A 69,415-nucleotide genomic window follows, 5' to 3' on the forward strand; every position below is an offset into this window, starting at 1 on the left:
TCCCGTCCTCTCTGTTGGGACTCTCCCTTCCTGGGAATAGTCCTCCAGAGAAAGACACAAGTCACACCAACCAGCTCCGGGAGGCCTGGCCATTAGAGTGCCACAGCTAGGAAATGCCTTCTGTGTTTTAAAATGTACCTGACCTCACCTGTGACCTGAAGAAAGGCAAATTAAAGCCACTAGGATGTGGCGGACAGATAACACTGTGCCCTGTCATACAGTGGCCCGTGGCAGGGAGGTGGACCCCAGCCACTCAGCCCCATAGGGCAGGTACAGGGACTGCCTTGGAGGCATGGAGGCCCCTGGGCACGCACACACGCACACACACGTGCAGACTCAGGATGGAGGGCACACTCCCACTGGCTCAGACTGTGATTCCGGCTCCTTTATGGGCCCACGAGCTCAGGGAACCACAGCTGATCTGACATTACAGCTGAGGAGCTAGGCCCCCCACAAGCAGGGCAGGGAAGAGGGGACCCACCTCGGCTGGCTCCAGGGTCCTTGCACTGTACCTTTTCCAGGCAGGAAAGCGAGTGTGCAGGGGTTGGGGGGACAGGGGCTCACTGCCTGGACCACCCCTCTTTGTTCGTGCAGACAGTGTTGACGTGCACTGTGGATGCTTCCCAGACACCTCCCAGGTAGAGGCTCTCCCATTTCGCAGATGAGGAAACTGAGGCACAACCTGACCCTCCCCCTGTCCCCCCATGCTCTTCTGTCTTTGGAGGACAGAGTGGGAGGATTAGAGTGAAGGTCAAATCCTGCTGCCTGCTCCCCCACGCCCCGCCACCCCAGCTCCACCTGGCCCCAGCTTGGTGCTCGGGCACCCTCGTGGGGTTCAGGGTCCTCACGTGTCCATTGGCATCTAGGACTGTCCACTGAGTTCAGAGCTGCTTCCCACCAGAGTGTGCTGGTTACCTCACCTGTCCTGGGCCCCACTCAGGCCATCCCTTGTCGGCATGAACCTCCCTGCCCCCCCACCCTGGCTTCCCACTGCTGGGGGCTCCTTTTGCATCAGGTGCTCTCCAAGGTACACAACCTCCTGACAGCCCCCCAGGTGAGGTGAGTTGGAGATGAGGAAACGGACCAGGGAGGTTGAGTCACTTGCTCAAAGTCACACAGCCCCTGGTGGCCAAGCGGGCCCCAAACCCAGGCCCTCTGGCTTCATAGCCTCATGGCTTCCAAGAGCTTTGTCCTGCTCACAGCCATGTCCCAGCTGCCGCAGGTAGTCAATCAATGTTTGTGGACTAATAGATTTCTCTCAAATCTCATAGCTCCCTGTTCCTTCACCTGGGATGCCCATCCCCATCTCACAAACTCTTACTCATACTTCAGAGCCCTATTCATAATGTCTTCTCCTTAGGAAGAGTCTGACTCCTGCTCTGGATTCCTCTAGTCCTTGTCGCTTCCACCAGCTCGGCACTAAGCCAACAGAGCTCAGATGTCCATGGAGCTTGGGGTGTCCTTGTGTGGCTTTTTTTCGCCCCTGGTGCCACCCTGCAAAGGCTAGTGGGGGGAAGGTGGGGGCGATGGGGGACTTTAGGGATCTTACATCTTCCCCACACATCTGTCTTCCTCTCCTCTCTGGTGATGTGAAGGAAATTTCCTGGAGCCGGAAAAGGCTTCCTTATTTTATTAGAAAATAAAGTTTATTCAAAGAACATTAAAAGTCCAAGGACCCACGTGGGAATTGGCTTGAGCAGGAGTGACCCCCCTGCCCCGGCTCTGCCAGGCTGGGTGTGGGGCTCCTCCCCATGGAGTCAGGGCCCCGACGGAGGCCAGGGTGGGATCCCAGGGTCCGGCAGGAAGGCAGGGGTCAGTCAGCGAGCACCAGGACTCAGTGCAGAGCTGGGGGCCTCTGCTGGCTCAGCAGCTTACCAGGTACATCCCTGCGGGGGCAGTGCCCATGAGACGAAGGGAGGAACGTCCCTTGCCCCTCCCCTGAGATCTCCAGATCTTCCTCCAAACAACCCACGGGCGCCAGCAGCCCCAGGAGAATGGCGTGGGGGCAGTGTGGCTGTGTACCTTCAGCTCCCTGCCTTGGGTCCCCACGAGGACGCCCTACGGGGGTCCTTTGACCCTCCCCACTTGTGCCCACCATCGGGGGCCTCCAGGGCCCAACCCCCACCAGCCTTCCCCAACATTGTCCCCCACCCCCCTCCCGCCCCCATGCCCTGCACCCTGGCAGAAGCAGGGGTGGGGCTCAGGGCCTGGCACGGCCCTGGCTGCAGAGGTGGTCAGTGGCAGGACGGGGGGAGGCGGGGGGAGTACCTGTGGCAAACCTCCTCTTCACCAGCGACATGCGGTAGCCACTGCCCACCAGCTCCAGGTCCACGCCCGACAGAGTGGTCCCTTCGCTAGTGAACTGAGCGGCCACAGGGCTGGGTGTGCTGGAGCCCGAGCATGGCTCCCAGCTGGCGGATAGGTGGCCAGAGCCTGAGGAGGCCTGAGGTCAGCAATGCCCCAGCCCCACACTCAGTCCCACTGGGACCCAGGCGCTTCCCAAGCCCTTTGATCTGTGGCCCCTATCTGTCTCTTCCGGACCTCCTCTTGAGACCCTGTACCATTTTCCTTTGGCTCCTTGGGGGTCATGTGTAAATTACAAAAGAGTTCTGCCGCAGGGCCTTTGTACCTGCTGTGGCTGCCCCCAGATTTCCTCTCCCGAAGCTCTGCCAAAGCCCTTTTATTAAAGCTTTCCTCCCTCTCTACACTTCTCCCCAGCACATCCCCAATTCTCCCCCATTTTAAACAAGCCCCTCCCATCCAAAACCCTCTGTGATTTTTCATGCACAACCATAACTTACCTCCTGCTTCAGACACATCTGGTAGCTTCCAAAGGAGTCGCTTCTCCTCCAGATTCCTGGCATCAAGAAAAGCTTGGTCAGGTCTCTCCCAGAGAGGACCCTGGGAGGTGAGGGTCCCAGCTGGGTCACCTCTCAGCTCCCTGACCCCAGCAAGCCAGGTCCTCTCCCTCACCTCAGTTTCCCCACCTGTAAAATGGATGTGGGGTATGGAGAGCTGGCCCCTGAGGACCCCACAGCCTTGCAGCATTTTTAGATAATGCGTTTCGTCCTTCAAATCTGGCTTCTTTGTGACAGGCTCTACCTTTTGTACAAAACAAAGGTAATGTGGGGGGACTAAGAGCCCAGAGTGGATGGCTGGGTTCAAATCCTGGTGTGACCGCAGATAAGTGACTTAGGCTCCCTCTGCCTCAGTTCCCTGCCCACAAAGGAAAATGACGGCGGTCCCCACCTTAAGGGCTTGTTAAAAGCCCTGGGCCAGTCCATGTATGTAGAGCACGTGGAACATGCCTGACACACAGGCAGCTCTTGGTGTCCAATATTATTATTGCTAATAACGTCCCCCTTAGCTCTAAGCAAGGGGTGCTCACGACTGAATGGTCAGACCTACGGTGGACCCTTCAGCTGCTGCATCAAGGAGAGGTCTAGGAGGGTTCTAGGGTCACCGCAGAGCCTCCTTCGGCCTCCTGCACGCCCTCACCAGGTGGCGGCCGGCTGTAGGCGAATGTTGGTCACAGGCTCCCCGACAGGCAGCAGGATCTGGACGTTGGTGAGCGGTGTGGGCACCGCCGTGGCACCGGGCCGGTAGCTGTACTCCACCGAGACCTGAGTGAGGGCGGCCCCGCACTGCCAGCGGGCGCTCAGCTGGAGGGGCACAGACTGCGGCCCCGGGCGGGAGAACTGGGAGCAGCAAGAACACGACAGGGGACACGGCTTAGGCCGTCCTGTCCTGCGGCACCAGGCACTCTTCGACCCCCCTCGGACCCAGCCTCTCCACCGCCTGCACCACTCCTTGGAGCGCCTTCCCTCTTTCCCAGTTTTGATCAGAGTGTGTAGGACACCACGTTTCCAGCAGAGGGCAGGAGAGCGCCTCCTTCCGACAGGGTTGGCAGGGAGCCCCTCCGGCTCCTGGGATGGGACCTCTCCTAATTTACATAAGCTAACTAACCCCACTAACTACATCCACCCCCTCACACCCCCCACCCCCTGCCCCAGCACACTCTACTTTCTTTACCCCCGGCCTCCTCGTCTGACACCTGCTCACCCTGCCGGACCCTGAGCCCTTCCCCGAGCCCTCTGCCCTGTCCCCTCCCCTTGGCCCACCTGGTACCGCAGCAAAACCACGTTGTAGTAGGAGGCGGTCGGATTCTGCTCTGCCTGGCGCTGCAGGGCCTCGGTCAGGGCTGCCATGTTGAGCCAGAAGTCTTTGGTCTCAGGGTCGCTCTGGGAGGGGTCACTACAGAGACCGGCAATAATCACCCCAGCCCTTGGGAGACCCAAGTCCCCCCTGCATCCATGACCTTCACCATGGGCTTCCTAGAGGCGAACTGCCTGGCTCACCTTGGGCCCAGTAAAGCATGCCTACACACCCCCCCAACGGGGGTTGGCGGGCAGTGAAGAAGAAGAGTATAGTGAGATCAGGAAGGGAGAGTGATTTGCGCAGGGCCAGCACAGCACATACGGGGAGACAGAGCTGGAATTCACAGGCAGGGAGCTCCCGGACCCCACCAGCCTCTGGGACCCCCTGCCTCTGACCTCACACCACTCCTCCTCCGGTACCTGAAGAGCAGGTCGGCATTGGGCTGGAAGTGCTCAATGGCGGACGTGTGCACAAGGCGGAAGCTGAGGACAGGTGGGGGCGGGGTCCCGCTGAACACACGCACGATGCCAGCCGGGAAGGTCATGGTCAGCTCGCCGGTTACTCGAGCCAGGCAGCTGGGGGGTGGGGGAGTGAGGAGACCCGGTGTTGGCTCCAGGCCCTGCCGGCACCTCATCCTCCCCTCTCTCCTGGCCCCACCACAGCCAGCGGCTCCCGAGCCCCGCAGAAGCAGCGAGGCCCTGACCGTGCCCAGCGTTCTTACTCCCAACGTCACCAGGAAGAAACCACACTGGGCTTAAGGAGCCCAGTCCCTAACTCTCTTTACCCCTAGGCCACCAGGAAGCTCAAAGCAAAACATTCAGTTCTAGAACTGTTGTGACCTTGGGTTTCAGGCCTATTTGTGGTTTGATCTTAAGGTCTTCCCTGCTGGGCACTGCCCTCAGATTATTCCTGGCCCCTCAACTCACCCCTGACCCAGCCTTCCAAGGGCCTGGCCTCTGGTCCCGCTCCCTTCAATGTGATGTGAAGAGCGACCTCAGAGGAGTTGCTCTAACCTGTGCTTACAACAAGGCCTCGCCCTGCTCTAATACCCTATGTGGTTCCCACTGCCTGCGCGACAGGGGCCTGTTGCTTGGCTCAGAGTTCCAGGCCCATCCATGGTAAAGCAGGTCAAGAAACACACCTCAAGTCAGTCTCTCCTGAAACCTAGATCCAGAGGCCCCGGAGAGCCCTGTTTGTCCCTGTCCTTGTTGGCACTGTCCCCCCATCACTGCGTACCTGGGGTTATGGCCTCGAAAGTAGGCGTGGACGTATTCAGTGAAGGCGGTAGCTACAGGCAGGGCATCCTGGGAGCCCAGGACCACAGGACTGGGTCCCCGGGAGACTCCTGGTAGGGCCAGGGGGAGGAATAGGGACAGAGTGGGCACAGGTCCCAGGCTCCAGAACCCACCTTCTGCCAGCAGGGCCTCCAAGGCCTCACTTAGCACCCACCCGGGCCAGAGAGGGTGAGAGCGAGGCCCAGAAAGGGGCCCGGGGCCACCCCACCGTACCGTGTGCCGTCTGTGATGAGAAGCTGGGCCGGTCCGAAAGGGTGCTGGTGGTGGAGGAGCCCAGCGGGGAGGGGCTCAGAGACCGGGACTGGGGAGGGAGACAGGCCAGGCTGTATCGCCCGGGAGCAGTGCCCTGATGCTGCCCGCCCCCACCAGAGGTGCCCCCCGCCCCGGACCGGGCTCCAGCCGCGCCCCCTCACCCTACCAAGTCGCTGCCTCACCCTACCAGGTCGCCGTTGCTGCGCGTGAGCGGGCAGGACACCTTCCTGGTGCGGGCTCTCCTGGGAGGCGCTGCCAGGCCCTCTCTGGCTGCAGGGTCAGCAGGTCCGGGCACCAGGTCTGGGGAGGGAGCAAGAGACAGACAGTTGTACAGCCGAGATGCTGCCATGGGCCTCTTGGGCCTTCCCAGAGAAGGACTTTCTCCCCAAAACTGGGAGTCGGGCTTATTTGGGGGAGACCCCCTGGGTCTGAGGTCTTGGGGCTGCAGAGAGTGTGCCGGCCAGGACTGCAGAGGTCATCCGCGGCCCTGAGCCTCCCAGGCACCAGACTGATGGCCCAATAAGGGATTCCTGGGGATAAGCGGGCCAGAGCTGGGTGCTCTGGAGGTTGGGGGGTGGGAGGGGAATGGCCCTGGGGTGGGGGGGCAGAGGGTTTTTATCCAACATCAGTGATTCCGTGACCTTTATCCTCTCTGCGAGTATGACGCAGCCTCTGGTTCCGATCTGTGTCTGAGTCTCATCTGCTAAGGTCACTAATCACCACCTAACGCTCAGGTGCCCCGCTCTGCTCCATCTACGGATGCTTGCTCGGCCCTGTTCCCTCCCACCTACACCCCACGGCCCCGTCCCCTCCCTCTCTACCCCAGGGCTTCTCAACAGCACTGCTGACACGGCGGACCCGGGCAGTTTCTGGGGGGCCCGTCGTGTGCACTGTGGAGTGCTGACCCGCATTCCAGGCCTCCACCCGCCAGGTGTCCCTAGTACCCATCCCCCTAGTGGTGACAATCCAAGATCAGGGGTGACATTGTCTAGTGCCCCCTAGGGGCCAGAACTGGCCTGGTGGAGAACCCCAGTTCTATAGGGAAGCTCAGACAACCCCACTTGACTATCTGTATGCATGTTCAACACTTACTTCCCAGGGGGCCTCCCTTGATCCAACTCCCAGCAGGCTCTTTCTCTAATCACGGATGGTGCCAAGTACCCCTGTCGCCACTGCCAGGGACCTCATGGGGTCACAGCCCACTGATTCAGGCTCCCCCTTCCCCCGACTCACCTCTTCCTCCCAACCTGCAGCCCTGCTCCAGCTCACCTTGGGCCCTCTCCTCTCGTGGGCGCCCTCCCTTCCTGCTTCGCACAGCTGCCCATGGGATGCTCCAATCTGGCCTCCCCTGAACTTGGGCTCTACTGGCCACCTGACATCTAAAGGCCCACTGTCAACATGCCCCCACTCCAGCTACTTCTGCCCCATATTCCCAGCCCCTTTGCCCCTCCCTGGAAGAATGCCCAGCTGCCCTCAAGCACTCCACCCTGATCCTCCCACCTCCACCCCCCCCCCCCCCCCCCCCCCCCCGCCGTCCCGCCCCTCCCCCACCTCGTGTCTGCATGCTCCCTTCTCCCCAGCTGTTACCCCATCACTACTTCCCTGGGCTCACCCACCTCTCTGATCTCCAGCTCCCACCTCCCAGGTGGATAGAGAGCTCCCGAAATCTGAGTCACAGGCCCTTGCTCTGCCCACAGCCCTCTGCTCTGTGGCTCAGGCCTTGCCAGGGGTAACACTCACATCACTCCCAGAGACTACCAGGCCCTGCTTGGACCCATCTCCCTCCACTCTCTTCTTTTCCCTATCATCACTCTGTTCCAGCCTCACCCGGCCTAGTCCACTACCACCCCAGGGCCTTTGCACAGGACCTGCCTCCTGCTTGTGTGTGTGTGTGTGTGTGTGTGTAGGCCCTGCTCCCCCACACCTAAATGGCTCCTTCCTCACTTCTATCAAATCTTAGCTCAGAGATCACTCCTCAGGGAGGTTCCAAACTTCTGAGCCCTCACCAGGCACCTGCCACCTTCGCCTTGTTAAATAGCCATCTCATTATTGTCCCTGCAAGGGTGAGGGCTCTGGGCTGTGTCCCCAGTACCCGGCTCAGGCCCTGGACTGAGCAGGCGCTCAGTCTTCCCCACCCCGGGCTCTGATAACTCTAACTCCTGGACTCACCTCGTCCAGCCACAGCCTCCAGCCCCCAGGGACCCGGGGATGGGGCGAGGGGCTGTGGCGAGTCCGATGCTGGCAGGGACCGTGTACCCCTTGACTCGGAGGCCGGCGCCCTATAGCTAGGTGGGCTCTGTGGGGTGCCCGGGCGGGGGACCCAGGAATCCGGGGAGGGGCCAGGCGCCACGTGGGATGGCGAGTCCAGGCCGGAGTCCTCCACATTCTCGGGCGACGAGGAGGAGAAAGGTGAGGGGCTGGAGGTGAAGCCGAGGCTGCTGGAGCCTGGAGGGGGGGGGGCGGGGGGTCGTGGTGCCAGCTCCAGACCCCGCCCACATGGAGGCCCCGTCCTTCCTCCTGCGGGCCACGCCCACTCAAAGCCTCACCCACCCACCCCCTCAGGCCACGCCCTCTGGTCGCTTCCATCTCCACTGGTGCTCCGCCCATCCACCCACAGGGCGCTTACACTACTACAAAGGCCTGGCCCACTCACACTGTGGCTCCGCCCACCATCCCATTGGCCAGTCTGCATTCTCAGTGACCCACACAGGACCCCCAAATGCTCCCTCCCGCCTGGCCCACCCTCCCGTCTACCCTGGCAATGGCCCCACCCAGCCTCCTGCTAGCCAAGCCTGTGTCCCTAAAGCCCCCATCACCTGTGAAGTCTTCGTGGTCAAAGGCCGACTCTAGGGGCGGCCCAAAGAGGTTCTTGGAAAACTGTTCATCTGACTGCAGCTTCTCAGCACAGCTGTGGACGAAGTGGACAGGAGGGATGGGTTCTGTCTTTCCTATGCCTCCTCCCCGCTCAGGGCCTTTGCACAAGGCTGTTCTTACTCCTGAGCTCCCTGTGTCCCCATCTCTCCCTGAGGCCACATCTTGCTCTCTTCCAGGCTCAGCTCAAAGTCCCCCTGCCCCTGCCCTCTGCTTTCTCAGCTGAAGCTGCCCACTGCTACCTTCCACCACATCGCCTGCTCTATCTCTTCACAGCACCTGGAAGTCTGGAACATGCTCTAACTTACTTGCTGTTCCTAAAATCTGAACCACTACAGTGCGAATCTGAGAAGGAAGACCTGTCTTGGGCATACATTTATGAACTCAGAGTTGCACAAGTACACAGCAGGTGCTCAATAAATGTTCACTGAATGAATGACTAAGTGGTTCCTCAAAAACAGCATGCTCTCAGCTCCCTGCCAGGCTGAGAGGAGGAGAGAGGAGTTGGGGGTGACCCGCACCTCCCCACTCAATGCTGGCCGGATGTCCCACCCCTGTAGGACCCACCTGCTGGCTCTTGGGGCAGATCGAGGCCTCTGTGGTTTCTTGGCAGCATCCCCTACAAGAGATGTACCTCCCTGAGCCTTCCTGTCACCCTGTCTACTGTTCCCCTCCACCCACCCACCCCCACCCCGGCTGGCACAGAACAAGAGACTAAGGCTTGGGGCTGTCCAGCCAGCTGCCCAAGGTGACCAGCAAGTCAGGCAGAGAGCAGTTTGAGCCTAAGCCAATCTGTCTCCAGGTTTTGGCTTCTTTCCTGGCCCCAGCTCCTTCCTTCAGCTCTCATTTAATTCACATAATGACCCCATTTTCTGGAACAGACTGACGGTCAGAGTGGGTAAGCAGCCTGCCCCAAATCACACAGCAGAGCTGGGATTCAACCCCGCACTCACGCTCCAGGCCCAGCCTCCCTTCCACGTGCTCCTCCCCAAACCAAAGACCCCTTAACAGGCTGCTCACGTGCAGAGTGGCGTTTCATGGTGCCCTGTGGACAAAGTGGGCGGCATCAGGCCAGGTGCGTCCCGCCAGCCCCACCTGCCCCAACCAGAACACCCCTCCCATGCCTCACCCCTGGGGCAGGAGGAAGGATGAGGCTGCCGGCCGTGGCCCTGAGTTGGGCAGCAGCCACCTCGGGGCTGCAGGCAGGGGCCCGGGCAGGGGCGGGCTTGATATGCACATAGAACTTGCGGGGCTCCTCATCATCGAAGTCCGAGTCACTGGAGGAAAAGCGGGCGGGCTCCACTGTGCGTGCGCAACAGTCAAGGGGCCAAGCTGATCCCAGCATGGGGGTCTCCCTCGGCTCAGCCCTCAAACCCGCCCCTTCCTACTCACACCCTGCAAGGCCCTACAGGATCCTGTCTCTCCCTACTTGCCACCCTGGCCTTGCCCGATGGTGTTTTTGCTCCAAGTCTTTGCACAAGCAAACCCCAAACTCTCATTCAGATGCTAAACCCCAACACTGGTCCCCCCTCCTCTAGGAAGTCCTCTGGGCTGCCCCTCACTCCTTCTTGCTCAGCCTGGACCCCACAAGGCAGGTGTCTTTATTTGATTCTGCTCGGTCTACACCGCAGGCTCCCCGCAGGAGGGACATAGAGAAGGATTCCTGTGGGCCGAGCTTTGTCCCTGCTGTGCCGACAGTTGGCCCCCCAACCCCAGGGGCACCAGGAGGATATTGTTCTGGGTCACATCAGGCCGGACAGTGAAACCTTCTTCATCCACCTCTGGACAGGTCTAGGGGGATAAGCAGTGAGTCAGGCTCCCGGCCACAGGACCTCCCCTTTCACCCTGCCTCGCCCCCTCCCACCTCTGCGCCCTGAAAACAGCCCAGATGGCAACAACCGCTTTCCCTGGGGCGGCCAGGTTCTTGAGGGAACAGAGTACACCATTGCTTATCCCGAGGTGGTGAGACTGAACCCACAAATTGAAGCTAAGTGGGGATGTTAGTCCCTCCCACGCGGGAGTTTGCAGCCGAGATGAGATGAAGCCCCTTGAGCTCCAGGCTTGGCTTTCAGGCTTGGGAGCACGAGATGGGACCGAACCCCTCCCACGTGCAGCCCCGCCTGGCCCCTCCCATGGTACTCACCCCTGAATCGGGCTCCAGGGAGTCTCTGGAGGTGGAGAAAGAGATGTTCAGGTCAGCTCTCCCACCTCATCTGCACGCCCCCGACGCCCAACGCTGGACATGGCCCTTGGGCTGCGATGTTGTCCTGAGCTAGTACCCCAGGTGATGGGGCCCCGGGGTTTGCCTGGGCCGGGGGTGTGGGGCACTGAGTCTGCAGTTAACTGAGCTCAGGGTGTTCTCAAACAGCTTGGCAGGGGAGGAACCCTGGAGCTAGTCCAGAGGGCTGGCTTGAAAAAGTAGGGGGTGTAGGGGCTAGCCTTGGCAGGGAAATGATAGGGCTAGCCATGGCAAAGGAAAAGTTTTGGACTAGGTTGGGCAGTGGGAATATTGAGCTAGCCTGGGATAGAGGTTCTCCTGGGGTACCCTCTGCAGGGAACCTCCGGGATAGGCTAGCCTGGGCCAGGGCTGGGCAGGGGGGTGCTTCCTCACACGGCTGCAGGTGGCTCCCGCTCCCGCCGGCTCAGTCCTGGGAGGCGAAAGGCCTTGGCTCCCCGCAAACGTTTCATTGCTGAGAACAGATGAAGGGGGTGCCGCTGAGCCCTGGGGGTGCCCCCTTCCCCTTCAGATCTGCCTTGCTCAACCCCACCGTCCAGCCTGGGCACCCAGGCCCAGACGTACTTGCCTTCCTGCAGGGCAGCCGCACTGTATGTCTCAAAATCCAGAGGCCCTAAGATAGAAGAGATTGAGAAACTCAGCCTGGCTGGGAGACCGAGCCTGGGCAGGAGAGCAGCGCACTCTGGGAGTCACGATGGTACCTGGGTCTGAGCTCAAGGCCAGTCAGGGTCCCATGCACAAGCTGAGATGCTGAACAAGCCCCAGAGACAGTCATGAGGGGGTGGGCCACGGATTCTGGTCCCACTGTGGGATGGACCAGAGGGGATGATGCCTGAGTTACTTTTTCTACTTCCAGCAATTCTCACAGGCACTTGAGCGGGTCAGGGGATGGACAATGAGTCTGTGCAGTGGGCTGAACCTCAGTGCCAAGATGAGGGGTTGGGACTCTCTTCAAAGGTGATGGGGGGCGCCTGGGTGGCTCAGTGGGTTAAGCCGCTGCCTTCGGCTCAGGTCATGATCTCGGGGTCCTGGGATCGAGCCCCACATCGGGCTCTCTGCTCAGCGGGGAGCCTGCTTCCCTCCCCCTCTCTGTCTGCCTCTCTGCCTACTTGTGATCTCTCTCTGTCAAATAAATAAATAAAATCTTTAAAAAAAAAAAAAAAAGGTGATGGGGAGCCATGGAGGGTATGTGAGCAAGAGCAGGGTGTGACAGATCTGGGGCCAATGAAAAGCAAGAGTGAAAAAAAAAAAAAAGAAAAGCAAGAGTGAGGCCCCAAACCAGGAGATACAGCCTGGGCTAGGGCCGACTTATAGAGACAGGAGGGATTAAAGATAGTTGTTTGTGGTTGACTTGGAGACAGAAACTGTATACCAGCATTTATTAAATGCCTCCTGTATGTTAGGGACACAGTTTGCCCTTTATTTTTAAATTTTTTTCAGTTTTCCCTTTACCTGCATCAAATTATTAAACATTCATTATTATTTAATGTATATCATTATTATACATTATATCCATTATACATGTACATATACATTATATGTATATATTATACATTATACATTATATACATATATACATTATATGTATTATGTATTACATATATAATGTATATGCACATACATATACATTATGTATATTGTGTACATTATAATGTACATCATTATTATATAATGTATAATAACATACATTATTATTCATTCATTATTAACATTCAAATTACTAAACTTCATTAGATGGGGATTATTATCATCCCCAATTTACAGATGAAGAAACTGAAGAAGTCTAGACAAGCATCCAAGGTCACACAGCAAGCAATGATGAAAAGACCCAGACCCAGATCTGACTCCAAAAGTTTTGCGCTCAATCCTTCCCCGACCCCTCATCTGGACATTTTTTTCTAATTGGCCCTTTGCTCAATAATCCTCAATGTCTCCCTCAGGCCCTCAGGGTAAAGTACGAACAGTTGGGTCTGGCATTCAAGGCCTCTCCCGTACCTGGTTGTAAGAGATTTACATACAAGATGGGGCATCAAAGGACTGCTGGCTGGCTCAGCTGGAAGAGCACGTGACTCTTGATCTTGGGATCATGAGTTGGAGCCCCATGTAGGGTGTAGAGATAATTAAAATATACTTTTAAAAAAATAGGACATCAAATCCTTTTCCTGTGTGGGCTGCGGAATTAGATTTGCCATCAGCCCATTTTTCTGATGAGGACACCAAGGTGCAGGAAAGTTCAGTCTCCTGCCTCTTGAGTGTTGTTCTTTTTTTTTTTTTTATGGATTTAATTTATTTATTTGACACGGAAAGAGAGTGAGAGGGAAAACAAGCAGGAGGAGCAGCAGAAGGAGAGCGAGAGGGAGAAGCAGGCTCCCCGCTGAGCAGGGAGCCCAACACAGGGCTCAATCCTAGGAGCCCGAGATCATGACCTGAGCCAAAGGCAGATGCTTAGCTGGCCTCGCCCCGCCAGGTGCCCTAAGTCTTGTTCTTTCCCTGCGGCTGTGGCCCCAGAGCCGACGCCCACGGATGCCCCAACTTACCAGGCTTCTCTCGGCCTGTGCCCTTGCTCTCTGCAAACTTTCTCAGGAGCATCTCCACGCTGACGTTCTCAATGTTCTGCTTAAATTCCTCATGCACCTGGACCAGGTAAAGGAAGTGTGTAACCAGACACAGTCAGGGCCCCTTGCCTGGTATCCTTTGCTCTGCCTCCCACCCTGGGTGCCGCTCACCTGCCCAATCTGCACGTGGGTGTCCTCCACCGAGTGGGCATAGGAGCCTAGCAGTGCCTTCATGTGCCGCAGGTGGGTCTCCTCCATGGCTTGGAAGCGCTGAATTGGCAGGGGGAGAGGGAAGTGGGAAGATGGAGGCCACCAGGGTTGGCCAGGTGCCCCAGCCTGGCCAATCAGAATGTTCCAGCCCCCTGGTCTCAGTCACAGGTGTGGGGAAGCCCCAAGGAGCATCTTAACCTGGGACTTCAGCTTAAACTAGGGGAAATTAGATACTTTTATGCCCTGAGTCAGTGAGTTGGTGGGATTCACGTGGGGGCTGCTGGTGACCACTTTGCTATGCACACACGCACACGCATACGCACACGCACACACACCCCTATACACACCCAGGAGGGCATCTTTACTTGGGAGCGAAGCCCCTAGGGAGAAAAACAGACTCGAAAAACAGAGAGGCACAACTTCCTGCCAACACCACTTAAGTAACTTGATCCAGCCCAGCTTGAAGCTCTCCCCTCAAACTTGTCAGTTCCCTGAACTTATAAATAAATCTTCCTTGTCAGTTTGAATGAAGGTTTCTTTCATTTGCAACTATCAGTTGCAAAATCAGGAGAAAAAAAAAAATCTCGTTCCTAATCCTGAGATTCCAATCTGCTTTTTTATAGATTTGGGTAGACAGAGTCCCAGAGAAGTACAGTGAAGTATAGTGTCTCATACAAAGGTTACATAGCTGGGGCGCCTGGGTGGCTCAGTCATTAAGCCAGATCTGCCTTCAGCTTGGGTCATGATCCAGGGTCCTCGGATCGAGCCCCGCGTCAGACTCCTTGCTCAGCGGGAAGTCTGAATCTCCCTCTCCCATTCCCTCTGCTTGTGTTCCTCTCTCACTCTCTCTGACAAATAAACAAGTAAAATCTTAAAAAAAAAAAAAAAAGGAGAGAGAGTTTAAAAAAAAAGAAAAAAATAAAAGGTGACAGAGCCAGTACAGAATGGAGGCTGGAACAGAACCCAGGTCTTTCCTTCACCATGAACTGTCAGTAGACTCTCAGCTTCTAAACCCTGCCCTAGGGACACCTGGGTGGCTCAGTGGGTTAAAGCCTCTGCCTTCGGCTCAGGTCATGATCTCAGGGTCCTGGGATCGAGCCCCGAATCGGGCTCTCTGCTCAGTGGGGAGCCTGCTTCCCCCCCCCCTCTGCCTGCCTCTCTGCCTCCTTGCAATCTCTCTGTCAAATGAATAAATAAAATCTTTAAAAAATAAATAAATAAACCCTGTCCTACCCTGTCCAAAAACCTTGTCAATAAAAATAGAAATAGGGGCACGTGGGTGGCTCAGTCGGTTCAGCATCCAACTCTTATATTTGGCTCAGGTCATGGTCTCAGGGTCCTGAGATCGAGCCTCCTATTGGGCTCCACGTTGAGTGTGGAGATGGCTTGAGATTCTTTTCCTCCCTCTCCTTTTGCCCCTCCCCTTCAAACAGACAAACAAACAAATTTTTAAATAATAATAGAAATAATAATACCTTCTAAAGTGGTTTCTAGGCACCTAGTACTAGTCTGAAAACTTCCCATGTAGGGCCTCGTTTAATCTCCACAAAAATTCCACGAAGCAGGTACTATCGCTATTCCCATTTTGCAGATGGGGAGACTGAAGCACAAAAAGGTTTGCTTTTGAAATAATAACGCCAACAACAATCCCAATAGTTAACTGGCTCTAGAATCCTTGGCTTGAAACCTGTGATTCTGAGGCTCCTGGGAGTCGAGGTTTTCAGAGGTCCTAGACTTCTGAGGCCCGTAGATCCTGGGCCAAGGACTGTGTGTGACGCCTGGTTCTTACCAGAGCTGAGTCTAGCATCTTCTGCTCAAAGTCAGCGCGGGCAGAGTTGTACTTCTCCACCGAGCGCCGCAAGCTCTGTGCTGCCTTCTTCGTCTTCGTCTCTGCCTATGAGGCACAGGGAGGAGCCAGGGGCAGGAGGGGACACATGGGGCATTTCTTCGCCTCCCCCCCCACCCCGGGACCCACCATCCAGCAGGTAGACTCCTTGGGGCACCCAGGGTGTGATGAAGGTTCGATGGCCAATGCTCTGGGTTATGTTCTCATACTCCCAAAGGCAGCCCCGCCACCCCTGCGCACATCGCTTGGACCTGCGAGGGCGCAGGGCAGCTGGGGACCTATGATGGGCGCACCCACCTTGTCCATCTCCTTCTGGCTGGTGTTCTCCCTCCGCAGCCGCTCCTGGTCCATGCAGCGGTTCAGGTAGTTCTCGCGGGACTTGGGCAGGAGCTGGCTGACACCTGCGAGGACCTGCACAGCGTCCAGGGTACCCACGGCTTCCTCTTTGCACTGCAGGGGTGGGAAAGGGGGAGCGCGGGTAGCACCTGAAGCCCGCACCGCACCGCTCCGGGTGAGCAGACCGCAGGACACAATGTGAAATTCCGAGCTTCCCAAACACTCTATGGGGTTCCCGATCCCACGGAGTACCTTTTATGAGTATCCTATTAATTTAAAAACTTTTAGCTCTTTGAATAGGAAATATTTACACAGTGTTCCTACTGCAGAAAGTTTTCAGGGATGAGCTCAGGAAAAACTTCACACTCCCTGATCCCCAGCCTCCCAGGCCTCTGCCTGGGAGTTGATAAGTCTCTAGAAATAATCGGCACATAGACAAGCAAATGTGTTTGTTCTAGCCTATTTTTTTAAATGACAAATAGGCACAATGTCTGTTTAACTCAGCTTTTCAGCTTAATAATCTGTTCCCAAAATTATTCTGTATCAACCCACAGAAAACTCCCTTGTCCCCCAGTTTTTTTAAAGTAGTCTCCATACTGGGCGCCCCGTCCTTGTGCCCCAGTTTAAAAAAATCATGGTAGGGATGCCTGGGTGGCTCAGTGAATTAAGAGTCTGACTCTTGATTTTGACTCAGGTCATGATCTCTCTCTCTTTCTCTCTTTTTAAATACTTTATTTACTTATTTATTTTTTAAATATTTTATTTATTTATTTGACAGAGAACACAAGTAGGCAGAGAGAGAGGGGGAAGCAGGCTCCCCGCTGAGCAGAGATCCCGATGCGGGGCTCGATCCCAGGACCCTGGGATCATGACCTGAGCCCAAGGCAGAGGCTTTAACCCACTGAGCTACCCAGGTGCCCCAAAGATTTTATTTATTTATTTGACAGCAAGAGAGGGAGCGCAAGCAGGGGAAGTGGGAGAGGGAGAAGCAGGCTGTGCTGAGCAGGGAGACCATGTGGGGCTCAAACCCAGGACCCTGGGATCATGACCTGAGCCAAAGGCAGACACTTAACTAAGTCATCCAGGCGCCCCCAACTCCCTTTTTAAACAGGAATAGGTATGGCTCTGGGCCAAAAAAGAAAATTTATTTATTGGCACTGAAATCCAAGGGTCACGTAATTTTTAGTATATGTGCTGCCGAAGCAAGCACAGGGTCATGTAATTTTTACCTGCCATGAAATCTTCTTTTGATTCCCCCTGTGCAAACCCCCCCCAACCATTTAAAAATGTAAAAGCCATTCTTAGCTCTCAGGCTCTACAAAACCAGGCTGGATTTGGTCTGTGGTCCATGGTTCGCAGAGTCCTGGTCCAAAGTTTTGAGTATGAAAATTTGAGGGTGCTCACGTATGTAGGAGTCTGGGTTTGATGTGGAATTGACAGACTTCTCAGAGGAACACACCAGGAGCAGGAAAGTCAAAAGCTCCAGAAGTTCCCACATTTTTCCAGCCGCTGCCATCCCCCCTCCGCCTGGCTGTGCAGTGCCCCCCAGTACACACCTTTTTGTGCAATTTGAGCTGCTCCTCGCCATAGCGGAGCACATCCTTGATGAGGTCCTGTAGCTTCCGGGTCAGCTCCAGATGACAGAGGGCCAGCTTGTCTGAGGAGACGCGGAAGACCTCCCAGAGCGGGGCGAAGGTCCTGGAAACAGGGCACACCCAGGGTCCATCAGCCCCAACCCCCCAGGGTCCCCTCAGAGAGGCACCTACTGTGCCCAGGTCCTGCTAAGCACCTGCACCACAACTACAAGGCAGGCCTGGGACGAATGGGGAAACAGAAGCATAGGAGCCTCCAGAGCTCACCCAAGGCCCCTTTGGAAATGAGTTATCAGAGCTGGAATTTAAACCCAGGCCCCAAGGCCCTAGAGTCCTCACTCTGGACTCCAGGCCCTAGCTGATACTCAAGGGCACCCAGGCCCTGCAGCCATGCCAGCCTCTTTGCTCTATGGATGCCTCAGGGCCTTTGCACTAGCTGAGCTGCCTTCCCAGGTCTCTGACCCAGATACCCCTGTAGCTGGCTCCATCTCATTACTAAGGTCTCAGCTCATGGAACCAAGCCCAATGCCAGAGGAAGCACCTGGCCTCTCACGCTCCTATTTCATCCTCTTCCTGAAGCTTTTCACTTTAGGAAAGGACTTTTGTTCATGTTTGCAGTTAACACCTGTTTTGCCACACACCCCACAGGTAACATGGCATGAACATGGCATGAAGGGGACTGGGGGCTTTATCTTTCTTGATTGCTGCTGCGTCTCGAGTACCTGGAATGGCACCCGGCACATAGCAAGTACTCAGTAAATACGAGTTGAATGAATGAATGAGGTAGTAAGTGAATGAAAGAATTATATTCCTCTGTCTATTGAGCCCCTTAAGCGAGGGAGGGTTGACTCCCTTGTCTACATATCACTTGTGTGAAGAGATGTCCAACCAAGAGTGGGCTCCTGATACCCCAGGACCCTGCAGCCTAGGTGACCTCCCACCCCAGCTCCAGCCCACTCACCCCATGGGGGTCCCATTGCTGGCCAGTTTGGAAAGTTTCGCCATTGCCTTTGAGTAGGTCTCCTCGATGGTGGCCCTGAGTAAAACAGAGAAAAGATGCAGAAGGTTCTGGGCCTCCTTGGGAGACACTCCATTCCCCCTGGGTCTTAGTTTCCTTATCTCAAATGTCTGAGCCGTAGCTCTTAAAAACGATGCCTCTGTCCTGTACAGCTTGGACAGGTCTTGCGAAACAGCCACAGAGAGAAAAACTTGGTTATAATCTTTTGAATTCTGCTTGGATTTAATGGGCGTTCAGCTAGTGAGCAGTCGGGATGCAGAGGCTGTCTGACAGTTTGAATGTATTGTTCTCTGGGATATGGATGTCGGAGCAGTTATGGGCCAGAATGGAGATGACTTCATCATACATGTGTTCTTTTTTTTTTTTTTCAAAGATTTTATTTATTTATTTGTCAGAGAGAGGAGAGAGAGCGAGCACAGGCAGACAGAGTGGCAGGCAGAGGCAGAGGGAGAAGCAGGCTCCCTGCCGAGCAAGGAGCCCGATGTGGGACTCGATTCCAGGACTCTGGGATCATGACCTGAGCCGAAGGCAGCCGCTTAACCAACTGAGCCACCCAGGCGTCCCCATCATACATGTGTTCTATCGTATGAAACTGAGTTTTCAAAATTCCCCTTGTAAGTAGGTCATATTATCTCTTCAGGAGGGAGCATCAGAAACCTGAGAATGGTTGACAGGCGGGCATCGGGGCTGACAGTGCTGAGAACCCCTGGTTTCCAGCACGTTCAAACAGGTTGGATGTGGAGTGGCTTGGGCAGGGGAGAGATGGGGAGGAGCCAGGGCGGAGCCACGAGGTAGGCTGCGGGGACTATGGGGCGTGGCCAGGGGTGGGCGGAGCGTGGGGACCTCACCTCTCCCGGATGAAGTCGGCCAGCTCCTTGGTGGAGATAGGCCCCTGCTTCACGCTGTGGTACAGGACCTCAAAGCCATGGTTCTTCTCACCCTGCAGGGGATGGGGGCGGAGACTGAGTAAAGGGCTGGAGGAGACCTCACAGTTGCTTAGCAACGGGGGTGTGGCCAGAGGAGCCAACCAGCAGAAGCCCAACCCCTTGGCAGCAGGGATTGCTTCAGACCTGAGCCAATCAGCCTGTGGCCTATCCCATTGGTCACAAGGATTGGTTCATGGGCCTTAACTTGGCCCAATCAGAGAGAAGCCTGGAGGTTTTGTCCCGTGGTTGAGGGAGAGATGCTCTCTTCCGCGGGTTGTCTCTGTCCCTTTGTTTCTTTGTCTCTCTATGTTTCTCTGTGTCTTTCTGCCTCTGTTTCTGTCTCAGTCAATCTCTTACCCAGCTTTTCTGTCTGCGCCTTTCCATAAATGAGGAATTATGGGGGCATAGAAGATATTGGAAGCCACGTGGAAACCATGATACTGGGAAAGAAGCTGAACCTGATGGAGTCTGAATAAAAAGTACGTTGAGTCGAGTTACTGGAGCAGCCCAAGCCTGAAAGCCCCATTTCCCTACAACGTTTCACCTTTGTGAGCCAATATAACCCTTCTTAGTTAAGTCGCTGTTTTGTGTTTCCCTTTAACATAGAAACACCCTCTCTGAGACCCCCTAGAGCACAGTCTGGGTCTGATGCCTCTCTAGGGACCCAGCAATGCCCAGTATAGGGTGAGGTCAAAAAGGGGATTGGAGTTTGTGGAATAAATGAACAAATGAGCTATTCTGCTGTCACCTAGGGCTTTTGGGAAGAGGGCCTCTATCCGGGTGCCTCCCACCAAACCTCTTTCCTCCCAGTCCTGGAGCCATCATGGTGGGGGACACAAGGACTGTGCTGTGTGATCTGAGCAAGTTACTGTCCCTCTCTGAAGTTTTAGTGGCTTCATGTTAAGATGGGACAGGGAAGTCATCCACCATTCATATGAAGATGAAGTAAACACCAAGGTGATCCACATCATGGTTCCCCAAATTCCCAAAAGCAACCCTAGTTTTTGCTGATTAATAGTATTAGTTAACATTTTGTGTTAACTTTGCTCATTTCTTCTCCAAATATGTTGACTTAAAAAGGCAACTTTTACCACTATTCTAATTGGAAGCCCTGGACCTGATGCCATAGTGAAAGAAATAGGGAAAAATAAGGCAACAACTGTTTTTATCCCAGCCAGATCCTGTGACACGTGAAAGGCATCATGTCTGAACACTGAGCTGTTCATCAAAAAGGGAGATCAGCTGGGGAACTGGAGACATCTTAGCATCAAACAGGGCCTTGTGAGTAGGACCAAAAGAAGATGCTTGTGGGGCGATCTAGCATTATTTAACGTCCAACACAAATCACTGAAGTGGTTAGGTCCTCCGTTAATAGTGGTTTCCTCCATCTTCCTCCAACCTGCTGAGTTTACCCTCTCACTTACCTGGAAACCAGAAGTCATAACAAGATAAAGGCTCTTGCTGCAAAAATGGAGAAACTGAGGCTAAGATGGGCAGACCCAACCCAGCCTGAAGCTCAAATCTCCCAAAGGCCATGCCTCATTCTAGAATCGTTGATAGCTCCCTATTTCCCACCAGCTGCTTAAGTGTAAAGCCCTTAGCTTGAAATTGTCCTTCCAACCTCATCTCCCAGAGTCCTCTTGGCCTCGCCATAAAATGGCAAGGAGTGCAAAGACAGCCTGTGCCTTTCTACCACAGTATATTTGCCTGGCTGTTCCTGCAAACCAGCTCACCAGGCTACATCTCTTCCCACCCATCCAAATCCTTCAACCTCTCAAGGATCATTCCCAGGCCCACCCCCTTCAAGAACTATCTCAGACTCTCACTTCCCTGAATGTTCAGCGTTGCTCCCTCTAGCTCCCCAGGAATATGTGTCAGAGCCTCCTTTTATACATTGGGTCACTTTGAGCTGGTGACTTCCCCTCTCTGAGCCTCAGTCTCCTCATCTGACAAAGGGGGCCAATGACAGTGCCCAGCTCCGAAGGGTCTTGGTGAGATGAGACTGGGACAGTGCTGAACCCAGGGCTTCCGGCACCATGGTGAGGGCTCAGCAAACAGACCCAGTGCCACCCCGCACAACCCCACCCAGGGGATCCTCGGGTAAGGCTGCACCAGGCACTGCCGCCCAGGCCAGCATCTGGGGCTGACTTGGAGCCAACCACTGGCCCGTTTCCCAGACCTGGCAAGGCCCCCAGTGATATCTGCCTCTCTCAGGCTGTGCTGGCAGCGAGGGTCTTAGGAGGAGCTGTCTTGGGTCTGTGTCTCTTATCAGAACCTCTGGACTCCAGTCTCGCCCCTATGCCAGCCCCAGAGGGATCTTTCTAACAACTTGATCGTATCCCTCTCCTGCTTATACTTCCCCCATGGCTCCCCAGTACCCTCAAGGTCTCCTGCCTTGGCCCAGCAGGACGGGGGCATCCCTATCCAGCTGATGTCCCCTAACTGGAACCTCCTTCAGGCCAGCCAGGGCACCAGTGCCACCCAGCTAAAGAGTCACTGATACAAACAATTGATTAAAAGAAACATTGCTGGTGACAGACATCCCAGGATACACCCTGAGACCTAGGGAGACAGGAATTCATCCCCTTTCTCAGATGGGAAAACTGAGGCTTGCCGACACAAAATTAATTGCCCAAGGGCTCTCAGCAGAACCCAGATCAAATCCTCAACTCAAAGCCCTGCACCAGGCTATCTTTGGGTGGGGAGTGCACTGTGGGTGGCTTCTATTTTCTCTCTGCTGATCTGAATTTTCTGCAGCAAGCTTGCATGCCTCATGCAATTAAAAAGAATTTAAAATAAATGTAGGTGCCTCACGCCATTAAACAGATTTTAAAATAAATGTAGGTGCTGTTGCCAGGGTTCCAAAATGTGGGCAACAAATTGATCATCGAATAGTCAACCCCCTTACCTAGAGGCACCAAAAGGGGGCTCACGAGAGGAGCACCCCTTGCTGGGGTCACACATTCAGAGACAAATCCAGGGAATCCAACCCTTGGGCAGAAGGTGGAGGTCAGGCCCCATCCCCCCTCTGCCCTCGCCCCATAGACCTCCCTGCAGGTGGCAAGGGGGTGAGGCCCCTTTAAGAAAACAAGTGGCAGTAAGAGGAGCCCCAGCTGGGGAGGGAGAAAGGGAGGGAACAGGCCTGTTGCCAGGGGCAACCAGTTGCCTAGCAACAGGCTTCTTCTCTGGCAAGCTCAGGGCCCAATTGGGGAAGGGGCTTACAGCCCTGGTCCTTCCTAGACCCTTCTGTTCATACATCCTCTGTGGCTCTCCATTAGCCTGGGCCTGTAAGAGGAGTCCTTGTGCCCTCAACTGGTCACTCGTGTCACACTTCTGGGCTTTCGCTCAGGCTATTCCCCCTGCTGAAATGCCTTTCTTACAACTTGGAAAATCTCAGCCCTCAAAGCCCAGAGGAAACATAGCTCCATGTCCTGACCCCTCCTCTGGTTGCCCCCAAGGCTGAGCCCAGCCCTGACCCTGGAGGGCTGAAGACTTCTGACTGGCTCTATGTCTCCCAGATTGCGAGCTCCTTGGGGTCAGAGTCAGGATGAAGCCTCTTGGGGGCTTCGTGGCACCTTCCACAGTTGGTTGGGTGTGGAGTGGTAGTGGCAGGCAGGGAGGGAGGGAATGAATGAATGAATGAAAACAAGTTTGTCTCAGCCCTCTTGGGTCACAGTATGTGCTCCTCAAACCGGAAGGCAGAGGGGTGAGGCGACCACTAGGGGCCAAGTCAAGAAAACCCCCAACTCTCCAGGATGGAAAAGATGTGGAAATTCCCTGGCTGAAATGACCCTGGATCCTGGAAGTTTACTCTGGCCTGGCGTTCGAGCCCTGATGCTGCATTGTCTCACCGGGCAATTTGAAATAAAAGAATCCTACTCTGGGCCTTAGTCTCCCCATTGTTCAAGCTGTGACTTGCTTAAGGTCACAAGGCCCATGAAGTGGGAGGGTGTAGATTCAAACCCAGCCTGACTCCTCCCACTTTAATTTCTATGAGTCACAGAACCTTCACCTGTCCAAGGCTCTGCCCCTGAGCCGCCAAGTCCCCTCATCTCCATAAAAGACCCCAAAGCCCTTCCAGGAGCCCCCATCAAAATAAAAGTAGGTCTTACTTACCCAAAAATGCTCCCCAAAATACGACATCCTGATGCCCTCTGTAGAGACCCCCACAGGCTCCTGTTTAGTGCCTGTCCAAAGAAAGAAGCAAATCTAAAGCTATGGCCAGCTTGGGTCTAAGGAGGGGAAATTCCAATTGTCCTCCCCGTGGAGGAGGAAGAGAGAGGATGGAGGAGGAACCAAAAGCCCCAAAGCTGGGAGCATGCCAGGGCCTGTGAGATGATTCATCCCCAGGCCTGGCCCCCAAGTAGCCCCCATTCTAGGGGGACAGATCTGGATATAGATGCCCCAAGTTCTTTGGGGTCAGAGTTGGACTGGATAGAGGAATAGGGGCTGGGGAGCCTAGTCCAGAGGAAGGGGCATGGGAGTTGGGGTTTTCAAGCTCCAATAAGAGTTCACTGGGGGGCAGAGTACTGGATGAGCTCCAGCCTAAGCAGAAAATCTCACAGATGGGAAAACTGAGACCCTCCTCCCCACCTCCATAGAGGGGAAGCCACTTGCCAAGGTCACAGAGACAGGAAATGCCAGTAGATTTGCACCCTGGGCAAGCTGAATCAAGACCAGAGCACTCAGCTCCACGCTGGGCAGCTCCTGTGGGGAAACGGTCTGCTGAGAGATGGGCACTGGGACTGTGATCAGCCACATGGGGGTTGGGGTCCCTGAAGTGTCCCCAAGGATCCCTTGGGATCTCCCTGATCCCTCTACAACAGTCTCCGCCCCATGCACACTCCTGGAACGGAGAGCTTACCCCTCACCATGATGACCCATCTGGCAATGGTGCCCCCATGAGTCCCAACCCTGACTCCCAAAAGCCAGTGTTCACCTGATATATGAGTGACTCTATCCAGCTCTGTGCCTCAGTTTCCCCATCTGCAAAACAAGAGGGGAATACCTAGAAGGGGTCTTGCTGGGGGAATCCAGGCCTCCCTGCAGAGGGGGCTGGGCCAAGCCACCTGGCAAGGGAGGGACACTTGGTGTCCTTGGCACATTCTAGAGGCTGGGCCTGTCACAGGAGCCCACAGGCCTCATCCATAATTCATGACCCCTCGGGCAGCTCAGCAGCAGCTGGGAGCCCTGGAGGCACAGTGGCAGCAGGGACAGGGCTGGTGACTGTAAATGGGAAAACTCCTTGGGTCTCACAAGGAAAGGACCAAGCAAGGACCTCGGACAAGGCTGCCTTCACTGAGCCTCCGTTTACCTAATCTTGAAAGTGAGTTTAATTTGAACCATTGTCCTTTAGCCGCAGGTTCATTGACTTCTATGTTACAGGGCAAACACAATGTATCCACAAGACAAGGACAATGTCAGAGTCTGTGAGATGATTCACTCCTGGGTCTGGTCCCTGAGGATCCCCCAGTCTAGGGACATAGAGCTAGACGTAGACATACGAGGCTTGCAGGCTCAGGGCTGGGCCAAATGGAAGAAGGGGCTGTGGGAGCCTGGACCAAAGGAGTGGGCATGGGAGTTGGGGGGTTGAAGCATGCATAGGAGTTCACCAGGCAAAAAATTATTTGATTCCACAAATATTCCTAATGACCACCCTGGGTGATATTCGGGGCCCTGAGAAAACTGTCACTGACCCTGTCCCTGAAGAAACTCTGGTGTGGGGGGAGGGCTTGCTGGGCTGACAACCGAAGGGAGAAAAGCCCTCATTTCCCACCTTATGTCTTCATTTCTGGCTGGGATTTAGGCCCTGAGAATATCCAAATCCCTTAGAGCTGCGCTGACCGATATGGGAACCACTAATCTCATGTGCTGACTTAATTTTAAACTAAGTAAAAAAAAAATTTTTTTAAAGATTTTATTTATTTATATGACAGACAGAGATCACAAGTAGGCAGAGAGGCAGGTGGAGAGAGAGAGAGAGAGAGGAAGGGAAGCAGGCTCCCCGCTGAGCAAAGAGCCCGATGCGGGGCTCGATCCCAGGACCCTGAGACCATGACCTGAGCCGAAGGCAGAGGCTTTAACCCACTGAGCCACCCAGGCGCCCCTTAAACTAAGTAAAATTAAATACCATGAACCCCCCACCTCCTCAGTGGGACCAACCTTGCTCCAGGGCTCAGTAGCCTCACGGGGCTGGTGGCTGCCATAATGGACCACACAGGTAAGGAAAGTTCTTCAGGAAGATGCTTCTTAGAGGATCTGAAGAGCCAGTGGGCCCAAGTTCCCCAGAAACCGGGGATCTCACTACAGTTTTCACAACTCTGGTAGACGGCCCCTCCCCCACTATATACTGAAGGTCATTATGTGTGCTGTGCTGTAGCCAACACCCCCCAGCAGGTACCAGCTCATTCATCCTTCATAGCCACACCATGGGGTCCAGTCCCACCTTTACCAATGAGGAAACTGAGGCACAGAGAAGTAACTCACTGACCTGTGATTTTGTCCCTGGTCTGTCTGCCAAAGAACTCCTGTTTGGAACCACTGCAGGTGGCTCTGGGTCTCCATGTCCCCTCTACTGCCCCACGGCCAGCCCCATCACTCAGAACCGTAATGGAGGGCAGGGGGCCAGAGCCTCCCCTCCCCGCCACAGGTTCCTGCCCGGCCCAGGAAATGACACCTGCCGCTTCCCTCGGAAACCCCAGGCCAGGCAGGGGGTGGGGGGGGGAGGTTCTGTTCCTGAGAGGGGCAAGAAAGGGCAATGGGGGCCTCCAGACAGGGCTGGAACTCACCAGATGGGGCAGCGAGTAGAGCCGGGGCCCCTGACAGACGGGGTGGGCTCGAGAAGATGGCCACGCGGCCCCTGCCACTTCCGTGAGCACCAACCCAGCGGAGGCCTGTGTGCGTGGGGGACAGGAAGCTTACCGTGCCCCGCCTACCGCCCAACTGCCATCTCACCTCCCCCACCAGGCCAGCACCCCTGGGACTTCCTGGGAACTGGGCTGGCCATGGATGGGTAAACTGAGGCACCTGAGCCTGGGGCCCCCAGCCTGGGACCTAGCAAATAATAATCATGATGACAATGATGAAATAATAGCAGGTGACACACAGCGTCTGTCCCGGGCTAACCTTTTCCACATCCCACCACCCCTGGTGGTGGGTTAAGGATTGCTGCTTCACAGAGGGGGAACCGAGGCTCAGAGAGGGGAGTGGATAGGCTCGTGTCTGTACAGTCAAGACTCAAACCTAGGGCTGCATGAAAACTTTCATGGGCCCCCTTCCTCTAATTAAAAAAAAAAAAAAGCATTTAAACTATATGTTACAAATTACATTGGCACAGAGATGGATATATTAATATTAAATATAATATGTATTAAATGTATTCCTTTACCCCAAAGCTCATCATGGGCCTCTGAAAGTATTATGTCCAAGACACAGTCGCCTCTGTATCTGATGGAGAAAATCGTTTGGCTCGAACCCAGGACTCTGGGCCTCCAGAGCACCAGGGCACAGCCCAAAGATGGACAGGGACTTGCCCAAGGTCACACAGCAGGCTGTCAGCTGCCCAGAGCAGAGAAGAGTCCTCCAGGGGGTGCCTGACACCAGCCCCAGGCGCTGCCTGGAGATCCTGCTTCCCCAGCACCAAATCCCCAAAACCCACAGCTCTGCACCGGGTGAGGCATGTGAGCAGGCCCAGGGAGCAGACAGAACAAGACAGGGATGGAGTCAGCAAAGACGGCAGAGCTCCCTGGCTCTAAGCCACCTGTCCAGAGCCCCTGACCTCGCGTGCTGTGACCTTGGGCCTCCCCGGACCTCGGCGCCTCCAGGGTCCTGTGGAACAGTCCCTGACATTTTACTTCCCCCAGACTCCAGCCTGTGCACAGTGGGGCCAGTCTGAGATTTTTCTCTTCCTTGCCAGCACTAGCCAGCCTCTTGGCCATGCTGTTTCAGTGACCTGTCCTCTCACGAGTCTCCTCTCTTCTAGGCCCAGGTTCCAGTGAGTGACCTTTACACAGTCTGGCTTGACTCTTACAGTGGCACTTTGAGGCAGTGTCTCATCTTGGCCCTCACCCCCATGGGGAAACTGAGGCACATGCCCCAGGTCACACAGTGACCAGGCTGTCAAGCTCAGGAATTTCTCCATCCTCCCCCACTAGGCACCTCCCTCTTTGTCATCTATTTGGCAAACACTTATTGAGCACCAACTGTGTACCTAATTGCCGGGCTCTAGAGACACGGCTGACAACACCCTGGCCGACTCCTCTCTCTCCTCCCTGCTCCCGGTCAGCTATGACCCCATTTACGATCACTGATATTGTAATTACTGTTTTAATGACCATGTCTGTATTTACAGGGCACCCATTTTCCCACGTCTCCTCTGATCTTCCGAGGGGGATCCAGCCCATTCCCTAGAAGAATACACCAAGGCCCGGGGAGGCAAAGCCACACATGGGAAAAATCCATTTGAACCTGGGGGTGTCGGACACCCAGTTCTGAACTCACCCCTGTGCCCACTGCAGAGTTGGGATAGGCTGGCCTGGTGACTTCGACCTCCTCCTACCCTCGACCCCACCCAGGAACTGGCTCGCTCCTGGCGTGGGTGACAATATATGGGTCAGGGTGTGCCCCAGGCAGTCCCACTGGTAAGACGAGGGTAGTGGAGCCCCTGTTTCAACCATTGCAGCTTGGTCATGTGTCTTACTGTCTGGGAGAATAGCCTTTCCAGCAAGGCCAGAGTGACCACGAATCCATTTTGCAGTGCAGTAAACTGAGGCTCAGAGGCCAGCAAGGCAAGTCAGTGGAGGGGGTCTCCAAACCCACTGCCCTCTCACCCCCAAGCCACTGACAGCTTAAGCAAAGGGGGCAGTTAGAGTTTGGCACATGGTGGGGTGTGTGGCTTTCAGAATTTGTAGAATACAGCTTCTGAAGCCCTCATCCCCATTTTCAAAGGAGAACACCAAGGCTCACAGAGGTGCTGTCACCTGCCCAAGGTCACCAGTGAGGCAGGTCCATCAAAGCTGCCTCCTGGTCCCCACTGCGGCTGGGGCAGGCAACTCCCAGATTCGAGACAGATGGAGGGGCCGCCCACCCCACAACCCTCCCCCGCACCCCACTCGCAGCCAGCCTCCCGCAAGATCCTAATTTACCTCGATTTATTTTAATCCCCAAGAACAGATGCTGCTGCCCACCCCCCACTGAGGCAGGGACCACCCCCAAGTCCATGCTCGAGGCCCTTTCAGGCCTGGCCTGGCCAGGCCCTGTCAGGCAAGGGGCCCAACACTGGCCCCCTCCCCAGAATTCCAACTTTGGGGGTCTCTGCCGAAGATGCCAGTGAAACACTCCCCACCTCATCCTGGCAGTAAGAAACTGGGATAGAGCAGTCTAGAAGAGGGGCCTGGGGACCCCCAGCTCCTCCTCCAGGCTGATCAGGGTTCACAGTGGAGAAAAAAAGGAAGGGGGTCCTTCCATCTCGGTCCTCAAGGGTCTGCAGACCAGAGCTGGAAAGAGGGAAACTGACAGTGGTCTCCACTTGGGCTGTCCTGGGTCCCAGACTGGAGCGAGAGCGGCACCCCCATTTTTTGAACCCTGGAACATACACCCAGATCCAGGCTTAGAATAAAGGGATTTGGGGAGGGGTCTCACGTCATAGCCACCCTCCTGCACGCTCTGGTTCTAGGCCAGGAGACGCTGGACGTGTAGAGGGGTTCCTATCTCCCTCCAAAGGCTGTCGACGATGGCCGCTGGGAGGCCGGGGGGCCCACCGCTCAGCCCCCCACCCCCAGTTCGCCATCCCTCGTGCCCCGCCGCGCCTTTGCCCCCAGTGGCCTCCGGGGCTACCGGTCTCGGTGTGCATGAGGGGCTGCGAAGGCCAGGGTATTTTGGGGGGGTCCCGGGGACAGCACTCACCTCCCGAGCTCTGGCCGAGCCCCGCGCCCGCCGCCACCTGCGGCTCGGTCTCTGACACCCGAGCCCGCCCCGCCCCTACCTCCGCGGTTGCGGCGCGGCTGCCGCCTGGCTCCGCCCCCGGGGCGTGGCATCGAGAGTCCCCACCCACAGGACGCCACCCGGAGGCAGGGGCGGGCTTGGAGTACGCGCGGCCAGCCATTGGGCCATTTAGAAGCTCCTTCAGTCCCGCGAGCTGATTGGTTGATCCAGAAACCAGGCTTTTTATTACCCCCCCTTCCACCACCCGCAGTGTATTTGCATAAGTTAAAGTAGCAGGCTTGTCTTCCGCCACCTGAGACCCAGAGGGAGGAGGAAGGGGTGATTACAGTTTATTGAGGTCCCACTGTGTGCCAGGCACTAAACTGGGCTCATGTGCTGTCTCCCCACCTCAAAACTTGTGGGCGGGACGTTATCGATTCCCATTTTACAGGTGGAGAAACAGACACCAAGAAGACAAGAACTTGCCAGGAGGCCACACATCAAGTCCGCATCCTTGAAGGCAGTCTTGGGATCTGGCCCCAGGACTGGGAAGAAATACCCCAAGAATGCTGTCTTGTCACAAATCAGAAAAGATTCCATCTCCCTCACCTGGGCCCCCATAAATGAGATTTATGCAACGCTCCTCCCATTCAACCCTCCATTGGAACACTGGGGTGACCTCCCCGCCCCAGGCCTGCTTCTCCACTGTTGTCCACTGCTTAGCAAGGGTAGCCCAGGAGCCTGGGCCTCTGGAGTACCACAGTCTTCTCTTCCCGTCCTCCACGTTGGTCCTGCTGACCCCGTGTCTCCAAAACAACCCACTTTGTCCATTTTCCTGTATCCCCCTCCATGGCCCAAGGCCAGGCCTACAGGCTGTCTTGGCTTCTTAGCTGGACCTCTTGTTGCCTCCACCGCTGCCCAGAAAAATCTCTGCTCCCATGGCAATTATAGACTTTTTTAAAAATAAATTATTTATTTTAGAGCTGGTTTTGATTTACAGAATTATTGTGAAGATAGTACAGAATTCCTGTGTATCCCACACCTAACTTCCCCTATTATTAACACCTTAGATTAATATGGAACATTTGTTACAATGAGTGAACTGATACTGGGACATTATATTTTATTTTTATTTATTTATTTTTAAGATTTTATTTATTTGACAGGAGAAGCAGCAGGCAGAGGGAGAAGCAGGCCCCCTACAGAGCAGAGAGCGCGATGATGGGCTCGATCCCAGGACCCCAGGATCATGACCTGAGCCGAAGGCAGAGGCTTTAACCCAGGAGCCCCCCAGGCACTCCAGGACCCTGGGATCTCGACCTGAGGCAAAAGCAGATGCCCAACGGACTGAGCCCCCCAGGTGCTCCCAGGACATTATTATTAAAGTCCGTACATTATTCAGATTTTCTCTGTTTTCCCTAATATCCTTTTTCTACCTCCAGACTGCACGTTACATACAGTCCTCGGGCCTTCTGAGACTCCTCTGGGCGGAGACAGTTTCTCAGACTTTCTTGCTGTTGATGACCCGAGCAATGTTGTGGAGAACCGGTCCGGTGTGGACAGAGAGACACAGTGAGAGAGGGAACACAAGCAGGGGGAGTGGGAGAGGGAGAAGCAGGCTTCCTGCCCAGCAGGGAGCCTGATGCGGGGCTAGATCCCAGGATCCTGGGATCATGACCTGAACTGAAGGCAGACGCTTAACGGCTGAGCCACCCAGGCGCCCCTGTCTTGTGTTTTTTCAAGGTTGGCCTGGGGGTGACAGCTTTGGGGAGGAACATAGAGGTGAAGCAGCCTGCTTGTCACACCAAGTCCAGGGCACGCCATCAGCCGGACTCTTCTCAGTGACGTTCACCTGGATCACCTGGCTGAGGTGGCCTCTGCTGGGTGTCTCCACTGCAAAGTCACTCTCTTCCCAGGGTTCCGTGCTTTGCCTGGCGGAAGGAAGTTACCACGCACAGCCCATACATACTGAAGGGATGGGCAGTCAGGCTTCCCTCCTGCACAAATTATTTTGAATTCCTCTCATCTCCCTGTTTTCATTCACATCAGTATGGATTCGTGGATATTTATTTTATTCTTTGGGTTAAAATCTGATCTTACTTGATTGATTTTCCTACTCAAATGGTTTCAGCTTTGGCCATCAGAGGTTACTGGGTTGGTTCTGAGGGCTCTTTGACACTCCCCCATCACATCCGTGGTTTTCCCCTCTAAGCACCTCCTTACTTTGTCTTTACGAAATGCTTCATGCTCGTCTCCTGTATCTCCTGCTCCAGTCCTAGAATCAGCCTTTTCTCCAAGAAGCAGCCTTTTGCCGGAGAATACAGTTGTCTCCCCTTTGCACAGTGTGGTCACCCGCACTCCAGACTCAGATGATAGCGCTTCTGACATACGGTCAGAAGGTCCACAGCAGCCTCACGCTATGTCACAAAGCCCGAGTCATTCACCTCGCTCCATGTCCTCACGTAGGCATTTTATCATTACCCATCATCACAAGAAGGGCGAGTACACAAGATGAGAATTTGAGAGACAGACCACAGTCACATAACTTGTATTATAATATTCTTGTCATAATATGCCTAATTTATAAATTTTTTTTAAGGATTTTATTTATTTATTTGACAGAGAGAGATCACAAGTAGGCAGAGAGGCAGGCAGAGAGAGAGAGAGGAGGAAGCAGGCTCCCTGCTGAGCAGAGAGCCCGATGCGGGGCTCGATCCCAGGACCCCGAGATCATGACCTGAGTTGAAGGCAGCGGCTTAACCCACTGAGCCACCCAGGCGCCCCGCCTAATTTATAAATTAAACTTTAGCATAGGTATGTATAGGAAAAATCTTAGTATAAATACAGGGTTCAAGGCTCTCCCTGGTTTCAGGCATCCGCTGGGGATCTTTTTTTTTTTTTTTTTTTTTCTCAGATTTTATTTACTGGGGCGCCTGGGTGGCTCATTTGGTTAGGCAGCTGTCTTTGGCCCGGGTCACAATCCGGGGTCCTGGGATCGAGCCCCTTGACGGGCTCCCTGCTCAGCAGTGGGGGCTGCTTCTCTCTCTGCCTCTGCCTGCTGCTCCCCTGACCTGTGCTCCCTGCTGTCAAATAAAATCTTTAAAAAAAAAAAAGAAGGGGCGCCTGGGTGGCTCAGTGGATTAAGCCGCTGCCTTCGGCTCAGGTCATGATCTCGGTGTCCTGGGATCGAGCCCCGCATCGGGCTCTTTGCTTGGCGGGAGCCTGCTTCTCTCTCTTTCTCTCTGCCTGACTCTCTGCCTGCTTGTGATCTCTCTCTCTGTCAAATAAATAAATAAAATCTTTAAAAAAAAGAAAAGAAAAGAAAAGAAAAGATTTTGTTTATTTGAGGGGGAGTACACAAGCAGGAGGAGGGTCAGAGGGAGAAGCAGACTCCCCGCTGAGCCGGAAGCTGGGTGCTGGGTGTGGGACTCAATCTTGAGACTCCGGGATCAGGACCTGAACTGAAGGCAGACGCTTTATGACTGAGCCACCCAGGCATCCCTCCACTGGGGATGTTGGAACATATTCCCCACAGACCAGAGGAACACTGCTGTGCTACCACAAACTGAGATTGGGGCATTTGTGTGCTGCTTATTACTGAGAATCATTGCCTCTAGGCCTCAGAGCTGACAGCAAGGACACAAAATGTGTCTATTACCTGCATATATACACAGACCTGTAAATAGCTCCACACGAAACGATCTGCATCTGAATTAAGTTACACATGAATTCATGCAGACGTCTCTACACCTCATCCATTAGCAAATGGATTCTTCTAGCCTTCTCCCCTTGCCTGTCTAGAACCTCCACCCCAAAGTGCAAAACCTGGCTCCCACCCCCCACCCACCCCGTTAACTGAATTGCTCCATTCCAGTGCACACTACGGTGGATCCAGGATGTCTACCTGGGCCCATGGTGAGGGTTTCAGACAGGGACGGATCACCTTCCTCCCCAGCTCCAAACTCTCCTGTAGGGCTTGGTACCCTTAGGAGAGACTCCATGCCCTCCCACAGCCCTCCAGGTCTGCGCACCCGGACACTGTGTACAGCCCTGTCCTCGTCTCTCCCTGCCGGCTCACTGCTGACCTGACAAAACCAATCCTACCCCAGGGCCTTTGCCCTTGTCGTTCCCTTAGCTGCAGTGCTCTCCTCCCAGCTCTAACTCAGCTCTTAGTTCCTACACAGAAGCCCTGGTCAGGCTTCCTTCCGGTCCAATGCTGAACCCCCCCACCCCACCCTGCCCCAAGGTTAGGGCATGGCTGGGAGTCATCCCTTCCCCCAAAAGGCTGGAAGCCTCGTGGGGGCCCTGGCACACTAATATGGACCAAATGTATTTACACTCGCCATACACATCTCCCCCAAGCCCCAGCTAGGGGGAAGGAGGTGGTGGTGGGGATTCTTATTTTATAGGACAGGGTACTGAGTCTTGGGGACAAGAAACTACTCTCTGAAGTCACACACCAAAGATATGTCAGAGACAAGAATTAACTCAGGTTCACTGGTGCCAAAGTGCCCACCCACCTTGACCTCAGATCCTAAAACAATGCTGAGGAGATGGAGAGGACAGGATGCAGAACTCTTTGTTGGGGAAGGAAACCTGGGAGTTCAGGCCAATTTTCTTATTTCTGAGATGGGGGGGAGGGAGGGTCTGGGGGCACACAGAAAGGTTTAAGTAGCATCCCCCAGGTCACCAGCAGTACAACCATTTCCTGAGCACCTACTATGTGCCAGGTGGGGGAAGGCACATACTCTGTGTAGGTGGGTGCTGGCCTTGTCCTGTCCTGGCAGTAACCCAGACTATTATAGACTAGAAGAAAGAGGAGTGTGACTTGCTGGTGGACAGGGTGGCATTTTAAAGGGAGCAGTTCAGGAAGAGCAGAAAGTGGGGGTGGGGGAGTAGGTCAGAACCAGAGAGAGAACAGGGAGGGCTTCTTGGAGGAGGGGCCCTAGCAGGTGGGGCCTGGAAGATGAGAGCTTATTGCACTGTTCTTACAGGGAGAGGCAACCCTCCCCTCCTCCACCATTACCTCCTAAGAGCCCGGATCTTCCCAGAAAAGCCTCCCAGCCTCCCCTGCCCCACCTCCAGCCCCTTGAAGGGAAAGTCCCAGCTGCTCAGCGGGGTGTCTGGGCAGCTAGAGGGCCGGCCCCATCCCGCAGCCTCCCCTTGGGGAGCTTCAATATCACCAGTCTTCTTTCGGTTCCTTTAAAAGACCAAGCCTGGGCCTCTGTGGGTCCCCTGCCAGGTGTGCTCTCCCTCTTCCCCCAATGTGGCTTAATCCCCGCTTCCTCATGGGGCCTTTTCTCACCCCCAAGCGGCACGTGGGTCCTCCTCTGGCACCGTGCTCCCCCGCCAATCCCCACCCGACACTGGGTTGTTGTAGCCTCCTGTGGGACTCCCCCGCTTGCCAGCTTGCCCCGTGAGGGCGGCATCCAGCACGTTGGCTGATGCGTGGCTGGCTGGTGGGCATCCCAGGGAGAGGACACTGTGGGTGCAGAGGCCTTAAGTGTGCTCTAAATGTCGCAGGAACATGGCAAAATCAGGGGGCAGCCGTGGCTCCGGCTCGGGGTGTCAGGGAGGGGCTGCGCAGAGTGGGTGCCCGGGCCAAGGTCGCACAGCCGGCTCCCGGCGCATGCTCCAGGCAGGGCCCCCAGGTGCTTCGGCTGCTGTGGGGATATTTTTAGTGCGCACTCCGGCAGAGGCTGGCCAGACAGCTGTCAGGAGGGATTGGGGGAGAGGGAGGAAGTAGACAGAGAGAGAGGGGAAAAAAAAAAAAAAAAAAAAAACCGAAGAGGAGAAAGCAGGAAAGGAGAGGAAGGAGACCCTAAGGCCAAGGCCTTCCAGCTATAAATGAGCTAGACTGGGGGTGGGGTGTGTGTGTGTGCCCCGAGCTGGCAAGTCCCAGCCTACAGTTCAAATCGAGCCTACAGCAGTAGTCGAGGGGCAGGAGGCTCGCGCAGTGTTACCGGAATCCAGTCTTTTCCATCTGTGTTCAGCTCCAACGGCAGAGTTGTCCGAACTGAGAGCACAGGGCCCATGACGCTGAAAAAAATTCACTGTCTGGCTCTGCAGAAAAAGGTTGCCAAACCCTGACCGAGACAAAACTGTCTTTGCTGGGGGCTCTTGTCAGTAATGAGCTGATTTTCAGCATTTCTGATTCTTCTCCCTCCAGGTACAAGGGAGGGAGGAGTGCACCTCTCAGCTCCTCGATCAGGCAGTCACGTGACCTGCTTTGGTCAATGAAATGAGAGAAGTGGGATGTCACCTCCCGGTAGTTAAGCCCTTAGGAACCCCTGCACGATTCACCCTGTTCCCATCCCGCCTTGCCACCTGAGGTTCTAGGTGGTAGGAGCCCTGTAACGCTGAGCCGAGTGACGGTGTTGAGAAACAGCAACGTCAGAATCAGAAGGGCAGGGAAAGATCCACCCGGTATTAAGCAGAAAACCCAGACCCACCCCACCCCCGTTTATTAAAATAAAAATACAAAGTGGAGTTCTTCCTAGGAATGTAAGGATAAATCAGTGTTAGAAAACCTACTAATAGGGGCGCCTGGGTGGCTCAGTGGGTTAAGCCGCTGCCTTCGGCTCAGGTCATGATCTCAGAGTCCTGGGATCGAGTCCCGCATCGGGCTCTCTGCTCAGCAGGGAGCCTGCTTCCCTCTCTCTCTCTCTGCCTGCCTCTCTGCCTACTTGTGATTTCTCTCTGTCAAATAAATAAATAAAATCTTTAAAAAAAAAAAAAAAGAAAAAAAGAAAACCTACTAATAGTGTTTTTCAAAAAAGATAAACTTATCCTCCAGTGGTTCTTAACTTTATTTTGAGGCCCCATTATTAGCTGCAAAGAAGTTTAGACTCTATCTTCCTAGTGAATTAAAAGCTTTAATTTGAGGGGCGCCTGGGTGGCTCAGTTGGCTAAGTGGCTGCTTTGGGCTCACATCATAATCTCAGGGTCCTGCAATTGAGCCCCATTTGGGGCTTCCTGCCCAGCGGAGAGTCTGCTTCTCCCTCTGCCCCACCCCCTGCCGCTTATGCTGTCTCTCTCTTTCTAATAAATAAATAAAATCTTTAAAAAAAAATAAAAGCTCTAATTTGATAATCCTTATTTCTAAAAATATACAATATAATTTTATTAATGTAGATCAGCTTTCTTTCTTGCCAGGTTTTTCTCATCCCTTAAAATTTTCAGCATCTAAGCATACATGTTTAGATATTTCCTGTAAATAGCTTCAAATTTTGAATTAAAAAAAGGTAACAGTCTACCTTTTGTCCTTTAGCTTGACCATTTACATTTATTGTAATTGCTGGCAAATTGTATGTATTTCCATGATCTTATTTGGGGCTACTGGAACCTCCTTTGCTATGGAAGAATTACTCTGGATTATTTTTCACTCCAATTTTTGCCCCCTAACAGTTTGGAAGTTATAGACTAGTTCTATTCTTTTAGTATTTACCATGACTATTAATATCTTCTACTCCACTCAACTGAGTACTATGTCCCACTCTCCTCAAACAATACAGGCACAGCTCAGAGATACTGTGGGTTCAGGTCCAGATACTGACCACAATAAAGCAAATATTCCAGTAAAGCCAAACAAATGAATCTGTGGCCTCCCAGTGACTGTAAAAGTTACATTTGCACCATACTGTAGTCCATTAACCGTGCAATAGCGTTACATCTAAACAACACACATACCTTAATTAAAAATACTTTATTGCTAACAAATGCTAAACGTCATTTGAGCTTTCAGAGTTGTAACCACGGATCACTAACAAATAGAATAAGAGTTTGAAATATTGCCAAGAATTACCAAAATGTGACAAAGAGACAAGAGTGAGCATCTGCTGTTGGAAAAATGGCGCTGGTAGACGTGCTCAACAGAGTTGTCTTCGATTTGTAGAAACGCAGTAAAATGAGGCTGGCCTATACACAGATTTTAAAACCTTACTCAACTATTTTTTGCCCTTGTTGTCTCATGTAATTGACACTTTAATTCTACACAGTGGACTTTACCGTTCCTGCTAATGAAGGTGATGTTCCTTCAGCTGCATTGCCCACCTTTCTGTTGTCTCCTCCTGCATGTCAACCTGCCTCCCTGGTTCATTTTCTTTCTGCCTGAACAGCTCCCTTAGCATTTTGTTCAGTGAGGAACTTCCCTTCTCTGTCATCAAATATATTTGAGATATTTCTGTTGCGTAAGCATCTCTGGGCTTCTGTTTTCTCTCAGAGCCTCTCCCAGCCTCCCTGGGTTCTGAGTTCTGGCCGTGGGACTGAGAAGGCTCTCCAACGTCATTCTCGATTTCCTTGCTGCCTGTGGTTTTCAGTCCTGAATCAGCTGTTTTTTTAATACACCTTGCGTATGTGGCTGGCTTTCTGAAATCTGGTAAATTGGTGTCTCTCATCCATTCTGGAAAGTTCTCCACCTTCATCCTCTTCAGAGTTTGCCTCTGCTCGCTCTCCATCTCTTAACCTCCCTTTTCTTCCCCTGTTTGGGAAATTCACCGCACTCCATCTTCTAGCTCACCAGTTTTCTCTTCGGCTAGCTCAAATCCACTGTCGGCCGTGTCCAGTGTTCAAAGTCTCCACCATCTGCTAATTTCCCTTAGTTCTATTTGGCTCTTCTACAAATATCTTGTTCTTCACACTTCAGGATTAAACACACCGGTTCTGGGTCTGATGATGCCGACACTGGAGGTCTCTGCTGCCTTCGTGTCCCCTGGCTCCCACACACAAGGACACTGTGACTTTGATGCTGGCTCATTCACAGTTCCTGGGATGGATGGGGGAGTTCAAGGCTGGGGCTGAGGGCTCATCCAGCAGACCTCCACAGTCATCACCACCCTGGACAGCTTTAGACCATGTTGTCCACTGGAGGCCTCTGGCCACGCAAGGAACGCTGGGAGTTGCACACTCCAGCAAGGTCACTGCACACCAGGCTAGATCCCGCCCCCCCTTCCTCCCTACAGCCAGGCTAGAGATAACCAAGTTTCCTTTCCATTCCTGGGAAAATCTTATTTTGATTTTGACTTCACCCTTTGAGGTCTTAACAGAGCCACCAGACTGAAGGCCCAAGAAGACAGAAGACCAAACCCGCCTTGTCTAACACAGAAGCTGCTTCCTTCCTGGGGCTCCTGCCTAGGCTGACATTCTAATCTCTGACAGCTCCTTACCCTCTGGTTGCTCACAGACAAAGTAATCAAGACTTAACTCATTTTTATCCAGCAATTTTCACTGATTTTCTGGGAGGATCAGTTTGAGAATCTAGTCTACTATCAGGTCAAAAACAGAATTTTTTTTAAGATTTTTTTTAACGTAATCTCCACACCCAACGTGGGGCTCAAACTCACAACCCTGAGATCAAGAGCCATGCGCTCTACCAACTAACCCAGCCAGGCGCCCCTGAATGTTTCTTACAGCATGTGTTTGGGCCCCCTCCATGGACATTCTAGAACTCCAAAAAGAGTGAGCATGTGAAAACAGCTGGGAATTTAAGAAGGGAAAAAATAAAATTAAGGAGAAAGAACCTGATGAGTAGCTATTAAGACACACAGGGCTACACCAGGGAAATAGCCAGGAGAGGACCAGAAAAGCCGGTGACGGATTAGAGCAGATGCAGAAACAGACGCCAGCACACTAGGGTCTTAACTCAATAGGGAGGAGGGAGCGTTTCAAATCTGTACCCAGCCTGGGGACCATCCGCTGGCTCTCTGGGCTGGGGCAACCCCTCCATCTCTCTTCATCCCTAAATAAGGCCTAGATGGATAAAAATAAAAGTTAAAATTATAAGCAGAGAGAAAAAAAACAAACACGGGAGAATTTGTGCCAGCTGCAAGAACAGCCTCTCAAAGCATGAAAAGAAAGGCATTTAAAAACGGTGGTTTGAAAACCATAAAAATAAAATGTTTACAGAAAAAGTGCTCATGAAATTGAGAGGTCGATCTGGTTAAAAAAAAAACAAAAAACAAAAAAAAAACTCACCACAAAAAGCTTAATGGTTAAGATGGTAAATGTTAAGATGTTTTTTAATACAACTGAAAAATTTTTAAAGTGTATTTTTTATAAGGTTTTATTTATTTATTTGATAGACAGAGATCACAAGTAGGCAGAGAGGGAGAGAGAGGGAGAAGCAGGCTCCCCGCTGAGCAGAGAGCCCGATGTGGGGCTCGATCCCAGAGCCCTGGGATCATGACCTGAACTGAAGGCAGAGGCTTTAACCCACTGAGCCACGGAGGCGCCCCTTTTTAAAAGACTTTATTTGTCAGAGAGAGCGCACGCACAAGGCAGGAGGAAAAGCAGGCTCCCCACTGAGCAGAGAGCCTGATGCAGGGCTTGATCCCAGGACCTTAGAATCATGACCTGAGCTGCAGGCAGACGCTTAACCAACTAAGCCACCTAAGGCACTAAGCCACCTTTTAGTTGTGCCTAAAAAGTATGTTTAGAAAACAGAATTATGATATATAAATGAGAAAAAGATACACATGAAGAAAACAGTCGAAGCAGCCAATTACAGATAAACACCTTTTAGAAAACCTGGTAATAAAACAAATGAAATGAGAAGGGGAGGCAGCACCTGTCACTCAACATTTGGCCGCAGTGAAACTTCTGGCCACATGGCCTCACATATGCACAGTGACCCACCCTATGACCCCGGGCTGAGAAGTGCCCCCCTTACCTAGCAACAGGAAAAAGCGGGTAAGGGGCCACAGCCTGCGTGCCCGGCAGCAGAACCCCCTTCCCTGTGAGTGGGTGAGGGGCGGGTACAGCAACAACCAAGCAGGTGCAGGGTCGCAGATCCAGTTGCCACGTGCTGAGCAGCTCCCCCAGACCGCTGCTCCCCCTTTCCCGGGGCTGTTGCCCTCTGAGCTGGGCCCTGACATCACCCACGGCACCGTGGTGAGTCCTGACCCCTCTCTGGGCTCTGGGGTGGGCTCTCCTGATGCCCTCTGCATTTCCCGACGGCTTGGCCCCGTCAAGCCCATATCCCACACGAGGACAGCCCGACAGCGGTTCAGCGGCTCCCACAAGGACAGTCAGGACCCCACACCAACCCACCTGCTGCCCCGCTGCCTGCTCTGGAATGAACCGTGTGCCCTCTGGGGCGTCTGGAATAAACCTATTTGCCGGCCACATGGGTAGATAAAGAGCCAGGCAGGCCTCCCTGCACTGAGGCTCCCTTGTTTGACAGGTCTTGGTCTCCCTTTTTTTTTTTAAGATTTTTAAAATTTATTTGACAGAAAGAAGCAGGCTCCCAGCTGAGCAAGCAGCCCAACACAGGGCTCGATCCCAGGACCCCGGGGTCATGACCTGAGCTGAAGCAGACGCTTAACCCACTGAGCCACCCAGGGGTCCCTCGGTTGGTTTTAAGAACTGGCCTTTGCGACCACTTGTTTTTTTCCCTTCTGGCGCTTTAAATTCCCACTCCCGTGGTTTAGGGTTAGCACTAAGCAACGAGCCCTGGGAACCCCAGGCTCCCATCCTGGACCCCAACAGAAGCATTGCCCAACCAGTGACCACATGGCCCCGTGCCTGTTCCCCGCCCCCTCACTGTGTGCCACGGCAGGGGTGATTACCCTGCAGTCTCCAGGTCCTGTGAGGTTTCTTACGACCTTTATTTTTTTCAGTTTTCTGATGGTTGTTGCTGAAGGGGGAGCAACCACAAGGGCCAGGCCAACCAGACACAGGACACTGGCCGGCTGAGACCTAACCAGTTCAAGCCCCCTCCCCCCAATTCCAATGTTTAAGCCGGACTCCCCATCCTGATGGAGTCTGCGAACATGGGGGTTCCAGGGGAGCATCAGGTAATGGAAGGGGGGCTCGCAATGGGATTCGTGCTCTCCTAAGAAGGGGGTGTGAGAGAACGCGCCCCCACGCCCCCTCCCTCTCCATGTGAGCACAGGGCCAGGAGGCAGCCATGTGCTAGACAGGACGCCTCCTCACCAGAGCCCGGCCGAGCCGGCACCCCGACTCCCGGCCTCCAGGGTTGTGAGAAACAAGCGAGTCCTCGGTGCAAGACCCACCAGAGCCACAAGGGGTGACTCGGGCCACCGCAGCCAGGGAAGGCCGCCCCGTGCTGACCGCCTCCTCCAGGGCCGCCATCACAAAGCACAACAGCAGTTCCTTCTCATGCACTTCTGGAGGCTGAACTCTGAAATCAATGTTCCTTTAGAAAGTTCTAGGGGGGAGACCACCCCTCACCACTCCCAGCTTCTGGAGGCTCCAGTGAGGGCCACAGGCTCTGCCTCCATCTCCACGCGGCCTTCCTCTCTTAGTGTCACCTCTTTTGTCTCTTTTGAGGACAACTGTCATTGGATTTAGGGCCCATCCAGATAATCCCAAGATCCTTCACTTAATTCCATCTCTCTAATCAGTCCCACTCACGGACATCAGGTGACAGGACAGAGGCATGCTTTCTGGGCTGCTGTCTAAGCCAGTGCACATGACACCTTCTCTAACATTACGTTCTAGGTCTCCCCACACGGGCAGGGGGCGGGCAAGAAAGGGGGTCTTTCAGGAATTGATGTCTTATAACCTTTGGGTTTCTGATTCTTAAGACCTGTCATGTGGGACTCTCCTGCCATGACATTGATCATCTCTAGAAACGGAGAGGAACCTGTTTTCCCAGCTTTAGAGCTTAGAGCCTTGGGTTCAAATCTCACCCGTGTGATGGAGGTCCAGCAGCTGCCCAGGGGAACCAGCTTCCCCACTGGGAAAATCAGCCCCTCACGGTCAGCAGCACACAGCAGCCGCTGGTGGTCCCTGCCCAAGAGGCCCACCCACCCCTGGGCCTGGGTCCTTCCATCCGCAACATGGAGGCCGGAGAGTGCCTCACCTGGGGGCTCCTGGGGCTGCCCCTGAACTGGGAGGCCAGTGGCGATGACACCCCCAGACGCCGCCAAGTCTCCTGTCAGCAGAAGGAACGAAGGCTACAACCGAGTGGGGTACCTGGTTTATTTCTGACGCGGGGGACTCTCGGGCAGTGGTCGACTCCGGGATGAGGGGCTGGGTGGCGGGCACGGGGCTAGAACTCCACCTTGCAGGCGGGGAAGGCCTCGTCCTGCATGGACACGGTGCTGTTGCTGCCCAGCACGGTGATGCCCAGAGCCTGGTGCCGTGCGTGCGTCTCCTCGTACCACTCGTGCATCGCCACCGAGTCGAAGGTGGGGATCAGGGTCACCTGCGGGTGGGACAGACGGCCCGGCGTTGACTGGAAGCACCCTCGGCCCTCCTGGCCCGGGCTCCAGCTCCACTCCCGGCACCTCAGGCCCTCCTCCTCTGAGCATGTTTGCTCGGCTTCCCTTCTCCCCCACCCAGATGTCTGACGCTGGGGGCCAGCCCAGCCCCGAAGTCCCTTCTCTTCTCTGTGGCACCTAGGGGAAGGGAGCCTCTCACGACACAAGACACAAGGCGCCAGGCCTCCCTCCAGCTCCTCCCCTGCACCAGCCAGGTTTGCTCCACTGCCCTGCCCTGCGCCTGGGACCCTCCCTCCAGGCACCCTCAGGGCTCCCTCCAGGCTGCGGGGCTCCCGCGAGGCTGGGTGCCAGCCCGCTCACAGGCAGCAGGAGGGCCAGGAAGCTCCTGCTTCCACCCAAACTTGTCTCCTGCTCCAAGGCTCTGCCTCAAGGCTTCCTCTGAGGACAACCGCAGCCCAAAGGCTCCATGTTCCAATTTGTCAGCCGCAGGGACACCCCGCCTATTCCTCCCCACCCAGCACCCACCCCCAGGCTGCTGCTGACAGACCATGTGGATGCAACAGGAACAGAGTCCTGGGAGCAGGTGGGACCTGTGCGCCTGCTTTCACTTCCGTGGCCCTGGGGGCACAGCTTAGTCTCTCTGAGCCCCACTCCCTCTGCAGATGGCTGAGGGTCGCACAGACCTCATGAGATGACGTTCAACGGGAAGGCTGCAGGAGGCAAGGACCCTACCTTCTGCCAAGACTGCCTGAGGCCCTGGAGTAGTCACGCACCTGGAGGTCACGGTCCCACTGCTGCTTGCCGGCCAGCAGGGCGTCCAGGACAGCCCGCATGCCCTCTTCCTTACGCTGGTCCTGGCCACTGATGACGTAGCAGAGCGCACGCACCCGCCGGAAGAACTCCTCGTCCAGCAACCGGGCGCTGCTCCCGCTGGGCAGGTAGGCCAGGTCAAGGTAGACGGGGGAGCCAGGAGGGGCTGCTGACCCACCTGGTCGGCTGCCAGCTGACCCTGCAGGTGAGAAGGACAATGTCAGTCCTGAGCTCCTGGAACCAGAAAGGAGCCGAGCCCCAGCTCCCCCTACACCTCTCCAAGTGGTTCCCTCCTCTGAAGAAGGCCCGTTCTCACTATCTTATAGTTGATAAGCTCTCCCTGGTGGGGATAGTTACTCAGTGGTCATATCCTCAGGGGCTAGTCCCTGGGTGCAGATACCCAGGGCCAAAGGTAAGGAGGGTAGAACGGGGCAACCAGGGATGGCTTCCTGGAAGAGGAGGTTTTAGAGTTTTGGCTCGCAAAGCAACCGGTACCTAGAACAATGTGCTGCTTCTGCAGCATCCATCTGTTCAACTACTCAAGTGGCCTTTTCAAGCCTTCCTGGCCAATACGCAAAGGGGACACAGCAGTAAGCAAGAGAGATAAAAATCCCTGCCGCCAAGGGCAATGGGAAGACAGAGTGAGTGTGGGAGGGACAGAACTACAAGAGAAAGAGCCAGGACGTGGCATGGCTCTCAGAGCCTCATCCATGGCCTTGAATCCAGAGTCTCGTGAAGGGGGATGAGGCCCCCAGTCCTCAGTGTGTCTCATAAGCAACTGACTGAGGACACACCTGGATGTTAGGCCCAGGAAAGTGGCCAGATGCTTGGCACCCTATGATCATACACATTGCCCAGCTCAGGGAGTGGGTCCAGAGGGCTGCCGAGGCATTTGCAGAATGAATGGTTCCCCCAGCTCTGGGCACGCAGCACCCCTCACTCACTGCTGGGAACAGTGGTGGTGAGGATCTTAAGACTCAGGAAGAGAAGCCCCTACGGCGACGGGAGGCTCTGGGGAGAGAGGAGCCATGGAGGCAGAAGACTGAAGGGAAGCCGCAGGGGAGCGGGACAGGGGCAGCGCGGGGCCCTCCGCACCGCCTGCTGTCGTCCATGTAGTTCTACCAGACGCCCATCCGGTTACGTCCTCAGCTGCTCTTCTGCCACGGCGCAGAGCTGAATGTAGGGACAGAGGCCGTCTGGCCTGCAGAGCTGAAAACGTTCATATTCTGGCCCTTCTGAGGCGCAGTTCACAGACACTAGCACAGAGGGTCCGTCTGTCCAAGGTGGTAGGAGAAGGAGACCCCAAGTGGCCAAATGGCCTGACAGACTGGGCCCTGGAGGCCTCCCAGCCTCCAGGTGCTAGCCTAGCCCCACAGGCCGGGAAGCCACCTGCCACCGTGCTGGGGACCCTTGACCTACCAACTCTCACAAGGACTCGTCAGGTGCCTCCCTTGGAATGTGCCCAACAAGGGTAAGAAGTGGCAGCTCAGGTGGGCGCTGAGGCTAGGAGCCAACGAAAGGCCATGGGTCGAGTGAAGCCAGAGCCACGGTCAGGGACATGCAGGCACCTGGAACAGGTGAGCAAGCACTCACGGACACGAGCTCGAGCTGCGATCACCGCCAGCCATCATCACTGCTCTCCCATGAACCCCTGGGTCCTTCTAGGCCTCCACCACCCTCTGCGGTGCCACCAACCACTGCAATATGGCAGGTACGCGCTGAGACGAGCAGGGGCTACAAAACACATGCGAGCACCAGGGCTTTTTTTTTTTTTTTAAAGACTTATTTATTTTGGAGAGAGAAAGAGAGAGAGAGCACAAGCTGAGTAGAGGGAGTGGCAGGCAGAGGGCGAAGCAGGCTCCCCACTGAGCAAGGAGCCCGATATGGGACTCGATCCTAGGACCCCAAGATCATGACCTGAGCCGAACACAGATGCTTAACTGAGCCGCCCAGGAGCCCCCAGGCATCCAGGACCTGGTGTGGCAATGGGAAGCAGAACTAGCTAGTAATTTTTCATATCGATGACACGCTGGAATATTCTGATAGACCAGTACGTAGGACAGAGTGAACTCAGCAGGATTCGGGGATGACGGAGCAGCAGGAAACGGCGGGAATCTGCCTTTTGACCCAGAGGACAGGACAGTCGCGCCAGTCGCACAGGCAGCCCCTCCCCAACTTACATGAGACGGAGAGACTGGGAACACTTTCTCTCCTTTTCTCCCTCCCACCTCCCTTCCTTTCTCGTTTTCCCCCTTTTGGGAGCCAGACATGCAAGGACTAAATCATTCAAAAGCCACTGTGCTGAATCACTGGTATTATACACCTGAAACTGATGTAACACCGAATGTTAACTAGATTGGCATTAAAATAAAAAACTTAATAAAAAAAACAAAAGCCACTTCGTATATAGGGGATTTAGCGTAGTCCTCACACACGCAGGAGAAAGGTACAGGCTCAGAGAGGACTTGAGAAGACTCAGATTCCCCCGCAGACTGACCTCCAGCATGGAAGCAGCACCCAGCATTAACCAAAGAAGCCACGTAAACCTCCCCCTGGGGAAGGGGGAGATTTGGATCTCTGGAGTTAACGCACTATTAAATCTGAACGTCCAGTTTCCAGCAACAGCAACAACCACAAGGGATAAAAAGAAACAGGAGAAATACAGCCTATTCAAAGGGATAAAAAGGAAAAAAAAAAATCAACGGAAACCAGAAAGGCCCGATGGCAGGCTTACTGGACAAGAACTTGAAAGCAACGGTCTTAAAGATGCTCTCAGAAAGAAAGGAAGACATGCAAGACAACGTTGTACAAACGAAACAAATGTCACCAAGGACACAGAAAACACAGAAAGAAACCCAAAAGAAATTCTGCAGCTGAAAAGTACAATAACTGAAATGAAAATTCACCAAAGGAATTCAATTCATGATTCCAACAGTGATTTTTGATGATAGGATGAGAGCAATTATCAAGTCCGAGGAACGCGGAGAGATGACGGAAGAAAGTGAGCAGCAGCTTCAGGGACTTGCAGGACCCCATTAAAAGGGCCAACACGCACATGGAGTCCCAGGACAGAAAAGGGCAGAATGACTATTTGAAGAAATAATGGCCCCAAACTTTCCTTGATCAAAGGTGTTAATATGAACGTCCAAAAAGCTCAACAAATTCCAAGTGGGATGACCTCAAAGATCCACAGTGAGACCCACTATAATCTGACTGCTAAAAGACAAAGAGCGAATCCCTTTGAGAGAAAGCAGAGATAAAGGGAAAGTTTATACCTAAAAATGTTTATATTAAAAAAGAAGATCTTTTGGGGCACCTGGGTGACTCAGTGGATTGAGCCTCTGTCTTCAGCTCAGGTCATGATTCTCAGGGTCCTGGGATCGATCCCCGCACCAGGCTCTCTGCTCGGCGGGGAAACTGCTTCCACCACCCCCCTCCCCGGCCTGCCTCTCTGCCCACTTGTGATCTCTCTCTCTCTCTCTGTCAAATAAATAAAATCTTAAAAAACAAAACAAAACAAAAAAAAACCCTCAACGTGACAACCTTTCATCCCAAGGAACTAGAAAAAGAACAAAAGGAAAGCTAGCCAAAAAACAAAACGATAAACAGGAGAGTAGAGATTTTAAAAATTGAGACTAGAAAAACACAAAAGATAATCAACAAAAGCAAAAGTTGGTTCTTGACAGCCCTTTAGCTAGACTAAGAAAAAAGAGCAAAGACTCAGAAGTAAAAGTGGGGACACTACTACCGACTCTACAGACACAAAAAGCATTATGAGAGTGTTGTGAACAGCTGTATAGCCAACAAACTGGATGACCTAGAGAAAACTATACAGATTCCTAGAAACATGAAACCTACCAAGACCAAATCACAAAGAAACAGAAAAGCTGAACAGATTCATTGTTAATAAGGAGACCGAATCAGTAATTAAAACCTTTCTTGGCTTCACTAAGTTTCCACCAAACATTTAAAGGAGAACTAACATCGATCCTTCTCAAACTTTACCGAAACCACTAAAGAACAGGGAACACATCTAATTCATCCACGAGGCCAGTGACACCAAGGTCAAAGACATTATGAAGAGAACTACAGACCAATATCTCTTATTAACCTTGATGCAAAAATCTTCGACAAATATTAGCAAGCCAAATTCAGCAGCATATTAAAAGGATCAGACACTGTGATCACGCAGGATATATCCCTGGGATGCACGGTTCAACACACCAAAAAGAAAAAAAAAAAGAAGAAAAAGAAAAATCAATATAGGCCCATGTTGGGTAGAGAGATTACTTGAAAATAAAATCTTTTTTTTTTTTTTAAAGAATTTATTTATTTATTTATTTATTTGAGAAAGCCAGAGTGAGAAAGCACAGCTGGGGTGGGGGAGCAGCAGACAAAAAGGGAGAAGCAGGCGCCTGCTGAGCACAGAGCCTGATGCAGGGCTCAATCCCAGGACCCTGAGATGATGACCTGAGCCAAAGACAGGTGCTTTATTGACTGAGCCACCCAGGTGCCCCTTAAAAACAAAATCTTAAAATAAGAGAAAAATCAACACAGTACATCAGATTAACAGAATGAACCATTAAAAAAAAAAAAAACCACAATAATTTCAATTGTTACAGAAAAGGCATTAGACAAAATTCAACACCCTTTCATGATAAAAACCCTCAACAAATTAGGAGTAGCAAGAAACTGCCTCAACATAATACAAGCCATACATGAGAAACCCACAGCTCATGTCACACTTGGTTAAAGACTATAAGCTTTTTTCCTAAGAGCAAGGACAAAGCAAGAAATGTTGGCTTTTGCCACTTCTAGTCAACACAGAACACAGTGCTGGATACCTTAAAGTTATCTCTGTTCACAAAGGATATGCTCTTATGCGTAGAAAACTCAACTGATGCGTGAGCGCACGCGCAACCCCCCATCTACTAGAATAAACAAATCCAGCAAAGTAGCTGGATAACAAAATCAACATACAAATCAGTTATGCTCCTATATGCTAATAGTGAACAACCTAAAAAGGAAATTAACAATTGCATTTACAACAGTATCAAGAAAGAATAAAATACTTAGAAGTTAACTTAACCAAGAAAATAAAATATACGAAAACTACAAAATACTTCCGAAAGAAATGAAAAAAGTCATAGAAATTCACAGAAAGACATATCGTATTTGTAGACTGGGAGACTTACTATCCACTGAGCTGCTGGCACTACCTAAAATGACCTATGGATTCAATGCTGTCACGGACCAAGTGCCAGTGATGGCCTTTTAGAGAAACAGAAAAATTTACCCTAAAACTCCTATGGAATCTTAAGGGATTCCAGAAGGCAAGACAATACTGAAGAATGAAGTTTGGAGGACTCACACTTCCTGATTTGTAAATTCACGGAAAAGGGATACCAATTAAGACAGTGCGGTACTGATGAAAGACAGATACGTAACAGGCCAAGGGAACGGAGAGCCCAGAAATAGAGCCTCACATCTATGGTGAAATGATGTTTGACAAGAATGCCAACAATGGTGCTAGCAAAACTGGATGTCCGGATGAAAGAGAATGAAGCTGAACCCTTATTTAGCACTACAGGCCAAAAATTAACTCCAATCATCAAGGAGCAAAATATAAGAACTAAAACCACAGAACTCTTAGAACAAAGCAAAAGCTTCGAGCGACTAAATTTGGCAATGATTTTTTTGGATAGGACACCAAAAGCACAGAGGAGAAAAAAGAAAAGGCAAACCGGACTTCATGAAAATTATAAACTTCCGTGCAAAGAGCACTGTCAACAAAATAAAAAAACAACACGCAGAATGGAAGAAAATATTTACAAATCATATATCTGCTAAAGGATTACTATACAGAACATATGCAGAACCCCCATAACCCAATAACAACAAGACAACCGGATTCAGAAAGGGGCAAAAGACCTAAACAGACATTTCTCCAAAAAAGTTATATAAATGGCATGGCCGGGGCACCTGGGTGGCTCAGTGGGTTAAGCCGCTGCCTTCAGCTCAGGTCATGATCTCAGGGTCCTGGGATCGAGTCCCGCATCGGGCTCTCTGCTCAGCGGGGAACCTGCTCTCTCTCTGCCTGCCTCTCTGCCTGCCTCTTTGCCTACTTGTGATCTCTGTCAAATGAATAAATAAAATCTTAAAAAAAAAAAAATGGCATGGCCGATAGTACAGGAAAAAGGTGCTCACTAATTAGGGAAATGCAAATCAAAACCACCGTGAGATACCACCTCACACCCATCATGCCGCCACGATCAGAAAAATATAGAAAGCAGTGTTGGCAAGGATATGGAGAAACTGGAACTTTTCTGCACCGTTGGTGGGAGTCTAACACGGTGCAGCCGCTGTGGAAAACAGTATGGCAATTCCTCAGAAAAAAAAAATCAAAAATAAAACTGCCGTATGATCCAGCAATCCTTCTTCTGGGAATATACCCAAAAGAGTTGCAAGCAAGATCTCCAAAAGATATCTGTCCAACCGTGTTCATGGCAAAGTGATTCCACAGTAGCCAAAAAGCAGAAACTCAGGTGTCCATCAGCAGGTAAATGAATAAACAAAATATGGTACATCCACGTTGCAGAATAATATTAAACCTTAAAAAGAAAGGAAATTCTTAACCAAAAAAAAAAAAAAAAAAAAGAGGGAAGAAAGTTATAACCCAGGCTACAGCACCGATGAACCACGGAGACACTCTACTAAGTGAAGTAAGATAAATACAGTATGATTTTCCTTATGCGAGATCCCTAGCGTCGTCGGAGCCATAGAAACAGAAAGTGGAACGCTGAGTGGTGGGTGCCGGGGACTGGGAGAGGAGGAACAGGAGTTAGTATTTAATGCGGACAAAGTTTCAGTTTTGCAAGATAAAAGGAGGCCTGGACAGGGACCCTGGTGATGGTTGCACAATAACGTGAATGTGCTTGACCCTGAACTGTGCACTTCAGCAGGGCTAAGGTGAGGTCACGTCACGTACATTTCACAACGAAGTGGGAGAAAAGTTACCATGGTGCACACAAGACTGCCGGTCTCTCAGAGGTGACTTACAGGGTAGCCCCTGGCTGGAGTCTGGGGAAAAGAGATCTCAGAAAGGTCCCCACTGCCTGCACAACAAGGGTGGCCCGCTGTGCCCACGGGTCTTGCAGCACCGCAGCTCCCGAATCCCTGCTTCCCCCTCCCTGAGGAGCCTGGAATTTGGGTGCATGTCAGGCAGAGGGGGCCAACGTGACCAGCCCCCCGCAGAAACCCTGGGCACTCCGTCTCTAATGAGCCTCCCGGGGAGGCGCCAACTCCCGCAGGTCACCACGGCTCGCTGCTCCGGCATTAAGGCACCTGGTGTGACTACTACGCCAGGAGGCAGCTCTAGAAGCCTATGCCTCGTTTCCCCCCAGGGAACCCCACGCCCTTACCCTCGCTGATTCTGTTCCATACGCTTTTGCTCTAATACAGTTCAGCCACAAGGAAGCCTGTATATTGAGTCCTCCCAGCCCAGCATTGAATCTGGTGGTCCGATGGGCTTGGGAATCTCCGTACAAAGGGGTTAAATGTGCTATTAAAATTAATTTCAGCTGTTTCTTCTTACTCACCATGGCCCCAGCAAGTTCATGAGGACAGATCCGCTCACTGCTGTTTGCACCAACGGCACTGCTTAATTGCCTCGGAAGTACATGTGCCTCAACAGCGAGCCAGAACTTCCATGATATATGAGAATCAGAGGCCCAGAGAGGGAGTAGGTGTGACTGAGGCCACACGGCAAGGAGGGAACAAAGACTTGGGCCACTAACCCACTGTAGGACCCTGGGTCTTGGGTACTTACCAGATGGGCCCCGAGTGGCCGCCTTGGGGACTGACGACTTTCTGGACAGGGGTGCCCGACCTCCCTTGTCACTGGGCTCGCTCCGGGCGCTGAGCGGCCGACTGGCTCGGTCTCCACCAGCCGGGCCCTTGGTCTTGGCAGTGACGGATGGAGTGGCTTTGGAGGCGGCTGTGCTGGGGTTAGTGCGAGTCAGGGACTTCCGGGTACGGTTGAGGCCCTCTGCCGGCCGGGCCTGTTCAGGGGGCAGCATCTCGGGGTCCACCATGCAGATGCTGGGTGGGGTGGGCAGCGGCGGGGGGAACTTGAGGGGCTCGGGCAGCGGGTCACGGCGAGGGACCCCAAAGCCCTCCATGTCCTCATCTGAGTCTGCGGTCCCAGGGGCGGCAGGCAGGGGGTCCGAGTCAGACAGGGTGGGCAGGGACTCGCTGACGGATGTGGGGGGCGTCTCCTCTGCCCCTGGTGCTCCAGCCCGCTCCTGGGACCGAGCACTGCTATCAGAGCTGCCGGGGGAGGCAGGGGCCGGCGCCACAGGCACAGCCTTTCGGTGCTCAAACTCGCAGGGTGACACCAGGCACAGGTCCACGTCATGCGGGGAGGCTGATCGCCGGACCCGGGGGCCTCGGAGTGGGAGGCTCAGCCCAGCCTCGCCTGCACTGGCAGGAGGCGGCGGAGGCAGCACCTGCTCGAAGGAGACAGACAGGGACTCGTCTACCTCTGTGGAGTGTGGAGAGCCCACCTCGGCGGGCAGCGAGGGCGTGGTCACCGTGGGTGAGGCGTCCGGCCCCGCCTCCCCACCACGCAGCGGGCTCAGCGACAGCCGCCCGCTGCTCTCGGCTGGGCCCTGCTGGGCTCCAGTAGGCGAGGGTGTACGTGGCCGGGGGGTGCTGGCATCCAGGAGAAGCTCCAGCGTCTTCTCCTCCAAGGCGCTGCCGTCCTCCCCAGGCGGGCTCAACCCCAGCTCCAGCTCCAGGCTGCTCTCCTGGCTGGGTGTGGCCACCAGCTGGGGCGCGGGGGAACTGCAGGGCTCTGTCGGGGGGCTGGCCTCTCCACACCGGAAGCTGGGGGGGCTGCGGGGCCCGTTCGCCGCCGGTGGGACACCTGGGCGAGGGACATTGGGTGCTCGGCGGGGTCGGGGAGCTGCTGGGGCCCCTGCCTTCTTCACGCTGACTGAAGCAGAGGCCACCCGGCGGACTTCCCGGGGCTGGGTCCGAGGGGCACTTGGCTTGGGGTCCTTCTTCACCTCTCGGGAGACCCTGGCTTCTTTCTCTGCCCTGCGGGGGGCCTCAACCCGAGGCGGGTCCTTCCGGGCCACCCCAGGGCGCTCCTGGGCTGGCCTGCTGGGTGCTGTTGTCCGGCCTTCTCTTCTCGAGCTGTCCCGGGAGCCCACGCTTTCCTTGCTCTCGGCTCGTCGAGGTCCCAGCAAGTCCTGGGGGGTCACCACGGGCTCCCGCAGGAATCCCAAGTGCTGCAGGCGGACCAGGCCGTCCAGGAGGCGGGCGGGCGGGGTGCAGCCAGGGAAGAGCACACGCACCACCTTCTCCGTGGGGCCGGCAGGGTGCCACACCAGCAGGGCGCACACAGAGGCCAGAGTGCGCTCGGCGCCAGCCGCGGGCGGGTGCAGCACATACATGTCCAGCCGTCCCACGCCCATCTTCTGAAAGAGCACGGTGGGCTCGGCCGGGAGTGGCCCGCGGTTCAGAGTCAGGGGTGTGATGCCCAGCCGGGCCAAGAGGCTGAGGGCCAGCTCCGCCTCGTCCTCACCACTCACCAGCCGCGAGGTGGCAACACGGGCATTGAGGAACACGACCCCTAGGTTGGGGGAGATGAGCCTGCGAAGCCGGTCGTCCCCCGAGCCCCCATCGGCCGCTGCCTCCTCGCGCTCTGCCAGCTTGCGCCGCAGCAGACTGTTGAGGCCTGGGAGGCTGTCAGCGCCCGCGTGGGTCACCAGCACCGCGTCCACCCGGTCCAGGTGCCGTACCAGCTTCCAAAAGCTTGACTTGGGGTTGGAGCCCCCATTGACCAACACAGTAAAGCCGTTGACGGCGAAGAAGGCGGCGTCACCGAGGCCACCGGGGAAGATGTAGCAGCAGGGCCGGGCGAGCCTGAGGAAGCCCACGGATGCAGGCGGCTCGAGCAGGTCAAAGGGAGACGGCGGCTCCAGGGACTCAGCCACATACTCCAGGAACTCACGCAGGCCCTCAGATGCCGGCAGCTGCACAGGCGGGTTCCATCGCAGCTGGAGCGCGCTGTGGAGGCCGAGCACCTCAGGTGACAGCTGGGCCCAGTCGCCGAAGGTCGGGCAGGTGATGGTAAGCTTGGGCAGGTCTGCAGGTGGGGGTGTAGATGCCAGGAGATCCCGGATCTGCGAAAGCGGGTAACAGTTAGAAGCAGCCCCTGGGAAAACTAGGCCAGGACACTCCCATCCTGCATCCTGGGCCTGGGAGAATCCCTTGCTCAACCCGGTCACCCCTGGGACAAAACCCAGCCCTTCCCATGGTCGACAGAAATGTATGGTCTTGCCCTACCACCTGCTTCCCTCTCCCACCCTTTCTCTTACTCTCCCTACCCCAGGGCCTTTGTACTTGTTGTTCTTTTCCTACAGCACAGCTTCCTCCAGGGAGACCTTCTGTGCCCTCTACCTCCGTATCTGCTTCTTATCTCACCCATCGTTACATCACTCTCATAATGTGAAAAGACGGTTTACCAGACAGTTTTGCTCATTTGTCCCATCCAGACTAAGGGCCCTAGAAAGGATCCTACCCTCCTGGGACCTAGCACCTCAGGTGCCACTTGAAGTCTCTGGGAGGTCTGCTGATCTACAGGCCTAGCCTCAAATCACACACTGTAGTGGGTGGCGGGAACAGGTCACTAGGGCCACAGAGCCCTATGGGGACGAGCCAGGGGAAGCAGGATGAGAAGAGGTGGCTTACCTCTTTGTCCCCTAGGACCTGGAGGAAGTGGCGAAGCGAGAATCCCCCTGTTTGGAGCAGCAGTTCCCCTGTCTCTTCCAAGCAGGGCCCAGCCAGCACCAGCAGCTTGTGAGGGGCAGGGTCAAGCAGAAGATTCCGGAGCTGAGGAAGGGGAGATGGTTAAAGCCCCTACTCTGTGCAGTGACAAAGCCTGCATACCCCACCCCCCCACCCCCCCAACCGAATGGCCTCCAGCCCCAAATCTACATATAACCACCCCACCCCTGTCCCTGTCCTGGTACTCAACAGGAAGCTGGAGCCCTGCACCCCACCCCAAACTCCTGTCGCTCAACCTAAAGCCAGGCTCCAGTGCCTCCTCTTCCTAGAAGCCCACCTTTCTGAACTCCCTCCAGCCCACTTCTCTCTCTGGCCCAGCCCCAGTGCCAAGGGAAGGAGGATTTCTGTGTCTGGCTCTATCTCCTTCAGAGCTCCTCAAGGGAACAAAATGGAGCGTTTTTGATCAGAAGAAGGAACCTGTACAAGGGTCTCTAGAGGAGTGTCCTGGGGCTCTATCTTGTTCATCTTTCCCATGGATAACAGGGAAAAAGACACAGACGTCCATAACCTGGAAGTACTAAGAAGTCAATCCAGACAACTCCAGGGGCCCAGCCAGGAGGGAGGCACGAAACGCAAGCACCAGTCAAGTCCTACCTTCCTGCCCACCCCCAGATGCTCCCTGCTCATTCCTTCCTCCAAAACTCCAGTCTTTCCTGACTTCACCCACTCCCACCATCACCCCTACGGAAGGAATAAGCTACAGCCGAGGCCTTCCGGGGAGGCTTCCTGGAGGAGGGGGCGATGCTAGTGGGTGTCAAGAGGATTTCAAACAGCACAAAGACAGCACCGCAGGAAGGCAGGACTTGGGATGGCTCCAGTCCCAGCAGATTCCAGACTGTTCCCTACCTCGTCACACAGAGACTTGTCTGATGGGTTCAGGAGGACCAGGGTCTCCAGGGTGTCTCCGCGGTGGTGCAGGCTCCGCTGGCCTGTGGGAGAATTGGGCGCAGTGAGTTTGGGGCTGGGCAGTGTGTGTGGGGCCAGAATGTCCTGGAGTCGAACCCTGCCTCCCTGTGTGACTCCAGGCAGCCACAAGCCCCTCCAGGACTCTGCTTCCCAGGAACCCTGGCCAGCGGGTCATCTGAGGATCAACAGGCACATGGTCAAGCTGCAGGTCAGGATGAGGTAAGAACAGGAAACCTGCCTTGGCAGGCCTCACACTGGAAACAACAGTACAACAGGCCTCCACTGCTCGCCGGCCCCAATTCACAGCAATCAGCCCTATGGGGGATAGGGCTGTCACCCCCATTTTATAGGCAAGAAGCCTGAGCCCAGCGAGGGCCAAGGAGGTACACCAGGAAGAGGGCAGACATGGGCAAAGGCTCTGAGGCAGGACTGTCTGAAGATCAGGAAGTGGCAGGTGAGGCCAGAGTGAGGGGAGCATAGGGGAGCGTGGGGGGAGCATGGAGCAGGGAGGCCTCCTGGGCCATGAAGAGGGGAGTGGAGGCGATTCTGGAATCTGAACCCTGGTCTGCCCCCCAGATCCCAGATGTTTCAAAAATGGAGCACCAGGCCTGAGGCTGGGGACCTTGTGGCACTAGTCAACCTTTTATCAGTTTATCACAGGCTTATCGTCATGTACGGATATTGCCCCATTCCAGTGGGGAAACCAAGGCATAGAGAGAGGAAGTAGTTCTGTAGTCACACAGAACAGACGAGATTTCCAGCCCCCGCCCCCCTCAGTCCTGCGAGGGGTCAGGAAGCCACCAGGAACGGCCAGGACAATGAGGCGAAGAACACTTCCTTCCCCTCCTGCAGCAGCCTGGGGCTGACTCAATGGGCTGGCTGAGGCAAGAGGGGCCGCGGGTGACACCTGGAACCTGGCCATCAGCTGCTCCGTGCGATGGTCACCCGGGCTCTGTGGGGCTAGCCCGGGCATCTGACCCTTTCCTTGATCTTGCTCCTTTCCCAGCTTCCCATCTATTGCGCACCTACTGTGCATTCAGCCCTGTATGGGGGACATGGCCATGAGCCAGGCACAGTCCCTGCCACAGGGAGGCCACACTCCACCTTCCAAGCCTATTTTGCAGTCCCTCGCTTCCCAAGTACCTTCTCACTTTGCCTGGGCCCTTCCCTCCCCTTGACACATCAGTCCCAGATGCCTCTGATCCAAAGAACCCACTCTTGGAGGTCACCCTGTCCCCCACCCCTCAACTGCCTCATCTGCAAAATGGGAACAAAATACAAGCTCCTGCCTGGTGTACAGCTGGAGTAAGCTGGCTGGAGCTGGGTCAGGGCCCACCCCGCTCTGCATGCTATAGATCGCAGCTGTATTATTACTGCTGTTTAGAGCTATACGTGACCCCCCCCCCCAATGCCTGGCACATAGCTGGCACTTAGAGAACACGTGACTAGCTCATGCGTGGAAGGGGAGCAACTCAGGCATGCAGGGTCTCCAGTCTCACCTTTCACAATGCTGGAGAAGGTGGCGGAGTGCCGGGACACAAAAACCTTGAGCTGCTCATCAAGGCTGCAAATGCCAGGGTCAATGTCCCAGGACCGGATGCCTGTTGCGGGGGAGAGGGGGTAGGAGAAGCGAGGAAGGACTCAGCTGGGCTCCCTGGCTCTGAGAACAGTTTAATAACCAGTATCTGGGAAATGGGAGCAATCCCAGCCCCTCCCCTCCACTTGCCCCCCAATGCAAGAGCCTGGAGACTCAGAACCACTCAAAGTGCCCTTGGATTTTCTGCATCATTTCAAGGAACCCAAAGCGTAGCTCAGCATTTCAAAGAGAAGAATCAACATCAACAAGAATGCTCCCACCTCTAAACAGTCACTTGGTCCCCTCCATCATCGCCCTCACCCCCACCACTGGTCTCACAGCTTCTACAACCGGCCAGACACACTCCCACCCTTTGGCCTTTGCACCAGCTACTCCCACTCTCAGGAAACCCTTCCCTCTGCTTCCATCCTTCAGGTCCTCAGCCATTCCCACTGTTCTGAACACTCCTGACAGCAGGTGAGCTTAAAACTTGTTCCATCTCCTCGCCCACTTTGGGTCCATCCCCCTACCAGACTGTTGGCCCCGTGAGAGCAGAGCTTAACCTGCCTGTGGTCCCCACACTATCCCAGCACATGGGTCGGGGGGAGAGGGGGTAGGAGGACCCAGGCACAGACGACGATATTCCCAAGCATGAGGACCGAAGTGTGTGCTGCCCTCCCATTTTACAGGAGACAGACCGCAGGCCCTGTCCATCTGGGTGGGGGGGAATGAATGCCCTCCAAACACGGTGTGGGGTGTACCACGCCCGCCGGTTCCACCGTGCCAAGTGGCTGCAGGTGAACTTTGCAGGTGCACCTATGACTCACCTCCCCAGATGCCAAATCCCCTGGGCAGGCCGCGCCCGCCCACACCCCAATTAGCAAGCTCCTTGTGGAGCAACAAAAAGTGGGCCCCGGGGCTTCAGGCCCAGCCTCCGCACCCTTGTTCCTCCTTCCAGAACGTCCAGGATGCTAAGACCGGGGACTTCGAGGTGACCCCACCCTCCCTTCGGCCTGCCAGTCTGGCGGGAAGCAGAGCCGTCGTCCGTTGTTGCCCAATCACGCGTGTCCCAAAGCCCAGGTCCCGCGCGTCCCGACCCTGGGCTGCACCCCGGTCGGGGCGGGGCAGCCCAGCCCAACCCAGGCCCGGGCACCGCCTTCTCCGTGGGCACCGAAGGCCTCAGCCCGCGCCATACACCTAACGGTGAGGAGGACCAAGCTTCCCGGCCCCAGGATCCCGCCGTCCCCTAATCCTATCCCCTCCCCACCCCCAACCCGGCCGCCCCACCCCCCCGGCCCTCGGGCCGAGACGAGCGACCGCGCCCGCCTCCCGCACCCCGCGCCCCCAGGCCGGCCCGACCTCGTTCGAGCTCCTCCAGCACATAGGCAAGCAGCCCCGAGCACCCGCACTCGCCGCCCACCACGAGGAGCAGCGAGCTCGGCGCTTGAGCCGCCCCGGGACCCACCACCGCCGCCGCCATCTTCGCGCCGCACGACGCTCCGAGCGCCCACCCCGCTGGCCCCGCCCCTTAAAGGGGCCAAACCGGAAGAACTGAAGACCCCGCCCGGAAGCCTCCTCGCCCCTCATCTGCCACGGTCGACGCCTTCAGGTTTCCGGAGCTGGGGACCGAGCACTGAAGTGGTTGTCTGACTCTTGGAGAGCCACCATGGCCAACCCCTCCCAAGTGATCATTCCTTCGTCCATCTGTCCATCCATCCATCCATCCATCCATTCATTCAACAAGCTTTGACTGCATGCCTACCACGTGCTCTGCAAGAACTTACCACATCACAGTGGGCCCAGTCAGAACCAGGTCCCATACATGCTTATAGGTCCCTGGGTCAGGGCTTGAACAGAGAAAAGAAAGTTATCTTATAGCTAGGGCTTTAAGGGATGTGTAGGAGTTTGCCAGGTATGAGTGGTGGGGCCAGAGCATATGAAGCAGAAGTTAGAGCATGTGTAGAATTTTAGAGGTAGGAAAGTACGTTTGTGTTTGCAGCACATTCCCGAGCCCACTGGGTCCTGAAGCAGGGTAACATGCTTGCACCTATGTGCCAGATATTTTACTCCGTTAGCTCATCGAATAAATCTATGAGGTAGGTGGGCGCCTGGGTGGCTCAGTGGGTTAAGCCGCTGCCTTCGGCTCAGGTCATGATCTCAGGGTCTTGGGATCCAGTCCCGCATCGGGCTCTGCTCAGCAGGGAGCCTGCTTCCCTTCCTCTCTCTCTGCCTGTCTCTCTGCCTACCTGTGATCTCTCTCTGTCAAATAAATAAATAAAATCTTTAAAAAAAATCTATGAGGTAGATAATTTATTATGGTCACATCAGAGAGGAAACTGAGGCTTAGAGAAATGAGGTCATCAGCCTCTTAAGTGATAGAACAGAATTGAACCCAAGTGAGTCTGATTCTAGGTCCAGCCTGTGGCAGGCACTGACTGCCAGTCTCACATGGGTACCCCTCCTTCCCCAAACAATCTCATTCAACCCTTTTCTTTTTTAAACAATTTTATTTATTTATTTGAGAAAGAGAAAGAGTGTGTGCACAGGCAGGGGGAGGGGAAGAGTGAGAGGGAGAAGCTGACTCCCCACTGAGCAGGGACCACCCCCCCAAGCAGGGCTTGATCTGAACCCGGGATCATGACCTGAGCTGAAGGCACATGCTTAATGAACTGAGCCACCCAGGCATCATCCCTCATTCAACCCTTTAAACTATGGTGGCCACTACTTTAAAAATTACATTGCATCAAACATTTTGACGGTTGCCTGTGCCCAGGAAGGGCTGGATTGTCTCTCTTGGGAGTGAAGTCTCCATCTCTGGAGGCATACAAGACCAATGAAAAGGCCTGGGAAACAGGATTGGCCTCCTGCTATCCTTCATTATCTAGGGTTGTTCAGCCCAACTTCCTCCCTGGTCAGTTGCTGGCCACGTGCTATCTAACGTCCTAGTACTCCACTTCCTCTCTCTCTTTTTAGCCCTGGCATTCTTCCTCTATCCCGGTCCTTCCTTCTTAGCTCCCTCCCCTGTGTCCTGGCTGCATGTGATTTCTTGCATTATTGCTATGAGCAATAATAGGAATGGGAGTGTCAGTGTCAGGCTCTATATCACCTATCAGGCTGGGAGCTCAGTTGGAGGCAGGGCCAGGCAGCAGCTTCTCTGGAGCCCTGACCTTCTGTAACACATGGCTGAGTATCCTGGAAATGCATGGTGAAGGCTTGTGAAATGAGGGTGAAAAGCCTGTTTGTCCACCATTCATTTATTCATTGATTCTTTCATGTGTATTTATTGGTTGAGTTCGGACTTGAATCCAGGATCTTCTGACCAAAATCTGTGCTCTTCCTTCCCGCCCAAGGGTGTGAGTTATGATTGTGGCTATTAATTCTAGTTTGTCTTAAAGGGCCCTGAAGTGTGAGCATGTTCTCCACCAGGCTGTCTGATTTGGGAGGGAAGGTCATCCCCAAGGACTCTGGGGCTGATGTTCTCAGTGTTCTGGAGTCCTGAGGTTTTTCTGTCCCAGAGTGTCACCCAGGTGGATGACCCCCAAATGGGAAATGTGAGGAGCGTCTCCCCAGCTATGAGGCATCTGGGGCATCATTTCTGAGATCCCGGGCACCAGACTTAGGTCACTGTCCTTCTGCCTTTGTCTACCCCCAGCTCCATGCCTCTTTCAAGGTCATCCATCCCTAGAGGGATCAGATGACAGCATTTGTGGGGGGAAATGGAAACCTTAGCCCTCAAGACTGCTGGACACCCTTGTTTTCCTACCCTGGCCATTCTTTTCTTTTCTTTTCTTTTTTTAATGTTTTTCTTGAGGTTTAACTTAAGGCATGGGCAAGTTCACAAATGTCTAACATGGAAATCGACAAGGATGATGACCCTTTGGTCAGGATCTAGGACATGCCCAGCTCCTGGCAGTTGCTTGGATTTCCCAGCTGATGCTCCCCTCCCTCAAGGCAACCACTGCCCCGACCTCTATCATTATAGGTGAGTTTTACCTGGTTCTGAACTTCGCATAAATGGAATCACAGAGGGTGTCCACCCTTCGATCCTGCTTCTCTTATGGCGAGGAGCAGGTGTTACTCCTTTTCACGGCAAGGTAGTAGTCTCTGGTTCCATTTTTTTATGTTGCAGTAAAATACATATAACACATGACTTATTTTAACCACTTTAAAGTATGTCTTTCAGTGATATATAGTACCTCCAGTTCACAATGTCTCGGCACCTTCACTGACACTAGCTCTGGAACTCTTGCATTCCCATTAGCCATCACTCCCCGTCCCCTCCCCCAAGCCCCTGGCAACCAGTATTCTACTTTCTATCACTATAAATACGTCCTTGACATTTCATGCACTATCTGGCCATTTCTATCAGGCTTCCATCATTCAGCATATTGTTTTCAAGGTGCATGCATATTGTATCCACGTACGACTCCTTTATTCCTGACATTCCTGGTTTATCCATTCCACCATTGGTGGACTTTTGGGTGATTTGTACCTTTTTGCTATTGTGACTAGTGCTGCTGGGAACATTCGTGCACAAGTTTTTGCTGAATACCAGCTCTCCATTCCCTTGCGTGTATGCCTAGGAGTGGAATCTCTGAGTCACATGGTAATTCTATGTTTAGTTTTTTGAAGAGCTGCCAGACCCGTTTTCCACGGCGGCTGCACCATTTCATGTTCCCGTCAGCAACGTATGAGGATTCCAATGCCTCCACGTCCTTGAAAAGACCTGGATTTTATCATCATCGTTGTTACTATTCTTGTTATTAAAAGCTCTGGGTACCAGCTTTATACCGTTTGTCCCTTTCACCTGTCAGAGGACATTTGGGTTGTTTCCATTTTGGGCTATAGTGGATGAAACTGTTTTGAGCCTTTTTTCTACATGTCTTTTGGTGACTATACCTCATTCCCTCCCCCCTCCCATAAATGCCTAGGGGCAGGATGGCCGGGAGTTGGGGTAAGAGATGGCTGGACTGCTTTCCCAAGTGGTCTGTGAGGTCCATCCATCCTCAGGAACACTTTGATTTTAGCCTTTTCAATATTTGCCTTTTTTCCTGTCCATCCTCTACCCCTCTCGCCAATGCAGTACATCTGTCAACATCCATTAAGCATGTGTGTTGAGAACACTAGTTCTCAGCGCTGGGGAGGGGAACAAAACTGTTGGTCCTGGGTGTGCATCACTCCCAGTCTGGGATTGAAGGAGCCTGAGGTCCCCGTGGCTGTATGCTTTATATATTAGTTAATTTTACCTTTGCAACAATTTATGACAAAATCTCTGAGTAAACACTTTTAATAAGTGGGCAAGAGAGATTGGGAGAAGTCAAGGGGCAGATTCGGTGTTCAGCACCCTGGCCAGGATGTGAACCCAGGACATCTGACTCCAGGCCCTGCAATACTCATTCATCATTCATTTGTTCATTCATCCCCTCTGGAAACACTTCCTGATAACTCTCCTGTGCCGCTAAGAGGTCTCAGTCCTGGTTCTCAAGAAGACCTCAGTATGCAGGAGGAAGAGCTGTCCATGGATGTCCCCTAGCCCTGGGAAGTCAGGGTTGGGCTGGAGGGTGGGCTCAGGAGCTGGAAGAATTTTGAGTAGAGGAGTGAGGGCTTTGACTGGGGAGAGAGAGAAGGTATCCTCAAAAAAGGGACATTGGATCTAGGGGTTTGAAGAGTGCATAGGAGTTCATCAGGCAGATGATGTATTCATTAATTCAACACCTCCAGCCAAATCCTCTTCTGCCAAACTCACCCTAGCCTGTTCCCAAGGAGTCCCCAGGCTGGGGGAGTCAGAACCACACAGATTCCCCAAAAAGTCATGGGTGAGGGGCAAGGAGAGGCAGAGCATAAGTATGCCCTAGAGGAGAGGAATATGGGGCCAACAGGAGTCTCCTGGGAGGAGCCTGTGGCTCCAGTTCCTCTTCTCCAGAGTAGAAGGAACAGGTGCTGAATGGTTTTTGCTTTGGAATGTATTCCTTGGGTTAAATGAGGCCACAATGGCATGATTCTGCCTCAAAGAGATGCTCGGGCCTGGTCCAAGCCACTTCCCAGCAATGCAGCATCAGTTTCCCCAGGTGATATATTTGGAAGGAAAAACAACTAACCTCTCCCTATGGGTCTGGTGGTGTAGTGGTGATGGAGGAGCATTGAATTGTTGCTTGTGGATGGAGGTCCATGCAATTGAGACATTTGAGACCTGTGAATGGAGCAGGCAGGTCCCAACCAGATCTGGAGAGATCTAGGAGGACTTCCTGGGGGAAGCAGCACTTGAGGCAGGACTTGAGGGAGGAGAAGGAGTTGAGTACAAGTATGGGACAGGGAAAGGAGCACCTGGAGGAGGAAGAGCACTTCCTGTGGGGGAGAACAGCATGTGCAAAGGCTCTGAGGCCAGAACAGACTGGGTGTGTTGGAAGAGTACAAGCCCACAGAATGGCTGAGTGGGGTGACTGGGAAATGCAAGAGGGTGTAGCTGGGGAGGATAGTGGGGGTTGGGCCACACAGGCCTCTGGGTCACAGGAAGATTTGTGGATTTTAGACTGAGGGCCATGGTGGGGACCCATGGAGAGTGTGGGAGCAGAGGAGACATGGAACACAAACTATAAAAAACGACCATGAGCTGGTTCCAAGCATTTTATAAGATTAACGCAAGTCACTACCCCATTCCATTGTACAGGTAAGAAAACAGGAATTGACAGGGTAAGTGACACACCCTGGATCACATGGCACGTGGCGGACCTAGGATTTGAATCCAGATGTCCTCAGTTTTAGAGCACTTAGCCAAGAGCAGCCCGGTCCAGGTGGTGGCCAGCTTGCCATCAGTTCCTTCTGCAAAATCGTCAAGATGTGGCACAGGGAGGAGGGGAGTTATGAGTGGGGGAGGCTGCATTTTGTTTGTTTATAATCCAGTCCTCTGCGAGGACTGCTGCTCCTCCAGCAACCCCATCCAATTAACGCAAAGACGCCAGAAATGGCGATTTCCTCCCCTCTACTCCCACCCGCACGGGATCCGCCTAAACCCCACCCCCAAGACGGATTGGACGGGACAGCGTTACCGACACCCAATAGTAGCTCAGGATACAAGTTCCCGCCCCCTCCTCTCCCTCAGGCCACTCCCCAACTCCGCCTCAGGAAAGTCCGTAGAGTGAGAGCGGGTGGGAGGGAGGTGGCTGCTTGTACCCGTTTAGGTCCCTGGGTTTTTGCAGAGAACCATGAAGTGGTGCTTCGAGCCAATATTGAGCACCCCATCTTCCGAAATGACGCGCGTCCCTTCCTTCCTCCCACACACGTGTGTGGAGTGCATACTGTGTGCCAGACCCTGTTCCAGGCCAGCAATGGTCCTGCCTTCAGGAGCTCCTAGCTCTGTGTTTTCAAGAGGGCCAAGGGGTCCCTAAGTTTTAATACCGGGTTCATTCATTCATTATTCCGCTTGGTATATGTTCTTGAGCAAGAGGTGACCTGCTTGCATGGCTTGGAGGGGGACAAAGATGGGTCCTGAGCCAGCTTCCCAACCCCAGGCAGAGCCATGTCCTTAGGTCCAGACCTGAACCAAGTCAAACAGTCACCATTGTAGTCGCATCTCCTATCCCACTAATGACCGGATCAGGAAATGGAAAGTCGAGGATGACACAAGGGTCAAGGGCGCGGAACCCAAGTCTGGTGGTGTTAAATCCCAACTATGTCCCTTCCGAGTTGTGTGACTGCCCTGTGCCTCAGTTTCCCCAATGCTTGAACCCCTATCATAACAGCCTCTGCCCGGTAGGGTCTCTGTGATATTAAATGATTTACAGCATGAAGCAAAATCCAGCTCCGCCCATGCTAAACTCTCACCTGGTTATCTATTCTTTTCTTTTTTTTTTTTTTAAGATTTTATTTATTTATTTGTCAGAGACAGAGGGAGAGAAAGTGAGCGAGCACAGGCAGACAAAGAGGCAGGCAGAGGCAGAGGGAGAAGCAGGCTCCCTGCCGAGCAAGGAGCCCAATGTGGGACTTGATCCCAGGACTCTGGGATCATGACCAGAGCCGAAGGCAGCTGCTTAACCAACTGAGCCACCCAGGCTTCCCTGGTTATCTATTCTTGTAATTTATCGTCTTACTTTGGAAATCGACTGGCCACAGGTAGCTCACTTGAGTAGACAGCTGGCAGTGACCCAGCTGGGGTCTTCCCATGGAGCCCACATCCAACCACACAGACCTGTTTTCTGATGCATTGATTTTAACCCCAGTAAAGCTGACATCCTGTTCCTGAACATAATTAAACATTGATTCATTTGGGCTTTGCTGTTCTCCTTTTGCATTCTGAATCAGTGTGTGTATATCTGAGTCACAACATTTTCATAGGACTCTGGAGTACTTGGGAGCTCTGGGCATGAGGGATTGACACAGCCCTGCCTGACAGTGCCTCAGTGATAGTCCTAGAAGCATGAGAGGCCGAAGCCCTGAGTTCAAGTCCAGCTGTGCCATACACTGCCTGTATATCTTGGGCAAATACCGGGGCATCTCTGATCTGTAGTTTTCCCACTTGTCAAAGTGACAGCATGACGACGGTCCCCTGTCGAATGTTCTTAGCCACCCATTACCACCACCCCACCCCGCCACGTCTGGGTTCAAGTCCACCAGTCTCCAGTTGATCTGTAGCAGGGAAGCAAGATTCAAAGGGGTGGCATGAATGAGGGCGCAGCCCTGGACTGGCGCACAGCAAGGGACTTGTTTGGGGGCAGTGGGGGAGCAGGGAACTGGAGGCTAGAGAGGGCAGAGGCGTTAGGTTCCTACTGATCTCTCCCCTGAGCTGAACCCAGGGTAAACAGCGGATGAGCCTCATGTACTCTTGGCATTCTCACATTGGACCTAGAACTACCTTGGCTCCCAGAGTCATTTCTTTATGCTTCCGTTTTCCTCATCTGTAAAATGGACATGATTGTACCTACCTGGGGGGATGGCATCTAAGGTACACAGGAAGAGCCCAATAATTGTTGAGAAGGAGTTCTTGTTTTGTTTTAAACTATCATTGTAGGGGATTTGGGAGTACAGGGATTAAAGGACCCCAGCGGGCTGCTGGGATTTGAATCCCAACTCTGCCATTCACCTGCTTGACCTTGGGCCCGTGGCTCACATTTTGGCTCTGTTTCCCTCTCTGTAAAATCGGTTAAGAGGATTAAATGAGTGAGCATTTGTAGAATTCTGCGCAGTGCCAGTCTCTGCTAGAGAAGGTTCCTGCCTGCAGTGGCCCTCAGCCTTGGGATTGCCCTTTGGCCCAGTGCTGCCACCTGCTGGTTACTCTGGAGACTTTGGACTGAGCTCCGCCTCCGAGCCTGGAGCCCCGCCCCTACTCCCTCTGGACCTATCTCATCTCTCCTTACTTTTTCCGGATAGTCCCTCACTGGAGCCCCCAGGTCAGGGCTGGGAACTTGCAAAGGGCCAGCACTGCCCACGCGTCTCATTAGCTCTCTTGGAAGTAATTACCTCTTTAATCCCTATTTTGTGGGCGATAAACCGAGATTGTCCTCGTTGACTTCTCTTTGTGATCACTGGCTTGAGGGCCCCAAGTAGGTCCGGCAATAGGTACAGCCTCACAGCATTGGCGCTCACTTTGTCCTCTACCAGGAATGCCCTGGAAAAAGCTCTGCCCATTCCCCATTAAAAAGCTGAGTTCACAGGGGGCGCCTGGGTGGCTCAGTGGGTTAAAGCCTCTGCCTTCGGCTCAGGTCGTGGTCCCAGGGTCCTGGGATCAGCCCCGCATGCGGTTCTCTGCTCGGCAGGAAGGCTGCTTTTACCCTCTCTCTCTCTCTCTGTCTGCCTCTCTGCCTACTTGTGATCTCTGTCAAACAAATGAATAAAATCTTTAAAAAAAATAAAAATAAAAAGCTGAGTTCAGTAGGTGCTGTGGAGGGGGAGCTTTCTCATCTAAAGCCCTTGGCATAGGAGATGGGCAAGTTTGGGCCCCTGGGAATTGCCAGGAGCTCATTGGCTGGGAGGTGTGTGTGTGTGTGTGTGTGTGTGCGCGCGCGCGCTGGCACGCGGGCACATGCTCATGTTTGGTGGTGGGGGGGGTCTCTACCCGTGTGTGTGCATGGCAGGGGAGGACTTGTACTTCTCACCAGTCTGTGTACGATCTCCCATTATTTGTCTTTCAATGACTTCTTTGTGGATTACATAGGATGGTAAAGAGAGTGAAACATCAGAAGCCAAGAAAAGAGAGATAGAAAGACAGTGGGTGAGGATGAGTTTGCAGAAGACTTGAGTGTAGATGCATAGGAAGAGGAGCCAGGGAAAGAGGTTGCTGAAGAGAAGAGAGTGTAAGAGAAAGATAGAAGCAGCATGGTATAATTAAATGGAGGGCTGGGGTAGCTCAAATAAATAGCTTTGGAATTAGCAGAGCTGTTGGTGGGGGCAAAATAGGACAGTGGGGCTTAAAAATTAATTGGATCTGAGTGATCAGTTTATCAGAGGCTTTGGCTGATAGAGGGAGATGACCTGTGGGTAATAGGGAACAAGAGAGACCAATGCACATCAAATATTGAGAGATTGTAATTCACATTAACAGATTAAACAAGAAAACTTATATAGGCATTCCAATCGATTCATGGAATGTAACTGCTAAATTTATCACCCATGTGTGACACAAGCAAAAAATCCTAGCAAACTGAAAATAAAGTGGAGGTCTTTGACTTGATTTTCCGTTAAAAACCTCCAGCAGGGGGCGCCTGGGTGGCTCAGTAGGTTAGGCGTCTGACTCTTGCTTTTGGCTGTGTTGCTATCTCCCAGTGGTGGAAATCAGAGCCCCCAGCAGCGGGGCTCTGTGCAGGGTGCTAAGTCCGCTTCAGATTCTCTCTCCTTCTCCCTCTCACCCACGCTCTCACGCGCTCTCAAATAAATACATACATAAATAAAATCTTTAAAAAACACAACCAAAAATCTCCAGCATATATATTTAGTGGTGAATATTGCAATGTTCCCTTTAAGATGGGCAGACAAGGCCAGGATGTCAATTACCATGGTGTCTGAGATGGTACTGAAGGTACTGGCCTGCAGCATAAGGCAGGAAAAGTAAATGAAAGGTCCAAGAATTGGTAAGGAGGAAATAAAAGTGTCTTAGTTTCTTTACTGTGAAGGGAACGATAGATTAAGTTGAAGAATTTTAAATTAAATCCATAGACCCAGAAAGAAGATTGGTGGTTTCCAGGGGTTGGGAAAGAGGAGATGGAGAGTGACTGCCAAGGGAGACAGATTTCCTTTTGGGGTGATGGAAGAGTTTTATTACTAGATAGAACTAGTGGTTGCGGGGCGCCTGGGTAGTTCAGTGTGCTAAAGCCTCTGACTTCGGCTCAGGTCATGATCTCAGGTTCGTGGGATCAAGCCCTGCATCGGGCTCTCTGGTTAGCAGGGAGCCTGCTTCCCTTCCTCTCTCTCTGCCTACCTCTCTGCCTACTTGTGATCTCTGTCTGTCAAATAAATAAATGAATAAATCTTGGGGGGAAAAAAGAGCTAGTGTTTGCACAATATTGTGAATGTAAAAAACGCCACCGAATTGTACATTTTAAAATGGTTAAAATGGTAAATTTTGGTATGTGTATTTTGCAACAATAAAAAAAAAAAAGATTTTAAAACTGAGAGTTTCCTAGATACTCCTGATCCAGGAGGTGGAGCATAATTCCCTTGTCTTGAGGGTGGGCTGGGCTTAGTGATTTGTTTATAAAGAGCAGAGTAGGGAAGGAGAAAAAGAATAACTTGACAGTGGATAAACTTGGCAGACAGCATGTTATCCAGATGATCAAAGTAAAAATCCCCTGTGATGTCACGTGGGTATCAGGGACCTCTGGTGACAATAAGGAAACCCCATCCCTGTGATCTTCCCCCCAAAAGTCCATAACCCCAGTCTAATAATGAGGAAATGTCAGATAACCCAAATCAAGGGACTTTCTGCAAAATACCTAATGAATACTCTTTAAATGTGTCGAGGTCATGAATAATAAGGAAAGACTAAGAAACTCCCGTTTATCAGTTTATCACAGTGTACTATCACATTGGTCTCACATTTAGGCAGAGACCAAGGAGATAAAATGACTAAATACAGTGTAGGTCCTGGAGTGGATCATTGACTAGGAAGAGAACATTAGTGGAAAAACCAGTGGAATATAAAGTTTGCAATTTAGTTAATAATAAGTGCCAATGTAAATATTTTTCTTTTGAAATGTATATCCTGGAAGTAAGTACATGTTAGATGTTAACATTAGGGCAAGCTAGGTGAAGAGTATATAAAAACACTCTGTACCTTTTTACAGCTCAGTGCCTCTACAACTTTCTGTATATCTAAAATTTTTTCAAAATAAAAAGTTTAGGGGTGCCTGGGTGGCTCAGTGGGTTAAAGACTCTGCCTTCGGCTCAGGTTATGATCCCAGGGTCCTGGGATCAAGCTCCGCATCGGGCTTTCTGCTCAGCGGGGAGCCTGCTTCCTCCTCTCTCTCTCTGCCTGCCTCTCTGCCTACTTGTGATCTCTGTCTGTCAAAAAATAAATTTTAAAAATCTTAAAAAAAAAAACAAAATAAAAGGTTTATTTAAAAAATTAAGAGATTCTGTTCAGAAAATGATTCCTAAATAGAATGAAAACAAGCCACAAAATTGGAGATTTTTTTAAAACAACACACATTAAGTCAACAAAGGACTCAATTTAAAATGGTTAAAGGGCTACACCCGTAGGAAATGACAGTCACATTTTGTTTATTTATTTATAAAGATTATCTATTTTAGAGAGAGAGATTCATATGAGGGGGGAGGGGCAAAGGGAGAGGGAGAGAGAGAATCTCAATTAGACTCCCTGCTGAACGCAGAGCCCAACAATGCAAGGCTCTATCTCACGACCCTGAGATCAGGACCTGAGC

General features: G+C 53.4%; 2 protein-coding genes across 6 annotated transcripts; both read right to left on the reverse strand.

Moving 5' to 3' along the window:
* Positions 1–1,615: 1,615 nt before the first annotated feature.
* FCHO1 (FCH and mu domain containing endocytic adaptor 1) lies at positions 1,616–29,260 on the reverse strand. Of its 5 annotated transcripts, XM_044253948.1 has the most exons (27): positions 23,913–23,956; positions 23,412–23,482; positions 19,218–19,309; positions 18,313–18,387; positions 17,316–17,457; positions 15,721–15,873; positions 15,367–15,471; positions 13,539–13,637; positions 13,350–13,446; positions 11,381–11,425; positions 11,188–11,266; positions 10,720–10,744; positions 10,310–10,367; positions 9,706–9,884; positions 9,597–9,621; positions 9,144–9,195; positions 8,522–8,613; positions 7,875–8,150; positions 5,893–6,005; positions 5,667–5,754; positions 5,395–5,503; positions 4,578–4,733; positions 4,122–4,254; positions 3,499–3,698; positions 2,802–2,857; positions 2,269–2,433; positions 1,616–1,886 (listed from the first exon to the last, which is right to left on the reverse strand). In XM_044253948.1, the coding sequence occupies exons 2-27, from the start codon at positions 23,436–23,438 to the stop codon at positions 1,864–1,866; spliced, it is 2,664 nt and encodes an 887-aa protein (XP_044109883.1). In that variant the 5' UTR covers positions 23,439–23,482; positions 23,913–23,956; the 3' UTR covers positions 1,616–1,863. The 5 variants fall into 5 exon arrangements, with proteins under 5 accessions (XP_044109883.1, XP_044109881.1, XP_044109882.1 ...); XM_044253946.1 differs by lacking the exons at positions 1,616–1,886; positions 2,269–2,433; positions 23,913–23,956 and adding exons at positions 24,235–24,281; positions 29,199–29,260 and having other exon boundaries at positions 2,473–2,857; XM_044253947.1 differs by lacking the exons at positions 1,616–1,886; positions 2,269–2,433; positions 23,913–23,956 and adding exons at positions 24,235–24,281; positions 26,084–26,235 and having other exon boundaries at positions 2,473–2,857.
* Positions 29,261–42,144: 12,884 nt separating this feature from the next.
* On the reverse strand, positions 42,145–58,026 carry MAP1S (microtubule associated protein 1S). The gene is made up of 7 exons (XM_044253951.1): positions 57,906–58,026; positions 56,470–56,571; positions 54,911–54,993; positions 53,969–54,109; positions 51,039–53,400; positions 43,174–43,409; positions 42,145–42,384 (listed from the first exon to the last, which is right to left on the reverse strand). Exons 1-7 carry the CDS (start codon positions 58,024–58,026, stop codon positions 42,229–42,231), a joined length of 3,201 nt encoding a protein of 1,066 aa, XP_044109886.1. The 3' UTR covers positions 42,145–42,228.
* Between the last annotated feature and the right edge of the window lie 11,389 nt (positions 58,027–69,415).

This window comes from Neovison vison, chromosome 6 (genome assembly GCF_020171115.1).
Source record: "Neovison vison isolate M4711 chromosome 6, ASM_NN_V1, whole genome shotgun sequence".
NCBI classification, from domain to species: domain Eukaryota; kingdom Metazoa; phylum Chordata; class Mammalia; order Carnivora; family Mustelidae; genus Neogale; species Neogale vison.

Coding starts and splice junctions, on each gene's coding strand:
- FCHO1 (XM_044253946.1), bottom strand. CDS start 23,438: ATGTCGTATTTTGGGGAGCATTTTTGG. Junction 11,426..13,349: donor CACAGGCCGAGAGAAGCCTG/GTAAGTTGGGGC, acceptor CTTCTATCTTAG/GGCCTCTGGATTTTGAGACA. Junction 6,006..7,874: donor GGAGGCTGTGGCTGGACGAG/GTGAGTCCAGGA, acceptor CTCCCTCCCCAG/ACCTGGTGCCCGGACCTGCT.
- MAP1S (XM_044253951.1), bottom strand. CDS start 58,026: ATGGCGGCGGCGGTGGTGGGTCCCGGGGCGGCTCAAGCGCCGAGCTCG. Junction 56,572..57,905: donor GCTGGAGGAGCTCGAACGAG/GTCGGGCCGGCC, acceptor CCCCCGCAACAG/GCATCCGGTCCTGGGACATT. Junction 43,410..51,038: donor GGCCACTCGGGGCCCATCTG/GTAAGTACCCAA, acceptor TCTCACCTGCAG/GGTCAGCTGGCAGCCGACCA.